This window comes from Cupressus sempervirens, chromosome 8, assembly GCF_028749045.1.
Source record: "Cupressus sempervirens isolate cs-2001-9-10 chromosome 8, ASM2874904v1, whole genome shotgun sequence".
Taxonomy (NCBI): Eukaryota; Viridiplantae; Streptophyta; class Pinopsida; order Cupressales; family Cupressaceae; genus Cupressus; species Cupressus sempervirens.
This window is the reverse complement of record NC_143125.1, coordinates 585168869-585240957: the sequence shown is the minus strand read 5'-3', so window position 1 is coordinate 585240957 and position 72089 is coordinate 585168869. Positions and strand designations below refer to the sequence as shown.

The 72089-nt window shown below is 35.7% G+C and overlaps 1 protein-coding gene across 1 annotated transcript; it reads left to right on the top strand.

Moving 5' to 3' along the window:
* Nucleotides 1-14535: 14535 nt before the first annotated feature.
* LOC149543789 (programmed cell death 2 C-terminal domain-containing protein) lies at nucleotides 14536-61305 on the top strand. The gene is made up of 8 exons (XM_089798474.1): nucleotides 14536-14776; nucleotides 19906-20004; nucleotides 20163-20246; nucleotides 20380-20477; nucleotides 20563-20939; nucleotides 59767-60004; nucleotides 60189-60396; nucleotides 60686-61305. Exons 1-8 carry the CDS (start codon nucleotides 14735-14737, stop codon nucleotides 60770-60772), a joined length of 1233 nt encoding a protein of 410 aa, XP_089654600.1. The 5' UTR covers nucleotides 14536-14734; the 3' UTR covers nucleotides 60773-61305.
* Nucleotides 61306-72089: the final 10784 nt, after the last annotated feature.

The window sequence follows — 72089 nt, the reverse complement described above, 5'->3', positions numbered from 1 at the left end:
CCACAAAGGATATATAAGAATGTGTGTGTGTCAAATACAAAAAACTACCCACAAGCTGTCTATATAAAGTGGAATCCACTGTAGGAGTAGTACAAGTGGTTGATAAAACAACACCCAACTAAAGAGCTATGGGAGTAGGCTTGCAATCAAGCATGCTAAATCTCTGAAGCATATCAAGAGCATACTTTGTCTAGACTATGGCTATCCGATTTGAAGACTGAATAACCTGTAGGCCCAAAAATAGTGCAAAAGTCCAAGGTTTTTCATCTTAAACTACTTTCTCAAAGCTCACTGAACACTCTGAATCATAGAGGATGAGCTACCTATAATAATAAGATCATTAACATAGAGCACAAATATCAATAAATTAGTCCCATGACATTGAATTTACACTGTAGGATTGGAATAAAACAATGAGTAAAGTGTGAAGCAAGTAAGAAGGAATCCATCTTCTCATACCAAGTCCGAGGGGCTTGTTTGAGACCATATAAAGACTTTGAAATCCTACATACCATAGAAGAGTCCTGTACAAAACCATGAGACTGCTCCATATAGATCTCCTCATGTAGGTTGCCATGCAAAAAGGCACTCTTCACATCCATCTGAAATATTGTCCATCCCTGAGAAGTTGCAAGAGAGAGTACAAGGTTAATAGAATTCATCTTGGTGACAAGAGAAAAGGTCTTGGAGTAATCAGTAACCTCGACCTGTGAAAAATCCTCTACAACAAGACATGCCTTGTACCTATTAATAGAACCATTTGCAACATACTTGGTATAGTACACACACCGACCCAGCTTTCTTCCTTTTCGAAGTGGACAAAGATCCTGAGTGTGGTTCTCCATTAAGGAAGAGTGCTCCTCGTCCATAGCCCTATCCCACTCAGAGTGTCCCATCGCCTATGAAAAACTCTGTGGATCATCTGAAATGGCATGGCTCAATAGTTTGATACTAGATTTTTGAGCACAAGTGTGATGAGAATTTGAAGGATTCCATAGGTCTAGTTGCATCAACAACATCACAAGCCCACTTGATCAATCTCTGAACATTTGGTGGAAGTGGAGAAGGTGGATCAACATCAAGATCATCCTCAGAGGATACATAATCCTATAGAGGAGAAGAGGAAGTACTAGGTAGTAATGGAGATGCTGGTGATGGAGGCTCCATTTGAGGATAACACTCATCAAATTAGACATCTTACTGAAACAAGACCTCTCTGGAAGGAGGATCAAAAAACTTGTATGCATTCACATCCTCACAATATCCAACAAAGATGAGTGGTCGATTCTTCCTCTCCATGTCTTTTCTCTAAGTATTTGGAATAAATGCCCAAGCCTCACTACCAAAAATATGAAATGTAGAAACATCAGGCTTGACATGAGTCCAAGCCTCCTTAGGAGTCAAATGTTGCAATACCTTGTGAGGCATTCAATTCTAAACATAGTTGGCACAATTGATAGTTTCAACCCAAAATGGAGAACTCATAGCTCAAGACCATATCATACAACTAGTCGTCTCCCATAATGTCCAATTATTTCTCTTTGAAACCCCATTCTACTGAGGGGTATGGGGAACTGTGAATTGATGTTGTAAACCATGCTCAGTTCAAACATATCTAAAAGATTGACTCACATATTCCCTACCATTTCCAATGCATATACACTTGACAGAAAGACCAAACTGCTTCTCCACAAATATCTTAAAGATTGAAATGAATCATAGACATCAAACTTGTACTTCAAAAAGTACACCCATGTGCATCTAGAGAAGTCATCTATACAGGTAAGCACATATCAAGCACCTAAAAAAGATGGAGTGGGGAATGATATAAGATCAATGTGTATCAACTCTAATAGTACCTTAGCACGTTTAATTAATTTATGTGATATTTTCCAAGTACACAACCTTGACAAGCATCGTTAGTACAAGAGATCTGAGGTAGCCCTATCACTAGCTTCTCTATACTCATCTATTGTACATATCTATGGTTGACATGGCCAAAATTCTTATGCCAAAGCTTGCTCACTATGTTTGCATGTGAAACAAGAGAAACACATGTAGAGTCAGAGTTCTCAAAGCCATAAAAATGATATAAGTGAGACTATAAATCAACACTCCCAATAGCAACAACCAAGTCAAGATCATGGAGATCTCAAAAAACCACATCATGTGGTGAGAACTCAACTGTCTTACCAAAGCTAGAATGACAAACCTAAAAGACAAATAAGAGGTTCATAGAAATGACCAAAACCAAGAGAACATCCTATAGGGAACCACCCTCTAAAGAGATAGCGCCTGAACTTGAAACTAAAAGATTTGCACAGTCACCAACTGTAATCTATGTAGTAACACTCTGAGCAAGTGAGGTAACCAAATTTGGCGAGTGTGTCATATGGTGGGAAGCACCTGAGTCAATAATCCAAGTAGCTGAAGAAGAAAATGCTCATCCAGAAAGAGCATGTACTTTCCCTAAAGGAGGAGGTAGTAGCTTTGGAGAAGCAATACTATGTTATTGCATGGCCTCCTCTAAATCCTCAAGATGTTTCCAACACTTGGAAATTGGATGTCCTTCCTTGCCACAAAAACTACAAGAATCACCTATAAAATTCTTAGTCTTGGAGGAAGACTCACCAAACTTAGAAGATTTACCCTTCAAAGTGGATTTTTGAGTATCTAATTTAGGAGAAGGCTTGGAGGAACTCTCACTACCTGTTGAATCTGATTTGGGCTTTAGTTTCTACTTTAGCTTCCCTATAGATGTCTAAGCAACCAATGCTTGGTTCTTTGATCTTGTGAGAGTATCCAATTGTGTAATCTTAGACTACTTGCTAGTTAGATGATCATAGAATACCTCAAAGGTGGGCATGGTAAATCTAGGACCCAAATAATCCATAGTGGAATGGAAGATAGAAGAGAAAATTTTAAAGTTTCCACGAAGCTTTGACAGAATCAAATAAATGCACTCTTTATCAGTCTTCACTTTCACGCAACCATGTAACAAAGATCTCTAGTGTTTAAACCTCATCAGAAAGTCCTTAATAGAGGGAAAAGAACCTGGTACAAGTGACGTAAGCTCTAACTCAATCTAAAGTGCCCTAAACTCATTGATGGTACCAAATAATTCCTCGAACTTGGCCCATATTTCTCGAGGGGAATATAACCCATCAAGATGAAACGGCAAGATGTCTGAAATACTCAAAGAAAACAAACCCATGGCCTCATCCATCTTATTCCTATAATGTATGACCTCAAAAGGCCTCTGTAAAATTAGTTGTACTTCATCTAAACAAGATGACAAACCCTTTAAACAAAGAAACTATGGCATAGAAGTTGTCCATGTGTGATAGTTATGTGGGTTTAGAGGAACTAGACAAGAAGATGTCTCGACCATTTTTTTAGGTGTCTGTTTATGAATAGTTATGGTTTACTAATGCAAATGACAAAAATAGTAGTATAAAACATCCCCCATAATGCAAAAAACCAAACCCTAGATGCCAAAAAGAATGTGTATACAAGAAAAGAGCATAAAAACTTTAGTTTAGAATCGCGTGTACCTTTTGAAAAATAATGATGAAAATAACCATAGATCTGGATAGAAATCACAAGTAAAAAACCTTGCAAGTCAAAGTATGACACTTGCATGGGGTTTGGAGTTTTGCCTTTTCAGATTTGTTAACACAGACATCAGCTCATGCACAGTGGTTAGAGGAATAAGGTGTAGGTATGGTAAATGACACTGGGAAGGACACTGCTATGAGTTGCAAGTATGATTGTCTTCAATGTGCCCTCCAAAACAATTACTTTCATTCCCCCCAAAAATGCCCTTTCACATGCATGCACTTGTAAAAAAGTGCTCAATTTTTATTTTCTTTTTTGCATGCAAAAAATAAACAAAAAATGATGTTCTATAAAGAATACCAGATCTAAAAACTAGAACAAAAAAATTTCAAATTAGCCCAAAAATACCCAATTTTTTCTGTAAAACCCTTGTTCCTCTTTTTCTCCAAATAAGAGCAAGCTACAACAGATCTGGCTCTAATACCATGAATGATTTGATGAGAAAAAATTCATAAATCTAGTAGAACACCTGCATGCAAGAACCTGTCATAGAGAAGAAAAGACAAGAGAAGGCAAGGGTTTGGCTCTAAAAATATGCAAGAATATATTATCAGATTGAAAGAATGAATGAAATTACAATAGATCAATCCTAATAAATGAGATTATAATACCCTAAGAGGTAAAAAAATAATTAATATTTAATTATTAAATAGAAATTCATCTGCATTTAAAGTGAAATATTAAGTAGGGAGTAAAGGTAATTTAATAAATAAAATTTAATTAATCCTTTACTCTAACGAAATATTTTGGGAAACAACTATAGGAAAGTTTTGAAAATTCTTTTGGAGGAACATTGCTGGAACAAAGGAGGGAGAATTACAGAAGGTATTGAAGATTTTAGGAGGAAAAACCAAGGAACTAGAGAAGCATCAAATTATCATTCAATCTACAAACTTGAATCCAAGTAAGCCATGATTCGTCCTTCCTCTCTTAATCTCTGAGATCTTGAATGAAATTTAATTGAATTCCTACCTAGAAGCATAAACTAGAACACTTGCAATTATTCTCTTTGCATTCTATGTTTATTTTCCTTGTCTATCTTGGAATGAAGTTCAAATATATTCAATCCTATAAATATAGTAATGAATCTCTGTTGTTCATTTCCATGATTGTGATATATTCAGTCTTTGTTTGTTTTGTCTGGTCATATTTTCCAAATAGTTTGCTATGAATTAAACTCCCATAGATGAATATTGGTGAAGATTTTGGTCTAGGATACCATCCAGAAAAGCTAAGAAATCCCTCCCTTATTCAAGATGCATCCTGCAAGTTTAATTCATAACATTCTATATATAATATTTGAGTTCTCTAGAACAAATGCGTAAGAATACTACACAAATGTGAAATTCTACACATATCTAGTTTATTTATCACCTTAAACAAAAGTGCAACCTTACAAAAATAAAGGCGTAATAATAAAATATGAAAGTGCAATAATATTGAACAAAAGAGCAACAATAATAAATAAATGTGCAGATATGCTTAATAAATGTGAAGATCTACTGAGATTAACAAATGTGAAGTTCTGCTTGACAAATGTGCATTTATATTAAATTAAAAGCACATGAATAAATAATAAAAGTGCAACTCTACTAAAAAAATGCACTGGAATAAGTAATGGATGTGCAACAATAGGAAAACCTAGACAGTTCGATAACTATAGTCAGTTTTCAGCACTAGGGTGTAACATAAAATGAACATTTAAGTATAAGTGGCATAATTTTCCTTTCTTATACTTTAAGTTACATCTTATGTTATACATCCTGCACCTTTCTAGATAGGTTTCAGCCTCATAGGAGTTAAAATAGAGATTATAGATTTTGAGGTTCTAAGAAATTTTAGCCTTAGCTAGATTTCAAGAATCAACAATTCAGCTTGTTTTTTTTTTATGTTTTGTGATCTTGTATCTATTTCTCAAGCATTTAATATCTAAATATGTGATAATCATTCTTGTAAAACTATTTAATAAGTGTTTTTCATATCTTATTTCTTATGTGATGAATTAGGGTTTAGTGGATTATCCTAGAAGTGTGTCCTAAACTAGTCTTCTCTCTCTTGTATGACTAAGTTGGATTCCAAATTGAATTTTTTTTGGCTCACTAGAGGCTTATGGATTTTGTGGTTCCTTGGAAAAGGGAGTTGCTTATATCTTTGTGATCTCCTATGATGTTGTTCATGTGAATATACTTTGATGTATGAATTAGCATTTTGAACTAGGGGAATGGGACCCTAGGTTATTGTTCCCTATAACTCTTTGTTCATTTGGATTATTTTGATGAGTGTGGTAGAAACCTTAGGTTAGTAGATCACCATAGGTGTTGGGGTTCATAAGTGGCTTCCAGTGATCCTATATTTGGAAGCTAAAGCCCTACATAGGCTAGTTCCATTTGTGAGTTAGTTAATAAGTGATACCATAATAATGGATAAACATATGGGTTGGGTTTTGGGATTCACACACTAAACAAGATAATTTTTGAAGTATTGTTGGAGTACTCAAGGAAGGGACATTCTACATAACTTATAGGTCCCTAATGCAGGAGATTGATTCCATCATTATTTGGTCATGCCTATCCTCATTGGAGTACTCAAGGAAAAGGCATTCTGTGTGATAGGACAACCTTAAGCCTAGGAGGTTGATCCCAACACCATAGGGAGGCACGATGACACTCACCTAAATGTGGATGAACCCCTCACTCTACCTTTTGCCTCTAGTTGTACATCTGCTTTGTTATTTCATTTTGAGCATTGTTCTCTTGTGGGGCTTTATGTTACCTTTCTACTTGATCTTGGGGTATAATCCTTAGATTACCTTAGAACCTATGTGGATCATGGTCTTATCTCCTAGCTCAAGGGAGTGGACCATTTATGGCTCCATGTGGTTGGGTGGCAAAATTTTTTTAGGTATTGATTGAGTTTTCCAAGATGGCTTTATATGGATCCTTGTTGAGTAGATGTTGAAGATTGATTATTGAAGTCCATTTTTGGCATATCATTGAAAGAAATCTATGAAATATTATAATGTGAAATCTTTAAGAAAGTACAATTCTTTTGTATATGTAACATGAAATGAAAAGCTATGTAAAAGGGTGTCTCTAGGAGAAATGAAAGGATATGTGAATATATTGTATTGATTCAAAGGATGAATGATGTTATACCATGGAATTGTATATTCCTTGTATTTAGATAAGTGTATGGTGCATAAAAGAACCATGCACTCTTTATAATTTTATGAAATGAACAATCTAAGAAAATAATTAATGGAAGAAGAATTGGTTTACATGTGTAGTTAATGATCTAAATCTATTTCACATATCCTTAATGCAAGTTAAGTATATGAATTGATTATAGGAGTAGAACATTAGTTCCTAATTGGAAATGTATCAAACCATAAGTAAACATAAAACTAATAGATGGATTAACTTAAGTAGTGAGGATGAATGTTACTAAGGAAAATAAGTAAAAAATACTCGTTGAGTTGATTGGATGGTAAAAGCTAAATCTTGAGAATTAAGTATTATACTTAAAGGTGATATTAGGGAACTTGTTAGGACTTTTACTTCTATAATTAAGTGAACTTAATAAGCAAAAGATGTTTTAAAAGAATTATTCACCAAACTTAGCAACATTTAAACTTATCCTTTCAAGTTCCCTGGCAGAGAATTACATGTGATGAGCAGTTGAAGTTGAGACATCTCTTAACCAAAATAGAGGATAAATTTGATGGAATTCAATTAGATGGTATGATGAAATGATTCTATGTTCCTAAACTATTGCTGCAATTTGATAGACACAACCAATTCGAGAGTACTAGTGGAGCCTTCTAGAAACAAGGAAGCTATGGTGTAATCTCCTCAATGGATTACAGAAAAATAAGAAACAAAAAAAATCTTGAACATTCTTAACATTCTTGGATATGAAAACCCCCTCATAAATCCTATTTCTATTCTCACGAACAACCTCTAGCTGTGAATTTAATGCACTTAATTTTTTGTGGAATATTGGATAGCTTGGAAATTGGATTTGGTAGTGTTATAGATGGTGACAAATAGCTCATCAAAATTTCACCACAATCCTTTAAGAAAAACAAGTTATGTATTGTCCATACACTGTAAAGCATGAGTATCATCCCAAATTATACTATGGAAAAATAATTGTCAAGAAATAATTTGATCAACAAATGTGGAAGTATCCAGTTTGTAAATTTAATATTTATACCACTGACATTTAGAAACGTTGAAACATGTTATTTAGGCAAACATCAAAACTAAAATATTAATTAGTCTCCAAAAATAATCACGCGAGCACAATAGTATACAAAAAAGTGAATTCTCAAGAATACAACCGACCACTCAATCAAGGCATGGAATAGAAGTGGACAACATATAGTTGCATCTTTAATCAATGAGAAGGGGAATGAAAGGTCTACAGTGATAATAATTAGTTGTGTAAATGTTAAAAATCAAAGTAACTCTATTTTATACATATATACATACATACATACATACATACATACATATATATATCTTTATCAAAATATAAATTCAAAATTTTAAAGCTTTTTAGCCGGTTATCAAAATAAATATTTAAAAATATAATACTTACAGGACATAAATTAAAATAAATTTAAAATTTATTGTGTTTCCTAGTACTTATAGATTAAAATGATATGCAAATATTATAATGTAATAAATATACATTTTAACAAATGTGATTGTTGTTAAGTGAGAATTCAATTAGATATTATGTAATGCTTCACCACAAAAGTTGAAGGATGAGGCTATTATACACTAAAGGTGCAAGTAGATATATTCTTCCTAAAGTAGTTGTGGAGAAATTTTGCTAAAATGTCCTTGAACTTGACATTGTACACTTGTAATTTTGCTACAAACATTTTAGATTATATATATATATATATATATTGGTCAATATTATAGATAATTTTTTATTTTACAAAGTGAAAAAAGATTAGTAAACTTTTCATTCATGTGTAAAATTTAGCTAGAAATTAATTTCTATTTTGTAAATAATAAATTCTTATTGTAGATGTTAAGACTTAAAAATTGTAATCATAATCATAAATATCTAAATTGTAAATAATAAATCATAATAATAAATGTTAAAGGCCAATCATAAATGTAACACTAAATCTAATTTAACTTAACTCTAATTCTATATTAATTCAAGCTAGACCCAAACTAAAATTAGCCCTAAACAAATTTCACATTTAGTACAATATGCAAATTCTATGGTGAACCAAGCTAAATTGTAAACTAAAGTAATTTCATAAATTCTAAATTTAAAGACTATTTATTATTTACAAAATATTACTTCTTTAGACAAATCTATAACCTATGGTGAAATGCTATCATCTAACTTTTTCTTATACAATAGAGAGGGACTCTTAAGGATTTTGGATTAACTCTATATAAGTTTTGAGATATGTTCTCTTTTGAGATGGGTTCTCTCTCTGTAGTGAGATAATTCATTAAGCATTGATAGATCTTGAGATCAATTCTCTCAGGGGTGCTTGTCTTTAGAAGAAGTGCTAAAACTAATTTGACCATTGATATGATGAGGAATAAAATAAAATAATTAAACAAGTGCATATCCCAATACTAGTTTGATCTAAATAATTTGACAAAAGAGAGTAAATTTATTTTGATGCTTGTGACAAACATGGGAGATGCATCGCTAAGATTTTTTTAAAAAGAGGGGGGTTGATTTAAAAAATAGGGCAGAGAAGACAACAGGTCTGGCCCATAAGAAGCAACAAATGACAAAGCAGGAGAGGCAAAACCCTATTATTATTTTATCAAACGTCGAGATTATAGGTTGGACTCTACAAACTATCCTTTGTTCTTTTTTTTTCTACTGTATTTGTTTATGAACAATTTAGAACCCAAAAACTACATTCAACTTTTCTCTCACAACAAAAAAAACACCACACCTAAACACACATTGAACACAAACGCAGAGAGATTCTACATCCGGGTTAACAATGCAAAATATTGTGAGGCTAAGAATAGGAGGCCCTACACCAAAAATTCAGGATCAGGACGTGTAGTAGTATGGGAACCTAAACGAGTATTTGAACACTCTTAGGATGGCACAGTGGTCGCTTTGGAGTCCTCAAATGCAATCACAACCAAGGGCTATCATAGATCATTATTACGTCTTGCCAGAAACACGATAGGAAAAACATCATGATGTAAACACCAAATTCATTTTTGTCAATGAAAAACAATACCTAGGAATACTTAAACAGAGACAGATCCAAAAGAAGAAAAGACAACTGCAGAAGAGGAAACTTATCATGATTTTACCAAGGACGACTAAAAACATCATAGTAATTGACACAAAGGAACAAGGAAAAGATGTTTCACCAATATAAGAGGAACCTTAGGAAACAATGACAGGGATTCCTACAATAAAAGATGGGGTAGAGAAAGGAACCTACGAGGGGGGCTTTCTACAAGAACCTTATAGCCCCTCCTCCTCTCCTTTTCTTTGGTATTCAAAAATGTGTGTGAATGACCTTATGGACATGAAAATAAGGGTAGAGGACTTGAAGGAGAAAGGACAACAAGATAGAGAAACGTTGCAGTAGGTCACAATAACTAGCTGGGAAATTAAAAGAGAAAATAAATGATTGAAAAAATAGGTCTTAAATCTTTAAGATGACATCGAGATAGGGAAACAAGAAATAATCACTATCAAACAAGCTTTGAATGAAGGGAAAATGAGAATAAAAAATAACTTGGAAAAAATAACTAAATTAGATATTACAACAAAAATGGAGCAAGTTCAAACAACATTAGCAGGTATGGTGCTAAGAGAAAACAAACTAAAAGAGCAAATAAAAGAAGCCAAATCATGGGCACAAATGGTCAATGAACCATCCATGGAATAGAAGGAAGTCATTCAAAAACAAGTCAGGAGACAAATCAAAGAGGAGAAGGAAATACAATACAAGGCTGTAAACATCATTATCAAAGGCTTAAAAGACTATGCAGAATGTGAAAAAATGGAGATTTTGACACATGACTTCCTTAGGGACAAACTAAAATGGACGACTAAAATTTGACAAGCAAACAAAATTGGGGGAAATATGGGAATGGGGAAAAACAGACATGTGAGAGTTACTTTTAGTAACATAGAAGATAAGAGTGCAGTTTTGAAGATTAGGGGGCTACTCAAAGACACCCAAATATACTTAGATGAGAATTTAAGCATTATCCAACAAGAGGAAAGGAGGAAAGAGTAAAATCAACAAGGAATGTCGGCAAATGGGCTTGGATGAAAAAATGGTAAAGCATAGATTGTCGACAAATCAATGAATCAGAAATAGGAACTTAAGGCCCCACGAGAGTATCTAAGCATGGTGAGTTGGAAGTGTGGAGGATATCCATGGAGAAGAGGACCAGGTTTGGAGCCCATAGCCGAGGGACAAGACATTATTTGTCTCATAGAAATACATGAACATGAGGGATGTAGGATTCCAAATTTCAAAGTGTACAATAAAATCTCTATGTGGAATGAAGAAACAAAGACAGGTAAAGGTCATGGAGGGATAACTATCTCGATAAAAGATACATGGAATAAAACCATAAAATTGGAGAAAGAGGACCCAAATAAACAATTTATATGGCTAAAGATTGAATATGATGAGGAGGTCACATGGCTAGTAGCATGCTATTTCTCACCAAAAAGCTCTAAATTCTACAAAAAGAGACATCTAGACAACGAAGATCCATTTGCAGCTTTAAAGAAAGAGGTGCTTTCCTTTAATCAAACTTGTAACACAATCCTTCTAGGAGATTTTAATGTTAGGACAATGAGTAACCAGGCTATTTAGTTGGGCAACGATCTAATAGAGGACAATAATCCCTTGTGGCTAAAAGAAGATGATGACAATATGAACAAATGGACTTCTCAGTATGAAAAAGGTGGTGTGTTCGCTTTGGGGCTGAGCTCTTAGGAATATGTAGCCTCCATGGATTAGTTGTGCATAATGGTATGAAGATGTGACCTAAATCAAACAAATTTACTTGCAAAACATATAACGGACAAAGTGCGGTAGACTATCTAATATGTTCACAATCAATCATCACCAAAGTGGTTGATTTCATAATTAAACAATGTCCCATAGAGCTAAATTCAGATCATATGCCTCTTTGTATTAATACAATATGAAGGTTAAAAGACATAAAAGTGATCAGGTCCTAGATGAAAGCACAAAAGGACATAAAGAGAGAAAGAATCTTACAAACCATGATAATAAAAAGATATTTTGCACCGCTCTTGAACAACAACTCCAAATTCATCATGACATCACAAATATCAAGGAAAATAGTCATAAGAAAAGTCACATCAGCAACAGTTTTCTAATCCCACTAATTAAGGAAGCACTAAAGGGTTGCAAGAGAAAAGGATAAAGAAGAGCATCTCAAACACCTTTTCGGCCAACCCATGAAATGATAAAGAATGCAAGGCTGCAAAAAGAAAATTTAAAGGGAGAAAGGAAATCAAAACAATCATAAGAGAATACAAACAATTGATCAAATCCAAAAAAGAAGAATATGTGATTAATTAGAGGAAGGAGCTAATCATGTTAGGAAAGCACAATCCTAAAGATTTTTGGAGGAAGTTACAACAAGCTAAGAAACAGATTGAAAATAAAATTATAGATTCTCAATGGTTAAAGTATGCAAAGATTCTTTATGAGAGATTGGAGGACGAAGTTTCACTCCCCACAACCAACAATTTGGATGAACTATTTTCTAATGAAGACATTACTCTAGGGATAAAGAGATTAGTGAGCGGAAAAGCTCAGGATGTTGATGGGTTGCAGGCTGAATTTCTAAAGTGGGGGACAAATTTGTTGACTCCACACATCAGGGACATTTTTAATATGGTCACACAAGGTTGCTTTCCCATGGAGTGGACCACTAGTGTAGTTATTCCTCTCCATAAGAGCGGGGATGTCAACAACCCTTCCAACTACCGCACCATCATGGTGAACCCCCTATAAAGAAAACTCTATGGGAGTATGGTAGAGCAGAGATTCAGCAGATGGGCAGAAAAAAGAAGGGAAAAGAGCTATGGGACAGGTGGGTTTTAGAACAAAACATTCCACCATTAATCACTGCATTACCCTAAGGTTCCTCATTAAAAAAATGTGGGATAAATAGGGGGCAGAGGCTTTATGTTGCTTTGTTGACTTTAAGAAAGCTTTCGACATCGTCCCTAGGGATAAGTTATGGAATATGATGGAAGAATTAGAGATCCCAACAAAGTATAGAGCTATTGTTTATAAACTTTATAAACAAGTTACAGCAAAAATTGGAACCAAAGTGGGCATGTTAGAATGCTTTGGTAGTGACATAGGGGTCAAACAGGGATGCCCATTATCGCCTACCTTATTTGGCCTTTATATTGATAAGTTAGAGGAATGGCTAAACAAAGCCAATAGAGAGTGAATTCAGCTGGCTGAAAATCTGATCAGATTGCTTTTGTATGCTGATGACCTCATTCTCATTGCTAAAACAACACAGGGGCTGAGAGAACATTTGAAGAACTTGGAAACCTTTTGCACGGAAGTAGGGATGAAGATCAACACTTCTAAGACCAAGATCATGGTCTTTTCCTTGAGGAAGAGAAAACAAAATGCACTTTCATATTTAATGAAAAAGCGCTAGAAATTGTGGAAGAATACAAGTATTTGGGGACAGATTTCCGTTACCGGCTTAGTTGGGAAACATGTAGATCAAAAAGGATATAGGGGGGATGGAAGACATCTTATCTTTTTCAAAACAGGTGCACGACAACAGAGTTATGGGATTGGAAGACTAAGAAAACCCTCTTTGGGTTGTTGGTGATACTGGTTATTTTATATGGCGACGAGGTATGGGGGAGCATCGTATCAAACCATAAATGACGACAAATTGAAAGAATCCAAAAACACTTCATCACAACTAATCTCAAAATCAAATCCATAGTCCCATATGAGATTATTTTACTGAAGGTGGGCATATTCCCGGTGGAGGCCTCAACAATTGTTAGATTGCTAAGCTATCTGAAAAAGGTGAGTAAATGGACACACATCGTTGGCCTAGTAGGGTGGTTGATGAAGAACTTACTCGTTGAAAGAAGACATGGAAGAAACAAAACAATAAATGGTTCAATAAGTGCAATATTGACTACCTAGAATGTTTGGGAAATAATTTTGAAATAAAAAAGCGGGTGGCAGGAAAAATCAGATTTGTCATGTGGGCAAACTAGTTAGGTAGAAAAAAAGCCTATTATGTCAAAGAATTTAATCCCACACACAAACATGATGACAAGGAATATTTAGGAGCTGCGATCAAAGGAAAGGCAAAGTCCTAATCGATCAATTGAGATTTGGTTCCCACCATTTGAGATGTGAAATTGGTAGATGGAAGGTCCCTAAGAAAGAGTGGGAGAACAAAATTTGTAGATTTTACAACAAGGGTGTGGTGGAAATAGAGTGGCACTATCTGAAGGATTGTACAACATACGAAGCCATTCGCAGCTAACACAAAGAAACGTTAAAAGTGAACAACATAAAAGACCTTTTCGAAGGACCAAGACTCTTCAAGGGGACCATTTTACTTATGCAGATTCACAACAAAAGAGATAGGCTGGAGAAATCACATCTGACTAGGAATTTTATGTGGGTCTCTTAGACTTATGGCCTCGTAGACATCATTAAAAATCTTTCATTCATTCATTCAAGCTCATTTCATCGTTCACAAAAAAAATCTCCATTAAACTAACCAAAAGGAAAAATAAGTTTAAGGAGAGAGAAAACGCGGATATAGTGGAGACATGGACAGCTACACTACGATCATTGCTTGGCAAAGTATATATATAGTTGGACCAGGAACCCAAGAGATCGAGAAGAGAAAACAACACATTTAAAAAGCGTTGGAAGGCCCTGAAAGTGACAGAAAGGGGAGGTTTGAGTTGTAAATCGGTGAATACGTACACGCTCATTCCTCCTACATTTCATTGTCTTCCTCCTCTCTTGGTGAGGCAAAATTCAGACACCCATTTCGTCAATTATCTGCTTGTGGACAGTTTTACTGTATTAGCAATGGGCCTTCCTCTTCCTCCAGGCCTGATGTCGACAAATAAGGTAGGCTGTCTATTCTTTTTTGCCTTTTTGCTTTGTTGTGGGTTTTCTTGTCTTCGAACAGGTGGGTTTTGTGTTTCCTTGTTTTGGTTCTATTTAGAATAACAAGTCATGTGAAAATCTAAGCAGATTGGAGTTTTTCTTGTTCTTGGAATTGAACTGTCATCGAATTCTTCTAAACGGAATAATTTGAGGCGCAATATTCTTTGTAAAGTGCTTTAAGATACGCTACTATTAATATTTTGAAGGCGCACTTTTCGTTTGGTCAGCTCTTCCCTTCTTTATTTTTGACTTACACAGCAGTTAAGGACTTGAATCCATATGGCAAATTATGGACTCGATTCCGCTTGACCTATCAGCTCCATCATGGTTCGGGGTGTCGTTTTATAAAGCTCCAAAACATTTTCTCTTTGATACTGTATAATCTTTTCTGGATTAATTAGGACTCCAACGTAATACCTTTCCATAATTGCACTCAGCATGCCGTCTTGCTCTACTCCAAGCTGCCTTTTATGTTTTTGGGGGTGTGGCTTAGCATGTTTTCTTCCAACATGGTTAGAAATTTTGAAGTAATAAAGACTAAAGGGATGTAGACTTATCAATATTGGTAACTCGGTTCAAAACAAGCATAATAGAAATCACAAGACTGTTCTTTAATTTAGTTTTTCATATTTTTCAAAGACTGAACGAGGTTCTATTTATTTATCAAATAAAGACGAAGACATAATTATCCTCCAGTGAACACAAGTTGGGAGATCCGTTTACCACTAAATGTTAAATATCCCTAAAATGTTCTTACCCAGGTAGACTCTTCATTGCCAAGATCATCCAAGCATTACATTTGCAACAAATCCCCGGCCCTTACAATCTGCCACGAATGTGAACTTGTCCTTTTACGAATTGACCCCTCCATAAAGCCGGCAAATCAGAGGTTCTGGGACGTGGCCTAATATTCCACCAATGGCTTAGTATCCCGCTGCATAAGCTAAAACTAAAGTCATCTTATGTTCCTTGTACATGGCTGGCAGGTGTCTTTTCACAATTTATGACTAGAAGGTGAAAACTTCACTTTCCTTGATGCTTGCCTCTTTGTAACCTTGGGCCTATGTATTGACAATCACTGCAGCCACATTCTTACCTCAGATCCCTTGACGAGGAAGACTATGCCCTGAAATGGTGTGTCGTTTCTTTCGTGCTGCAAGTTTTAAGACAGCAATTGATAAGACAGTCACCAAAAGAGTTTTTAGATGTCCGTTCCAAATTTTCTTTTGCATATTATGGTTAAGTCCACTTGGTTCACAGTGGTCATCCAATGACAATTCTTCTATTTATAAAGAACTCCTTAAAATTTCATTCATATAATTAATAATTACAATGGCAGAGGATTCGTCTATTCTCTTTTGACCGGGACACATCTGTTGTCTCATTTCTTAAACAAACGCATCATCAATAGGGTTCTTTGTATTTCTTCTGGCCTTCCTCTTCCTCCATGCCTCATGCGAACAAATAAGGTAAGGCTTTCTGCTCGTTTTCCCTTTTCAGTTTTTCTCTGAGTTTTCTTGTCTTCAAACAGATGGGTTTTGTGTTTCTTTGTTTTGCTAATGTTTAGAATAATAAATCATATAAAAATCTCATCATATCGGAGTTTTTCTTGTTCTTGGGATTGAATTTCCATTAAATTCTCCTCAATAGAAAAATCTCAGTTCCAATTTTCTTTTTGAAGCTCTTTCAGGTACACCAGTGTTGATGTCTTCTAGTATTGGCGTTTTGAAGGCACACTGTTTGATGGACCATTTTCCCTTCTTTATATTTTACTCATACAATAGTCCAGCACTCAATTCTATATGGCCGTATAAGGGTTCTATACCACTTGAGCTATCAGCTCCATCATGGTTCTTGGTGTGGCTTGTCTTTTAAGCTCCAAACTATTTGTGCCTTGATTCTGTAAAATATTTTCTGGATTAATTAGGACTTGAACCTAAGAAATTTCCATAATTACACTCGGCATGCTGTCTTGCTCTACTCCAAGCTTCTTTTATGTTTTGGGGGTGCGACTTAGCATGTTTACTTCCAGCATGGTTAGAAATTTAGAAGTAATAAAGACTAAAGGGATGTAGACATATGAATATTATTAACTTGGCTCAACACAAGTACAGTACAAATCACAAGACTGTTCTCTAATTATTTTTTCATATTATCCAAAGAACGAATGAGGCTCTATCATATCTATTAAATAAAGACCAGGACATAATTTTCCTCCACTGAACACATGTCGGATAACGAATTATCTGTAAACGGTAACTATCCCTAAAATAGTTCTTACTCAGGTAGACTCTTATTGCCAAGACTATGCAAAACATTAGATTTGCAACAAATCCCTGGGTCACTATTAACCAGGAATGTGAACTTGTCTTTTCACAACTTAATTCCTCCATAATGCGGGCAAAACAGAGATTCTGGGACATGGCTTAATATTCTACAACTGGCTTAGCATCCTGCTGCATGAGCTAAAATTCATGTCACCTTATGTTCCTTGTACATAGCTAGCGTCTTTTCTCAATTAAAGGAGACTTCACTTTCCTCGATGCTTGTCTCGTGGTCACCGTTGGGCCCATGCTTTGACAATCCCTGCAGCCTTATTCTTATCTCAGATCGTTTGATAAGGAAAACTAAATAGTATATTCTGAAATACTAATAGTGTGTTGTTTCTTTCCTGCTGTAGGTTTGATAAAGCAATTGCTAAGATAGTCACCAAAAGAGTTTTTGGAAATCCGTTCAGAGTTTTCAAACTCTGTTCCAAGTTTTCTTTTCCATGCTATGATTGAGTCCACAAGGTTCAAAGTGGTCATCCAGTGGCATTTCATCTATATATAAATAGTATTTATAAATTTCATTCATATAATTGCATTGGTGGAGGATTTGTCCGTTCTCTCATTGCCAGGACAAATCTGTTGCCTAATTGTTTAGACAAAGCTTCATTTATAGGGTTCCTTGTACCCCTCCTGGCACATCTTATCGTATTTCAATACCCTCATTTTTCCAGTATCTGAAGAAAGGCATTGGTTAGTGGCATACATTTTTCTGGTAAAATACTTTTGCAGAAATAGTTCTTTGGTAGTCATGTTGGTGTAAGGTAGCCATCTGATAGCTAGGTCTAATGACATCTTTTTCTCATATTCAGTTCATCTTCCTGTAGTCAGAGGAATATGGAAGTTTGCTTGCAGATGTGTCACCATATGAAAGGCCGTATTCTCAAATCTCTCTTCAGGACACAGCAGATCTTCTTATTTTCTCTTTCCAGGAATAGCTTCATGTAATCATAGAACATAGAGCACCAAGTATTCAGAAGGTTACTTGAGTTCATAAAGTGTGGTCAGTGAGGAGGACAATAACCTGATATCATCCCAGAATTTTTGAGTTACTCCATTTCAAACATCCTGACCTAGGTAGGTGGGCAATTAATGGCCTGGATGTTCTAATGGAGGCCCACACTACTAACTCTCATATAAATTTCTGTAGTAATCTGGTCCCCCATCCTTTCTTGGCTGGGGATGTCCAAATATTCAAAGCATCTTGCTTGAAGTTTCATTGCTGTATCTGTATGGTCATTGACTCTCTATGATATCGATGCTTGAGAGTGATACAGGAGCATTCTTCAAATGATGTCAATTACATCTCCCAAAAATGTTGTTGTTTGCTTTGGTAGTTTCTGCATGCAAGCCTGACTTGGGTTGTTCTGTTTCTTTTGGGTGATCTTGTTGTCCTGCACATGCTGTGTTTGTTTGGGCAGAATTGGTTGGCCTTGCACAGACCCTTTGCTTTGGTGGATGTATGCTTGAGTGCATCACATTATCATACAAGTTTCCCTTGCACAGACCAATTGCTTTGGTGGATGTCTGCTTGAGTGCATCACATCTGGCATGCAAGTTTCCCTTGCACAAAACGTGATACCAACCTTGTTCCAGCTCTTGAGCACATCATGCAGCTTGTCCAAACCTATTATGAAGATCCCAGTCCATGCATCTTATTCTTGTTACTGAATGCTTGTTTTGTTACTGAAGGTCCTCAAGCTGAAGGGAAGGATCAGTGCAATTTCTAGCATCAGGAACTACTGTCTTCTCAGGCTTCTCATGACACGGGATTATGGATGGATTATTGCCTGTATTGCTCAAAACCTTCTCTTCTGCAAATTATGTCTTGGAAACCCATATCTCGAAGCTTTTTAGCTATTTTTTTTTGAGTGATTGTCATCACGGTGTGCAAACCTACTTGTGTTCTGCAAATTATGTCTCGGAAACCCATATCTCGAAGCTTTTTAGCTATTTTTTTTGAGTGATTGTCATCACGGTGTGCAAACCTACTTGTGTTCTGTTTCAGTTCTGTTGCCGAGCATATAAACTTGTTTGAAGGGAAGACCCTCTATAGATACCCTTAGTTTGTGATAGTGATAGCAGCAAAGAGGTATCCTGTCAAAGTCACATTTATGATTTTTAGAGTACAATGAAGAGCACAAGACAAGTACTTTTAAATGTAGCTTGGAGAAGTCCAGCTTGATGCAAATTTTGATATAAATTTAGACTGCTTCCCTGAGCACAGCGCTTGAAAGATGCATGAGATCTTTGAGCTTGGCTCCAATCTTTTTCACCAGTCTTCTTCCAGAATTCTGAATCCAATCTATAGAGACTGTGATATGGTGATTGCCTGCGTGAGGCATGATGGAGTTGGTATCTTTTGAAGACATGAGGGCTAAAATTTGCAATTTTTCATGTTTTGAATTTTTGACTTCTCTAGATCTATATGTGTTGAATTAATTTTCAAGAAAAGTTTGAAGCAGTCAATCTGCCCTTAGTTATTGGATTGCTTTGCTAAGTGAGTAATTGCTTTTGCCATTGCCACTGCCATGTTGTGTCATGTACTCAAGTGTCTTGAATTACCAAGATTGTTGTTGTAGTTTTTATTCTGAAATGTAGAATTTTATAAGTTTGGAATGAAATCTTGTCCATACTAAATGGAAGTTTTGAATAGCAAATGTTATTAAGTGGAAGATGCACTACCAGAAAGTAGGTGTAAAGATTTTTGGAATTGTCTTAAGTACTAATTATAATTTATAACATTAATTTATCCGAATTCAGGAAAGGGAGGACATTACCATCTTGGGTATGCCTGGGCCATGGGCAGAGGAGAATTGTGAAGCTTCTGATCACTATACCACTAAAATTGGTGGCTTGCCAGTAAGCATGCCTACTGTTTAAGTATTTTTGCACAATATATAGTTTTTAGCTGATTTACTGAGCCAACAAAGTGTCATTTTTTCGGCCCCTTAAACATCATTTTCTTACATTGCTGTCAGTTATGATCATCTTATATTCTGTGATACTCATCTTCATAGGACTGGCTAGTTCCAGCAGAAGAAATTAATCTTGAATTGATGAAGTGTGGTGTATGTGGTGGAGACCTTGGGCTTGTTGCACAGGTTTATTATGTTTATTCTTTGTTCCTTTTCTTGTTCTAGTTGTTATGCTTATATTCATAAAATTCATTTTGATTTTTTCCTTTCTGTTCTTTCAAGAAAGGCTATAACTAGAGCATTTCTTTTGCTTTGGTAGATCTATGCCCCTCTTGAGACTGACAGACTACATATTGAAGAGCGTACACTCTATATTTTTGGATGTCCTCTCCCAAATTGTGGGATCAGCCCATTGAGGTCTCTATGATGCCTAAAAATGTATTCCAACTTTTATCATATACAAGGATTTCAAGGGCCCTGATATTTGATATTGTGTTTACAGTTGGCGTACAATAAGAGTTCAGAAAAGAATTCCTGTGGAATCATCTCAAACCGGTGGCATGTTTAGAGGGTTCTTGTTAGGATCGTCATCTTCAAGTGATGACAGCTTGACAGGGACAGAATCATCAAACAGGCTTAGTGAGCAAGAGCAGGAGCTTAACTCCAGTACAGATGAATGGTGGGAGGATGACACATGGAGACATTCAACAAATGGTGAAGATAGTGCTGGATCTCTTGATATGCGGGAGCTTGGTAGGGCTTTGTTGGAAGCTGGTTACATGGCTGCTCATCCATCTGAGGGTCAAGATGAGGGCAATCATCTTTTAGTTGGAGAAACAAGTCAAAATGAAGCTGATATTCTGGATACTGGCTTGCCTGGTAATATATTTTGCTTCTAGGTCCCCATTTGTCTTGTTGGCCATATTTAAATTAATATTTTGAACCTCTTCTCCACTGTTAGTCCAAGCTGCCCCTGTGAGTCTTTAAAAACTTATAACTACTGTAGCTCTTGGTCCTGCAGTTAACATATTTTTTTCAATTAAATAACATTTTGCAATGATGTGTACAATTTAACTTGATAAATGCCAAGTATGTTACTGTATTACTGTTTAACAAGACCGATGAAGAGTGGACAATTCAAGAACAATTATAATTTTAAGAGAGACCATTTTCCTCCAAATACAATTGAGATAGATGGAGGGATCTCCGAAATAGAAAGCATATTGATCTTGTTTAAGGATAAGTCAAATGCTTTTATGTCATAAACTCTTTCATGGATTTATTAATGTTACCAACTTCCATATTATTTGCTTTCGTCGTTCCTACTATAAATGAAGCTATGATCATATAATGAAAATATTGAAAGGGAATGTTCTATTTCTTTCTTCAACCACCTCTCTTTGTTCTCCTCACCCAGATTGTGCTACCATATTAAGTAAATTTGGTCTTTTTTAATAGCCTTTCTTTATTAACCTCACTTATGCTGTCTTACCTTATTGGAGTAAAATCTCCCTAATGTCTTTTAGGACAGTCCTGGACGTGGTACTTGTTCTGGGCAGTGATTTTTATTCTGAACTACTTTGTTTGATCCTAATTTGAAATGTTATGCACCAATATTTGAACTCCATTCATGATAATAATCTTTGTAGTAGTGCATAAACTGTAGTGTTAACCTTGGCTTGGTACAGATTGTTAGTGCACTTATTTAAGGTCACACCCTTAAGAAAATGATCAAGTAGTCCTTTTGCATTTAAGCTTGACTGTATTCTTCTTTTGTTATAATCCTCTCTTTATGCCTGCATCATGTTGAAAAAAATGGAAGTGTGCTATAAAAGGTGCCTCACATTCTTAAAATTTAGTGGGAACATGTTTCATCGAAGGTTTTTTTTGTGCAGTGAGCAAGGTGGACAAGGTAGGAATATTACCTCATGTGTCCTTATGGAAGATTTTAAAGCAATAAGAGTTTGATTTTGTATTTCCAACAATATCTGTGAAATAGAGAACTATTTTTGGAATAAATTGTATCTTAGGCTTACATACCCATACTAAACCTGAAATTATAAAAATAAAATGAGTGGAAAAAATGGAATGATAATTTTATTAACAATGAACTCTTAAATAGAGTTTACAACCACTAATAGTAGTGTTAACAATGAAGCAAAGTTGTCTAAATAAAAGACATCTAAATAAAGAACTGAATATGCAAACTAATAAGAAAGCTTAAATAACCATTAACTACAGTTCTAGAAGAACAAGCTAAATATAGCAAGATATGAAAAATGTTCGAATACCCTTCCTTTATGGTCATTCTTTCAACTACCATACAAAAGACAACACATTTCTTGTAGTCATAATTACTTTAGAACATTCTATTGCTGCGAAGACTCTCCTTGGATCTGCAAAATGTCAATGACCAAGAGTAGCCTAGAAAAAAACAGAGAAGGTGGTCCCCTCCTTCAGAATGGTTTGCAACAAGAGAGTAGATCTTGTCACTGACACTTCCACTGACCCTCCCAGAATCTGTAAAACGGTGGACCAAAAAGCATCACCAAAACATCCAACCAGATGTTGGATAACTGAACTGTTCTTCCCTGGAAACATAGATACACTTTGAGAACAACTGTTATGATTTTGAGGAAAAATAGGCAAACCTTCCAAACTTTGCAAATGAGCAAGATGCCTCAAAACAAACTGCAAGATACTATGATTAGGCGTTTACAAAGCATCATTTTTTTGGCTCAAAAAGGAAAAACAGTAAAACAAGAGCACCTGTCATAAAATCCCACGCAAACTTCACGTATTACAAAAACTCAAAATGATTTTAGAAGAGAAAAATCAACCAAAACCCAACATAATTTTTGAGGGGAAAATAGTTGATAAAAAAGAAACACAAATTTTAAGGTGAAAAATCTATCAAAATCAAACACAAAATCGGAGACACGGATAAGAGGATACCCAAATAGATAATTTTTGAGGAAAAAATCATGAAAACCCTCCTATTTTATGAGCTGACCATATGCATAGGAGACAAACTTCTCATCTGAATGTGGAATAATTGGAGCCTTCTGTCGAGACCTTTCATGTGAAGATTGTGTGATTGCCAATTGTTTCCTGCAATCTTTCTTCATGTGACCAAACTTGTGACAATAATTGCATTCTCTTTGAAAATGTTGGAGGGTCAACTGATCCATACTAGTGGAAGAATTGAGGTGTACTTGTATTGTTCTCTGAGGCTTGAGCTGGAAAAGCCACCTTATTGTTGCTTCAATATTTAGAAGAGGAGGAATGTGCATGACTTCCAAATTGTTGCTTCCATCTATCTTGCTACAAAAGCTTGGTGCAAAGATCAGAGAATGTCAGAGTAAGAATAGTAGAAGTAATACTGAGCATCTCTATGAAATTCCCATAGGATCTATTATGATAATAGATAGTTTCTATTATCTCCGTTTAGTATCTAATGATTATCTATTGTAATCTTCTGTAAATATCAGAATGTTTCTAGTATTTAGTTTTCTGTTTCTAGAATAGAATGTTTCTATTCTTTACGATCATTTCCTAAGGAACATCGTTCCATTCTTTTGTATAAATAGACCTCTCGGTCTATGTTAATAACAAGCAAGTATTTTACCAATTACTTCGTAATATGGTATCAAAGCCAATACTTCAATTTTTTTCAACAAATTTATTTTCTTTCAAAATTATTTGTTCAAAATTTTCGAAATTATTTCATTCTCTCTCTACAACCCACCTAGGGTTTTTGCCTTGAGAAATTCAAATGCTAAAACGCATTCAGTTTTTGTCTCCAACTCGTGTTTGAAACGCGTCTATTTTTTGGCTCCAAATCGCACCTGGAAACACGTCTATGTTTTGGCTCCAAATAGCATCTGAAAGGCGTCTTGTTTTTGCTCCAAATCGCGTCTGAAACATGTCTAGTTATTTGCCCCAAATCGCGTCTCATCCTAGGGTTTTTTCCTCTGCTACACTTGCCATTTTTTGAGGTCCTTTCTAATAGACGCGCGACCACCAGACTTGTGTTTTTAGGGTGAAATCATTGTTTTTTTGTGACAACCTTTGATTGCCTTTATCGTCTTAGCAAAAATGCACCCATTCTACAACTAAAATTGGCCAATTTTGTTCAAATCTGCCTTTCTTTCTGCATATTCGACCTCCATGGCCGCTGACCTGCTTTTTTGCTTGAAACCCTAGTTTTTTGACCACGACTTTTTTTTTTTCAGATTCTATATTCTTGGTGGGTTTTTCAAGAGCTCAATTGGGTTGTCGTCCGATTTTTTGGGTGCCTCAATTTTTGTGCCTCAATTTTCAAGCCAGCAGATTTAGAAATCGACAACATTTTTTTGGGTTTTTTGAGCTCTCTTCTGGGTCATCCTTTAGATTTTCTAGGTCTTCTGATTTCTTGCTTTGAAGAATGTGCCTTCATAGATTATCATGCGTTTTCATTGAAAAATGTGCAATGGCATCATTGACCAATATTCTACTCAAGAGCAATTCAAAATTCAATGGTTGAGTTATGGCACTTGGAAGCAGTGGATCGTAACAAATGTTGAATATCAAAATACTGATTAGATTGTTCTGGGCGTTACATAGCGTTCGACTGTCTATGGCACTAATCAGGATTCATGGGATTTGAATAATTGAAAGGTGGTGATGCTTCTCAAATTATCCATGGCTGATGATCAACGCTCTCAGATTCCATTCGACAAGATAATTGCTGAGATATAGGCACATCTCAAAGGTCTTCATGAGACTTCTGACAAAAGAAGAGCCTTCTTCGAAAAGAACACTCTATTTTCTATTATCATGGATGAGCAAAACCTGCTCTAGGCTCACTTGAATAGGATTCAGGAAATCTGTGATTGATTGCTTGCCATTGGTCACAAGATGGAGGAAGAGAACATTGCGGTTATCACTCTTCGGAGTTTACCCAAATCCTACGAGCATTTTATCGAGACACTCAACATCACGTGTTCTGGTGTTGATACAAAGTTTACTAATCTTTGTATACTTTTGCTTTAGCAAGATTGGTGGAAACAACAGTTCGGTAGCAGTTCCAGCTCCAACTCCACAGAGAAAGCATTTGCTGCTAAATCCTTTTAGAAAGATACAAGCAAGTCTCAGCAGTCTTCTTAGCAAAAATCCTCTGCTCCAGACTCAGAAGGCTCTCGGAAGAAGAACATTCAATGCAACTATTGCTACAAGTTTGGTCACATGAAGATTGAATGTCGGAAGCGTTTAGTTGCCCTATCTAAGCAATCTGGTTTGCAGCCCATAGTGAATAGTGCAAAGCACTTTGAGCAGACAAAATCTGCCTTTTATGTTTTTTTATAGCTTCGTGGTCTGGATAGATTAACCATTAAGGTAGGGTATTACGATAATAGATAGTTTCTATTATCTTTGTTTAGTATCTAATGGTTATCTATTGTAATCTCTGTAAATATTAGAATGTTTCTAATATTTAGTTTTCTGTTTCTAGAGTATAATGTTTCTATTCTTTATGATCGTTTCCTAAGGGAACATCGTTCCATTCTTTTGTATATATAGACCTCTCGGTCTTTGTTAATATCTGTTACAAGATTCAAGAAGAGTTGGTAGATTAACGGATTTTTGGATGATTCATTAATTAAACAGAGGAACAAATGTGTTCCTTATAAAGAATTACAAGGACGTTGTTTCTAAAAGAAACAACGTAGACTGAAGACGGAATTAGAAACAAAACTAGAGACAGGATAGGAAACATTCCTATCTGGACTGAAGAAAAAAGAGACGGGATAAGAAACATTCCTATCTAGACTGAAAGACGGACTACAGACAAGTAGTTGACTATTATAGAAACTATAAGATATTATCTTAATACCCTCCCTTAATGGTCAACGTACGGATGTTGGAACATTCTGTGATAATTGAGACCCTCCCTGGATCTACAGAATGCTGAAACCAAGGAGCTTTGCCAGAAGAGTGCTATGACTCAAAATAAGTTGCAATTACAGAACTTCGTTTTTGTGGAAAAAACGGTAAAACCCAAAATCTCACGCAACCTTGCGTATTACAGACAACTTGAAATGATTTTTGATGAGAAAATCAACAAACCCAGAATCTCACACAACCTTGTGTATTATAGACAACTTGAAATGATTTTTGAGGAGAAAATCAACAAACCCAGAATCTCACACAACCTTGCGTATTACAGACAACTTGAAATGATTTTTGAGGAGAAAATCAACAAACCCAGAATCTCAAACAACCTTGTGTATTACAGACAACTTGAAATGATTTTTGAGGAGAAAATCAACAAACCCAAAAAAAACAGAAACAAATTCAGAAGGCTCTGCTCTTGTCGGAAGTCTCATGAAGACCTTTTAGATGTGTCCAGATTTCGGCAGTTGTCTTGCCGGATGGAATCTGAGAAAGTTGGTCATCAGCTACAGATAGTTTGAGAAGCATAACTGCCTCTCGATTGTTCAGATCCCATGTATCTTGATCAGGACCCGGAGAAGTCGGACGCTGCGTAACACCCAGAACAAGTTGATCGGTGTTTCGATATTCGAAGATTGCGATGATGCGCTGCTTCTAGGTTCCATAATTGCGACCATTGAATTTGGAATTATGCTCGAGCAAAATATTTGTCAGAGTTGCCATGGCACGTTTTTCAATGAAAAACTGTGAAAATCTGTAAAGGCACGTTCTTCAAGGCAAGAATACGAAAGACCCAGAAGAATTAGAGAATGACCCAAAAGAGAGCTCGGAAAACCCAGAAGGAATCTGTTGTCGTTTTCTGGATCTACTGGCTCGAAAATCGAGGCACAAAAATCGAGGCGCCCAGAAAAAACGGACAACCCAGTTGAACTCTCGAAAAACCCACCAAGAATCTGCAAACAAAATATTTTTTCGACCCCAAAAATTAGGGTTTTGAAAAAAAAAGCCCTAGCTGAAAAAAGCTTGAAAAAACTTAAGATTTCTTGATAAAAAATGGCAGATTTTTCTTCAAGGATCGATGTGCATGGACGAATGGGGCTAGAGTGTGCTGAACAAACATAGGCAGACCCGAGTTCGGGAATTTCTCTAGGCCGAAAACCCTAAGCGGGTTTTAGAGAAATTCAACAGAAATAATTTTGAAAAAATTTAAACAAATAATTTCACGAAGAAATTATAAATTTTTTCGAAAAAATTTAAGTAATAGCTCTGATACCATGTTACAAGATTCAAGAAGAGTTGGCAGATTAATGGATTTCCGGATGATTCATTAATTAAATAGAGGAACAAATGTGTTTGTTATAAAGAATTACAAGGACGTTGTTTCTAAAAGAAACAACGTAGACTGAAGACGGAATTAGAAACAAAACTAGAGACAGGATAGGAAATATTCCTATCTGGACTGAAGAAAAAAGAGACGGGATAGGAAACATTCCTATCTAGACTGAAAGACGGACTACAGACAAGTAGTTGACTATTATAGAAAGTATAAGATATTATCTTAATAATAACAAGCAAGTATTTTACCACCTCTTGGTCTTTGTTAATAACAAGCAAGTATTTTACCAATTACTTTGTAATAGGTTCGGGGCAGGCTTTTCAATGTGATTACTACCATAACTTCTTCCTCTATCTTACGGCTAATAGCTTGTAACTGGTCACCTAGGTACTTGATTTTCACAAGATGTGCCTAGAGAGATGTCTTCTCATCCATCATGATAGAAAGCAACATATTCTTCAGAAAGAAAGTGCGATTGTTAGATGTCTCAGTAAGATCCCTCAAGATATCCCAAATTTTTTTAGCTGTTTTGCTAGAAGGCACCTGAGGGAGTTGATCATTTGTAATTGAGAGTTTGATCAACTTTATAGTTTCCCAAATATGTTCATCCTATTGAAATTCGAACCAGAAAACATAGATAATAACATGAAATAAATAATGCAAGAAGCACATGATATATCCGGGGAAAAAACCCTCTTCAAAGAGGGAAACAACCCAGCCTGCCAAACTTAGATCTTTATTGATTTTCTCAAATCAAAATTAGAAGTCTTTTGCTTTCATCACATTCTATTCGCCATAATGTACACACGTATATCGAAGATGAATAAAATAATAATAGGTAGCTGCAAGCAACTCTCAATATAATGAAGGTCTGTAAGTTGTTTACAACATAACAAAAAGCTGACTACACACTCTCAGAAATCTATACAAGATTACACTATTGCTCAAACAATTGAGCATCACAAATAAAGTCACAAAGTGGCCATGTGCTATTATAGAATAGTTGTATGCTTAAGAACAGCACACACTAGCAATATGAACTCATATTTTTGAAGGCAAATTGAACCTGATGATCTCTGTGCTTTTGATTGCACATAATGAAGTCTTTGTTACAGTGGTCTAATGATACCACATATTTTAACCATAAAATGATTACACAAAACTGATTAAGACTCAAATGCCCAAAGGTGCATGACACAGGGAGCTCAAAAGCCATCAGTTACAAATATGCAGCCATCATGAATGCTTGAATGCACATCACTGAAAGTTCTGCCAGCAAGGATAGAGGAGCACACAATGATCCTAGTCAGATGCCATGATGTAGACAATAAACCAAAATATAGATGATGCTAAATAATAAGATAACAGTGTCGACAGAGTAAGAGCTGTGAATGACCATGAATTGAGGTGCTTAAGGTGACATAAATGTTGTTGGTGAGGGACAAACTTCCACCAACAAATGAAATTGATACCAAGACTACATTCTCTCATGCAGTAGAAAAGCCATAGGATCATAGAAGACATGAAATTTGGAATCATAATAGAGATACCTTGAACCAGATGGTACCAACACGAAACAAAATGAAGAGAAAGAAGTAAATATGATGAGCTGAAGCAAAAACAAAAGTAGAATCTTGGGGTAGAAGATCTATCTTGCAGTACATGATTCAACACTTCTTCTTAACAAGAGAGAGATCTTTAGAATGTCTTCTCAAGACAAGTGCAGATACCTGCAGTCAAAGATATTGTCAATACAAAATTTTCTCATAGATTTAAAATTGTTATCTCATTATAACAATAATCACCATAACAATTGCTATGGAGTGAAGTTTAAAAATAATGTCATAAAGTCACACTCGTGACATTCACCATGCGTGGTTGTAGTGGATAAATCAAGGAATTTCACCTCGAATTTCTCTCATAGAGAACAACTCATTAATAAGGGATCGCACCTCAAACTTCTCTCTCGGATAAAAACGTGTTAACAAGGATTGCACCTTGAACTTCTCTCTTAGAGAAGCACTCATTAATGAGGGATTGCACCTTGAACTTCTCTCACAGAGAACTTACTAACACAAGGGATTGCAACTTGAATTTCTCTCTCGTATAAGAACTTGTTAAAAAAAAACGCATAAGATTACTAAGGCTGAGTTTCTTTTTGAGCATGGGAATCATTTTCCACTATAGCAAGCTTAACTCTGAAGTAGTAGAACATCACTTTTGGAAGTGGTTTGGTAGGGATGTTTGCAGTTTGCTCCTCTGTAGAAATTTACTTAACCTCAATAGCTTGCCTTTGAAACATTTTCCTTAAATAATGGTATTTAATTTCCTCATGTTTTGTCCTGTCATGAAATACTAGATTAACTGAGAGCTTCACACAACTTTGATTATCACACATGATTCCAATAGGTTCTAGGGGTTCTGTCCAAATAGATTTGCAATTAATTTACAAAGCAACACGACTTCTTTTGCAGCCATACATGTTGCAACATATTCTTTTTCAGCTGTACTCCGAACCACACAAGATTGCTTCCTTCTGTACCAAGAAACCATGGCTGATTCTATGCTGAAACAACATCCTGAAGTACTCTTTCTGTCAAGTACACACTTTGCCCAATCTGAATCAGAGAATCTTTATAAGTTCAACTCAACATTTGAAGATTATTTAAATCCATATCTGACTGTACCATGAACATATCTCAATGTATGTTTGGCTGCCACAAGATGAATTTGCCTTGGTCCACACATAAGCTGACCAAATCTATTCACCACATAACATAGTACATGTCTTCTATTAACCAAATACATTAATGAACCAATACGCTGTCTATACATGGTAGGATCAACTAAATCTGATACAGCTGCATCTTTGTGTAATTTTTTTAGGTTGGTTTCCATAGGAGTAACCATAGATTTACGCTCGAACATTCCAAATTTCTTGAAGATTTCTATTGCATATTTTCCTTGGCTTAAGATAATGTCATTTGGCCTTTGCGAAAATTCAAGTCGAAGGAAATAATGTAATAACCGAAGATCTCATTTCAAATTCTAAATTGAGATCTCTCTGCCTCTTGACAATGAGACCATCATAACCAGTAAGGAACAAATCATCAACATAAAGTACAAGAATCAACACCTTGTCGTCATTTAGCTTGAAGTATAGATTTGGATCAGCATCGTTCTTATTGAAACCCAAGGTGAGAAGATAGTGCTCAATTCTTTCATACCAAGCACAGGGAGCTTGCTTAAGAACATATAAAGCCTTCTTCAACTTGCAAATGTGAGACTCCTTGCTGTGAGTCACAAAACCTTCTGGCTGCTCAATGTAAACTTCCTCTTCAATCAATCCATCTAGAAAAGGTGTTTTTACATTGATTTGGTGAATTTTCTATCCCTTTACTGATGCAATATCAATAATTGTTCTAATAGAAGAGTAGTGAGCAATGGGGGCAAAAGTTTCTTTATAGTCTGTCCCTTCCTTTTGAGAAAAACCTCCAGCAACGAACCTGGCTTTATATTTCTCCATACTACCGTCAACAACATGTTTAATCTTAAACAACCATTTGGATTAAACTACAAATTTATCTTTTGGTCTTAGAATTATATCCCATACATAATTTTTAATGATTCACTGATACTCTTATGTCGTAACATTTTTCCAAACTTGCTGATTAGAAGCTTCTTCCACAATGGAAGGTTCAAAAGCAATAATGTGGCTCATTAATGCTACATAACCAGCATACTTATTTGGCCTTTAACTAAAGGTGCCACGAGGGGCTGCAAATGGTTCAGCTTCTTCCACAATGTTCTTGGCCGACAATGGTCTTTTCTTGTTGACTGAAGAAATACTAGGATCTGCTGAAGTATAAATAGGATCTATTTTGAATCTCAGAGGGTGGATCTGGATTAGCCATCATTGTATCTTGAGGATGCTCAAAATCTTCCCCAGCATTTTCAATGTTAGACTCTACATCTTCAAAAGTAACATCCCTGCTTAATTCAATTTGTCTTTGACTTGGAATATAAATCCTGAAAGCTTTTGAAGAATCACTATATCCAACAAAGCTACCTTTCTTTCCTGAAGGTTCTAATTTTGATATTTTCTCTTTTGCAATGTGAATATAGACTGGACATCCAAAAATTCTGAAGTAACTAACATCTGATTTGGAACCTTTAAAAGCTTCTTCAGGGGTCATGTAGTCAAGTAATTGAGGAGGGCTGCGATTCTGAATATGAACTGCAGCTCTGCATGCCTCAACCCATAGGAAGGGTTGAAGGCTTTGATCACAAATCATTGCCTTTGCTGCCTCAATAATTGTCCTGTTCTTTCTATCAACTGCACCATTTTGTTAAGGATTGTAGGGAACACAAAATTCCCTCTTACTCCCCACGTCAACACAATAGTCATGAAATATATTGGAGACATATTTGCCTCTATTATTAAAACCTTAAGATCTTAATTCTTTTGTTAGATAAACTTTCAACAAGAGCTTTGAATTCCTTGAACCAGGACAACACCTCATCAGACTCCTTAGACTTAAGAAAATAAATCCAGCACCTACGAGAATAATCATCTATTAATGTAACATAATACCAAAAACCACTAAGAGAAGCAACTGACATTGGACCACATAAATCTGAATGTATTAAATCTAGAATATTTTTAGCTCTACTTTGACTACTATGAAAAGTGCTCTTGGTATTCTTTCTAGAGTGCATCCCTTGCAAATCCCTTAATGATTTTGGTTCAGCTTTGGGAGACCATTTACAACCTTTTCCATAGAGGATAAAGTTCTGAAATTTAGATGTCCAACCTCTTATGCCAGAGTTCATTTGAGTCTGCAGTATTATGTGCAAAAGCATGCAGGGGACAAGCTGAAATCTTGTAGAGAGTATCATGTTGAACTCCAATTTCACGAGCTGATTGAATACTGTAGTTCTTTTTCCGTGGTAGGACTTTGCCACCAACAAAAGCAACATTATATCCTTTTTCTTCTAGAGCTGATATGGAAATCAGATTCCTCTTAATTTCAGGAACAAATAATACATCACTTAGATGAAGAGGAATTCCAGAATCTAAATTAAATGAAGTGGAACCAACACTGTCCACTAAATAACTTGCATCATTACCAATCATGACTTGAAGATGAGAATTTTTTCCTTCAAATTAACTTAGTAATAAGATGATCATTGTAACCAGTGATATGACAAGATGCACCACTGTCAATCAGCCATGTATGTTTGTAGGAACATTGCTAGAAAGTGCAGAAATAAATAAAAATCGCTTAGAATTTTTGCCTGACTCATTTTGAGTAGCAGGGTTCTCAACAATTATTGCAGCAACTTGAATCTTTGGCCTAGTATAACAATCTCTCGCAATGTGCCCATACTTGTCACACCTAAAGCACTGAATTTTGGAATATTCTCCTTTTCCTCTATTGGAGTTAGGGGTAGATTCAAAGTTTTTATCTCTGAACCTCTTGAAGCTTCCTTTCTTCCCTTTCCCCCTTGAAGCGTGAGCTGCAAGAGCATGATCATCTTCATGATGATTTCTACAACCATTTCCTCTTGCTTCTGAACTGCACTCCTCTTGAATACAATCTGCCCTTAACCTATCAAATTTTGGAATCTCAGCACCTCCACTAATTTCTTGGATAAAGGATTCCCAAGAATGGGGAAGTCCATTTATGGTAAGCATGACAAGATCTTTATCTGAAAATGTCTCACCAATTGTGCTGAGCTGATCCTTCAATTCTGTAATTTTTATTAAGCATGTAACTACACAACCACCCTTTTCTATTTTTACATGCAACAATTAACCTCTCAAGGCAAGAACTCTATTGGTATTACTAAACTTGTACAGATCCATAAGAGTCTTGAACATTTCTTTGGCTGATTCCAATTTTGAAATGACTGGATCTTTGACAGAGTTGATCATGATCTTTTTAGCCATAATCGTGTTCTTCCACTGAGTTCTTTCAACTTCATCTGATGTCTCTGCAACATCAGAGTTAACATAATCCAAAAGATCATTCTCTTCAAGAGCAATGAGAACCTTGGGCTTCCAAGAAGCAAAAATCAAGGAACCATCTAATGGTTAACCTATCTACAACTTTCAGCCCATTCACCATTCTTCACACACAGAAATAGCTAGACAAAATAGAAACAAGGAACACAGTTTAAGAATGTTTCTGGTTTAGGATCGAATTTCTTCAGACCTGTTCAGATACCATGTTGAAATTTGAACCAGAAAATATAGATAATAATCTGAAATAAATAATGCAAGAACCACAAGAGATATCCTGAGAAAAACCCCTCTAAAAGAGGGAAATAACCCAGCCTGCCAAACTTAGATCTTTATTGATTTTCTCAAATCAAAATTACAAGTCTTTTGCTTTTATCACAATATCGGAGATGAATAAAACAATAACAGGTTAGCTGCAAGCAACTCTCAATATAATGAAGGTCTGCAAGTAGCTTACAATATAACAATAAGCTGACTACATACTCTCAGAAATCTATACAAGATTACGCTATTGTTCAAACAGTCGAGCATCAAATGGCCATGCACTACTGTAGAATAGCTTTATGCTTAAGAACAGAACACGCTAACAATATGAACTCATTTTTTTGAAGGCAAACTGAACCCGATGATCTCTGTATGTTTGATCACACATGATGAAGTCTTTGTTACAAATGTCTAACCATACCACAGATTTCAATCATAAAATGATTACACAAAACTGATTAAGACTCGAATGCCCAAAGATGCCTTATACAGGGAGCTCAAAGCTGTTGGCTACAAATATGTAGCTGTTATGAATGCTTGGATGCACATCACTGGAAGTTCTGCCAGCAAGGATAGAGGAGCACAAGATGGTCCTAGTTGGATGCCACGATGGAGACAATAAACCGAAATATAGATGATGCCAAATAATAAGATAACAGTGAAGGTTGAAAAGTTGACATAAATGCTGTTGGTGAAGGATGGACTTGCACCAACAAAGGAAATTGATACCAAGACAACATATTCTCATGCAGTAGGAAAGCCATAGGATCATAGAAGACTTGAAAGCTGGAATCAGAATAGAGATGCCTTGAATCAGATAATACCAACACCAAATAGGATGAAGAGGAATAAGCAAATATGATGAGCTGAAACAAAAGCAGAAGTTGAATCTCAGGGTAGAAGATCTATCTCACGGCTACATGATTCAACGCATCCCATTTACCTTAATCTGTCTGAACTATCGTATAATGTGGTTTTGTACCCAAAACGATCTTAGCAAGACATTCAAATATCGCCATCATGTACTGCTTACGGATGTTGTCATTGCAACCATTAAACTGCCGATGTCCCTCCAAAATGCCATCACAAAAAAATAGATTGCTCGTCAACCTAGTGAAGACACAAAAACCGAGGCAGACAAAACACACTAGAAAATCAGAAATCTGATAAAGAAACTGACTGGATAAACCTGCAAAAGAAGTGTCTGGAAAAAATTCTTTATTTTGTTTGGTAAAAACAATCAGAAAACCCTAATTGGATTTAAGGATGACAAATCTAGATCCCAAAAGAAATGCACTGAAAGCCCTGATGTCGGAAATCTAAAAATTCAAAAATTTAGGGTTTCCATACAAAATTGTCTGAAAAAAAATTCTCAGAAAATGTGGTGGCAATAAATGATCTGAAAAATATCCCCACCCAAAAAAAAAATGCAGGCCCATGGGAGTAAAACACACAGACCAGGAAAAAAAAGCTAAGACAGATCGCCAAGCTGTAAGGCATGGTGGCCCTTTAAGGACAGAAACTGCCAAAAATTATGGGCACGAGTTGCAGGTAAAATAAAATAAAATCCGAGCGTGGGCTTCAGTCTTTGCAGCTGATGTTTCCGGGACACTGCGATTTTAGCAGCTGTGTAGAATAATAAAGACATTGGTCCTTGTCTTTTGTGGTAGTGGTTACTGAGTTGGCACAAACTGGTTGCTGGGTTGTTTGGTAGAAAACACCACTGATGTGGCTGATTTTTGTTTGTTTCTACCAAAAGTCCTGTACAAAATGCTGAAACAAAATCCCCACTTTGTTAAAAAAATGCTGAAAATAAGGAAAAGCGCTGTGACAAGATGCCACTAATAATATGCTGGGTTGTTTGGTAGAAAACACCACTGATGTGGCTGAGTTTTGTTTCTTTCTACAAAAAGTCCTGTAAAAAATGCCCAAACAAAACCCTCACTTTGTTAAAAAAATGCTGAAAATAAGGAAAAGCGACGTGACAAGACGCCACTAATAATAGCATTAAGAATAAAAGAAAGTTGTCTAAATAAAGACATCATCTAAATAAAGAACTCAATATGCAAACTAATAAGAAAGCCTAAATGACCATTAACTATGGTTCTAGAAGAACGAGTTAAATATAGTGAGATACTAAAAATATTTGAATAAAAACCACATCTACCCAAATGTGCCTTCACTTTGGAATGACTGCCCCACCAGATAAGATCAGAAAGATTGCCTCCTGTATTTGTATAACCCTTCTAACTATACTATAGGAAGAGTGTATTGCTACTACAGTGGTGATTTATGGCTTCTATATGTACAGTACTAAAGATTACTATAATGATTGCCTTCACCTTAGAAGACCAGAAAAGTTGAGTTGTCTTCAATACCCCTCTTTAATGATCTTCTTTAACAATAAGAGCAGTGCAGCAGTACTCACATAAATGAAATGGGTTTTAAAACCTTTTCTGTGAGCCATATTGCTTTTATAAATGCAATCTCAGTACCAAATTATTCTTTTTTCTGAAAAAATTGATTTTCCCCAAACAGCCTAATGTTTGGAAAAGAAAAGTTCTGGATGAAAGTTACAAACTTCAGCAGATGTATCGATATTTATAGGCCCTCTTCTTTTTTGTAGCTGCCTAGAGTCCAAGAATCTGTCTGTGATCCAAGATTTCTCTCAGATGCCGAGTTACCGACTGTTTGCAGTGGTTGGTTACTTATTTGACTGTTTTTTTTGAAATTAGATAGCTGTAGTTAATATGATAACTATAATTGGATGTTTTCTGGATTCAATTGTGTGTATTTCTCTGGATAACTATAATGCTAAAAATACACACAATTAAATCCAGAAAACGTTTATGGTAATTACAATGGATTGTGGAAATCTGATATCTGTGATATAATTGTTTGGCCACATTGTTTCCTTCCCGTCCAGGAAAAGTGCTGCCAGTTTCTGCATGAGCTTTTGGGAAACTATCTGAAAAAACTGAATTGGGAAACCACTTGATCTGCATTGATAGAGTTCCTTTGCAGCCAACAAGATAAGTAGTGCTTTGCACCTTGTAATTGGTGGTATTCTGAACAACAATCACAGTACTTTTGGTCAATGGTTGTTGAAGACCTGGAATGTAGTGTGAGGATGAGTGCGATAGGCTATACAGCTGAGCTCGTTCAAATTGACAACATTGTAGATGCCAAGGAAAGGTCAAAGTCATCAGGTAGAATGCATGGGTTTACTGTAAGGGCTTATTTGTATGAAGTCCCACATGAACACCAACTCAAGAAGAATGGGTTACTAGATGTTGATTGTGAAGTGTTTTGAGTTTCACTTGAATCCATTGTAGAATTTTCTGAATTTTTATGTGAAGCTTGGCCACATTTTGTGCAAATGAAGAAAAAATATCATTCTCTTTATGCTTGTAGGATGTACCCACAGCTGAAAGAGTGATTGATCATTATCTGATAAAGCGCCAAAGTTGGGAAGCCATGATAGACTTCTTAAAGAGAATTTTAGCTGGAAACATGTGTGGTATAGTGTTTGCCTTGCTGAATAACACGCAAATGTTGTTTTCTGCTGCCTATTTTCAAAGTTTTTGAGAGCATGGGTTAAGGTGTGATTAACAACTTCAGCCTGGCCATCAGTTTATGGACTAAATTAAGTGGAGAAATTTATCTTACAAGAAAGAAGCTTTCTGTTAAAGTTTTAGCTTCAGTCGGATAAATTCGAGATACATTGTTATTATTGGTAAATCATCATTTTCTATATATATGCGTATTCAAGTAATAACAATATATATTATTATATATAGTATATCATATACATATTATAGTATATATATATATATATATATATATATATATTATTATGAAATACATGTATTAATTAAATGATGATTAAACCTTGGAGACATGTCTCTCTCCTCCTCTCATATTTTATGAGATCCAAATCTGCATTTGGAACATATCAATTACAATGGCCATATTATTACATTTACAGAAAAGATCCATGTTATTTAACAAGGTATCAGAGCAGGACTGCATATGTAATAGAAGTAATATTGAAGAGACAACATGCTGATAAATGCAAATTGCATCACCACTGAATTAGATATGGGTTCCATTCATAGACAAAACAAATAAAATCTGATTGCATTGATTTGCATAATGCAATCTGAAAGGGCGAACTCGATCTAACTCACATTTACATACATTGAGACTACAGAAAAAAAATAAAAATGTATGTAAATATCAAATCAGATCCATCAAAGGTTATAGATGATATTGGCTGAATATGGGAACATGTGCTATGGATAATCATAATCCATTACATTGAAAATTGTTATAAATACCCTGCGTAAATACCCCACGATCTATGGGCAAGTGGTTCCCACTGCACACAAAGAAATGATGAAAGCGATAATGATTCTGCAGGCTATAGATTTGACTTTGGGAAAATATGACAGTTCTATATACAATTTAATATTATCAAGCGAGTAATGCATAAAAACAATATGTGGTGGTTCTACTAATTGACGTCACTCTTTACTTGATTACACCGTCAAGAGCACAAGGTGTTCTATAAATCCTCCCTAGCTAAGAGCGAGTATTAAAGTTGTAACTTCAGTTGGATAAATTCGATCTGAGGTACATTGTCATTATTGGTAAATCACCATTTTCTATATATATGCGTATTCAAGTAATAATAATACATATTATTATATATAGTATATCATATATATATATTATATTATATATAATACACACACACACACATATACACTAATCATTATTATGAAATATATGTATTTAATTAAATGATGATATAAACCTTGGAGACATGTCTCTTCTCTTCAAGAGACATGTCTTCTGTCTTCAAGAGACATGTCTCCTCTTCTCATATTTATATGAGATCCAAATCTGCATGTGGAACATATCAATTACAATGGCCAAATTATTACTTTTGCAGAAAAGATCCATGTTATTTAACACTTTCTCAATGTTAGCTAAAAGCCTAAAAGTAACTAAAGAATCATGATTTGTGATCTGAATTTCTGAAATAATAGGAAGTGACAGTTTGACATCTGATTCCTGTCCCCCCTGCCCCCCCACCTTTTGATCGGTAAAACATAATATGATACATTTATTGATATTAAAAGGCCAGATTACATATAAGAGCATTACGGCATCCTGCTTTTATATCTGAAATTCCTGATAATAAACTCACAGACCTAAATCCACCTACCCCTAGGCTTCCAAAAACCATCTTTCCAAAACCACCCTTGGAGTTTGCATAACATTTTTGAAAACATCCCCCGAAAAAACAAAAAACTATTGACTAATTATTTGTGTTCCACGGGGATGCGCCCTTATGGTTTTGGGGTCGTACCTATACCGGGGACGAAACAGGGACGTAGGGACGGATTTTGGACATCCCCTAAGTCGTCCCCTTGGCAAATTTGGAAACGTCCCCGAAACAGCCATTTTTTAACAGGAAACTTGGGGACGACCAGCAGTACCGGGGACGGTTTTGCCATCCCCTATCCGTCTATGAAACTGCTGGCTGTTCCCTTTTTTCCAGCCAATCCAGTAAAGGCAAAACGCCACCAAAAAAACATTTTTTTCTAATTTTTGCTGTTCGTGCGGCCCCTAGTCGTCTTAAAGACATAATAAAAATATGCAACCTATATATGGTCTATTAAAACATTATCTCTTCTAATCATTTTTAGATTTGACATACTTGCTAAGTGAAAGAAAAATAAATATAAGAGCAGTGGCAGGAGTAAGGAAAGATTGTTTTTAGTGAGGAAAGATTGTGTTGAGTATTTGCTAACTATTTTAGTTGGACGTCTCTTTATTTCATCTTGATTTGAGAATGGTACTTGGAGCCTTTAGGCATTTTGATCTTTGCTATATATGTATGTGATATTGATATATTGTTATAATGGAAGTATTTAGTATTTGCCATTTGATTAAATTCCATGTATTGATCTTCTAAAATGTCTATGGTGAATGTTTTATCAATGTTATGATACGCATATTCAAATTCTGTCTCTATATATATAAAAAAATCCCCTATATTTTTAATCGTCATCCCCAGAGATCCCGTCCCCTAAAGTTTGGCTTCGACCTGTACCCATACCGGAAACACATTCCCGTCCCCTAAAACGTCCCGCCCCTGGAAACTCCGTGGAGCATAGCTAATTACATATAACTTCAAAATGTCTCTCTTATAGAGTTGGTATATACTTCCTATGCAATGTGTCAGCTTGCCTGGATATCTGCTGCACTACCGACACTAATATGAAATGGGGAATGGTCCTAAGCTATCAAGTGATCGGACCAGCAGCCATAGGGCAGCTCGGGTTCTGACTTCTAGAGCTGGATTTGGCTTAGTCCAGCTGGACTTACCGAACCCAACTGGGGCCCTCTGCATGCAGAAGCTGGGGAAGACCAGAGTCCCTGTGATAAGCTGGACCTTGTATCGTGTGCAAATGCACCTCTTACAGAGACCCGACTGTGCCCTATTTCCACCATATTCCACCTAGATTATATCTCTGAATCAAAATAGGGATTTACATTTTCAAACACCACCAAAGCTTTGCAGAGCATTTTAAAACATCCTGGAACATATTTGCATCAAAATTTTGGCAATTCACCATTGCCCATAGACCCAGACCACACTGATGCTTATACATTTTAAAACCAAGAGCAAAACCAACCCTGTCACAGTTAAAAAGAAGCCATCCCTAATCTTACTCCTGAGTAGCAACATCTGGGTTAACATGCCTCCCAACCCTTCTGGTTTGGTTGTGGCGCGGGACCATCACTGGAAAATTCTCCACAATGCCATCTTCATGTTTCTGCAACTCGACTTTGAGGTTCAACCAAGCTTCCCAAGGTTCATTCAAATAGGTCTCTTTGTCATTCTTGCCCCACCACCTGATGAAAGGAATGAAACCAAATTCCTTCGCATCAACATCATATGCATAACATTCAGACATGTCTGTTCCCCATCCAGGGACTGCCCATTCAAGTATTGACTCCATGCCCAACAGAATATCATCATCAAAAAGAGATGTCATCATCCATCTCACAGTGTCGTCCTCGTCTTCCATCAGTAAGCCCCACGCCAACACCATGGAGACTGTCTACTTTAAGCTTCCACCTCCAGTGTTCTTGTAATTTGCTTCCCATAAAGAAGTGTCAACCCATCCTGACTTAAATAAGAAGAAAGCCTCCGACGATCATTTATGATCATGTCCTTTTCTAGCAGTAATAAAACAATGATTTGTTGTCACTCTCATAAGCTTCGTGCAGTCAAAAGACATTTACACCTTTCATCTGCCTTGAAGAGGTCATTACTGCCGCCATTTCTATTTGTAATAAGGGAATATAATCATTAAAGATTACCCCAAGATTGAAAGGCCATCTACCGCAATTAAGATGCTGACATACTTTCAAAAACTTTGCCTGACTGCAAACACCTACACCCCCTCATCATCAAGGGCCACATCACCATCTATAGTTGTTACTGCACACGTGGAATAATAGAGCCATTTGTACGAAAATTGTCAAATTTGAAATTGCCTTCCTGTGCGAAGGAAAGTGCACATTTAGAAAGTCTATCTGCCTCCATGTTTCCTTCTTTGCAAATATGAGAAACATTAAAATTGTCAAACTGTGTGAGAAATTCCTTAACTGCAGTCACAGTAGGTTGTAAGTGCCAGGCTGAGATAGCATCCTTTTCAATGGCATTGATGATGGTCATCGAATCCCCCTCTAAATGAATATTCTGAAAACCTAACGCTCTACCAAGACAAAGAGCCTCCAGAGCCGCCATTCCTTAAGCAAAACTGTTTGAGATGTTGTGATTGGATAAATGGATAGCTCCAATAGGTAGATTGTTGCTATTACAGTCTCTAAAAATAAACCCTGCTCCCGCCTTACCATCAGACTTTGCAGATGCCCCATTGAAATTGGCTTTTACCCACCCTGGGAGGGGATTAGGCCATCTGACTTTTAACCTATCCAACTTTCTTCTACCTGTGGCCTCCTGTCTGCTAATCCTATACTACTCTGCCAAGCTGTTTGCCAGGCTTTATCCATATTGGAGAAAGGCACATGTGTAGGAGTGCATGGAGTCGCAGCATTGACTGTTTCTTCAATTGCATGGTCAATTATGTTTTGAATCCTGTCTAGAGGTTCATCCTTACCTTGAAAGATGCGTCTGTTATGTTATTTCTATAGCTCCCATATAATGATGGAGGGGCATACTTGCCAGATCCATGCCAACAGAAAAAAAGATCCATGCCAACCCAATTTCCCCTGAACCATGGCCCAATCAGCAGAAGCCACCCTACAATTGAGTAACAAATGATCTGCATCCTCACACTACATTAGATCCCTCCCCTTAAATCTGCAACTAGCTGAGTACATGTATTCTGGATTGTAGAATTGAGCTTGCACATGGTGTCCATAGTTTTCTTCTGAGCAAATATGTCCTTGCAGTTGAGCTTGGAGGTGACTTTGAAGGATTTAGAGTGACTTTTGATGGAAATTGCACCATGACTGACATTGGCTCTTGCTAAATACCTTACCACTTGTTGCAATGATGATAAAGAGGCTTGCCTTTCTTTGCATTGGGATAATCTAGGCACAGAAATTCATCATGGGGTTTCAAGGAATTTTCCTCAATCGTGATGTTCTCTTTCTTCTTTTCACTTGTTGAGTCTTTTCCTTGTCTGGAATTGTTGCTCAGATGTTTGAGTTAACTACACCTGTATACCTGTATTCCGCCCTTTTGTACGTATGGGTACCTACAATGTGAGTTTGAAGATTTCATTACTTTCCTCAAGAGCCTTAGGCAATTCAACATGTTCTTGATATCTTTCTTCTGGTGCTCCTTACTGATTTCTGCACTGTTTCTTAGAAGTTGAACTCTGCAATCGTAAGGCTTTTTTGGATGCACAGAAAGCTAGTTGGAGCACTGGCACAGTGCATTTTTCATATGGGCTTTTTTAGATGAAGAGGGTGGTGGAGTATAGTGGGGTGGGTCAATTGTTATTTGGAGATGGCGAATTCTGTTCCCTTACCAACTTGCATTGGAAAGGATATGTCTGTTTATAGTCTTACACATTCCTTTTTCTCCCTTGTCTTCTATCTTCTTGAGTAGGCTTAAGGATGCTACTCTAATATTCTTTGGGGACTTTTTTCTTAATTGATGGAGTTGAATCTCACATTCTCTATGATCTTGAGCTCATTTGATAATAGTTCACCATTTGTTTTTGATGGAACTGCATTTAACTATCATATTTTTCATCATCATATATGAATTACTCCCCTTCCTGGAGATTTATATATATTAGGGTATGAGTCTCCTAGTAACTAGGATATATATTAAATTCTATTTAACCTATCCACTTAATGATTTTTAGTTAATATATATACTATATAGGTACCTTAAATCTTTCTACATAACTAAAATATGTAAATATTGATGATTTTTATATGTTTTCAGTATGGACAAAACTCAAAACTAACCCAATCCCTATTTCATCCCTCCTTTTGGATCCTAAACACCAGCATTCCTGAACCCCTTAACCTGATTTGCTAATATAGTATTTTCCTGAATGTTTTGAATTCTTTTCTTATTTAATATGCATGCAACCCTTTGGATGTGGATGTGATTGAATTTTTTTATGCTTTCTGGACTTGCAGCCATTTGTATTCCTTTGTCAGATGGAACTGTATTTCTCTCATCTCAATGTCATGGTGTCACATTCCTGATCCACCAAAATAGACAATCCCCTCTTGGTAGGGCGTTTTAGGAAATTTTCAATTACTAAGAATTGGGATTTACAGAAGAATACTGCCTTTGGACCACATATAAAGACGTCAGAAGCACAATGAAAAGATCTACTTCCAGATATTATGAATTTAGAAACATATTATTGTTCACTGATAGTTGAATTAATCTTAGAAATCCACAGTTCTTGTTCTTTCAGTGTGACTTGTGCAAGGACAATGATTTTCTCAGTTCAACACAAATGATTCTATTTATCTGGATTTTAAACAATAGTGGCCCAACCTTACAAGTCAGTATGCTATATTTTAATTTACCAGTTTCGGTATGGGTACTGGAAACTGGTATGGCAGTACACCAATTTGTTTTTCCTTGGGCATGGGTACAGATATATAATAAAAAATCATAAATCATAAGAATAATGTTAGTTATAATTACCAATACATAGAATATATCACAGTATGTTATTTATAAATATTTATAAGTAGTCTAATAGAATATAAAATCTATAGTATATTTACACCAAAGGTGTTCCTTACTTGAAAGGAACAATCTGCTGCTTGACATCAATGGTTGGAAGTTGTTTATAAGTGATGCACTACAATTGGGTTAATTTCAACCTTCCATTTCCTGACATTGATTTCATTGTTTTACCAGTCCTGTTTACTTGACACTGTATGTTCACAGCGAGAACTTTGGCAGGGCATCAAGGAGTGCTTGAAATTTCTTATTCACTAATGTCAGAATCAACAATGGTAGATAGGTTACGTTTCTGATGCACCATCAATTGTTTTATTGCAATTTACAGTGTCACTTCACATGTGTTACTCATATGAGAGGAAAAACAACACCCAATATTCCTATATTGGATTGAATGAATGAAACAAAAGTTTTTAATAACGCCCATGAAGCCAAGCAGCCTATGGGACCCATGGGTAGCTAGCAAACAAAATGAGTGAGTGAAAACCAAATGCAGCAGCCCCCACCAACTAGATCTCCAGCTTGGATCCTCTCTCCCCTTGTGTATCTAGACATGTCTCCCTCGCTCTATCCGTTCATTTATCCCTTTGACCCTCTCCCTCTTCCTACACATCTAGATCTAGATCTATCTCTTTGTGTCTCTATCTTGATATATCAATATTCCCTCTTCCATCTCTATCTCATCATCTTTTCATCTCTCTCTACCCCTATATACCATGATATCTCTAACTCTCTATATGTCAGTTCCTATCTCTCCCTTTTCATATATCTCCATGCCCCCCCCCCCTCTTTTATTTCTCCCCCTCCATTCCATCTCCGTTTTGATATCAATCCCCCCATCCCCTCTTTATTACAAACATAAAATAAGGCTATAGGTAATGGAACTTGATTGCCTTCTCCGACTCAAATGTTCCGTTTTAGTCACGTTTGAATCCACATAACTGGATGCATGGTTGCATTGAAGCTATCGCCTTTCCTTTAAGACATTTGTTGCACAAGCAACATCATTTGCTAAATGAACTACCAATTGACATCAAGTACTCTACATAAATGTAGAAAAAAAAAACCAAAACTTTCCCAATTGAACTTGTACACCTTTTTATTGTACCCATTGTACACAAAGGTGCAATTGCTAGTTATTATTATAATAAATAGTATACATGTTACAAACCACTGCCGATGACTCGTTAAATCAGCAGGTACAATCCAGCGCATGTTGTGACATTGGTGTCATTTGATCTCCCAGAAAATGCAGGCTTTGGGATGTGGAGACAGGGGAAGGACCTTAGGGAAATTAAAGACGAGACTTTAATTTAATAATTTTTGTTGCAGAGATGGGAAGTCAGAGCATTTGTTGAGATTCAGAGCTGGACCTTGAGTGAACTGAGAGCTTTCCTGAACTCAAATTCGAACATGTACCATAATTCTGCCATATGCAGGACTAAATAGCAGAACCTGGTAACTAAAGCTGTTATATTAGGAAACACCCATGAAAACTTCTCATTGATGTTACCGTGATTGTGGTTTGCAACGAATATTTCTTGAAATTCCATTTTCTGTTGCTTCTTTCTCTGCAAGTATTGTGTGTAGACCTATGGCTGCTGCTCAAGTTTTTGTTGGCTAGGAGCCACCTTATCATTTACATTAAACATGATTTGCTCAGAGTGACAATGAAATTGTACTCTTGCATCATCAAAACACCAAGGAACAACAAAACTTGCTGAGAGTGACAATGAAATTGTACTCTTACATCATCAAAACACCAAGGACCCACAAATTTTGTAGCCAGAGAAGAATGTGGACTTCCACAGGTTTATGTGAAGATACACAAGTTATCTCAATATGCAAAACATAAATATGCAGTGCAAAACAAAACAGTAGGCATTTTATTATTTAAGGTTTTTTATGTATGACATAGCAGAATGAAAGGAAATGCTAACACTATAACAGTCCCTAAACCATAAACATGAATCAAAAGAATTGAATTAGGCTTATTCAACGATTGTAGTGATGAAAGTATTCAGTTGACCTATTCAAAATAGCACAACTTCACAACTGTTGCAAATGGCCTGATTCATATTTTTACCAAATGCTTTATAACTTTCTCTATTCTAAAACATATTTTTTCTACTTCTTTCCCTCTTACATTGGTATTATACATTTGACTCTATACAAATGAATTATTTACTTCAAAATTTTGTAAGACTGGTCTAAAACGTTTATAGTCTATCCCATAGTAGCCTTCTTGACTTATGTGATTGTCTTGTTCAGAGACTAGACTTTGCACCAAAGTATTGAAATTTGTACATTCAAATATATTTGCAGCTAATTCATATTTGTGTACAGAATTTTTATTTTTGTTTAACTAATTCTAATATTTATGGTTAACTGTTTAATACCAACTTCCATTTAAGCAGCCGATCACTGAACCTGTGCAGTCCCCACTCACGGTGGTGTTTACAGGTTTTACTCCATGTGCCACTTATCGTCCTGGTAGGTTTCTTTCTAATTGGCACACAAGCCTATAGCATTTATGACTTAGTGTAACTAGGAGGATCACTATTGTGAAAAACTCCGAACAAGTAAGGCCCTAGTTGGTTTCTTTCTAAGTAGCAGACAAGCGTATGGTATTTAGGAGCTATCAGCAAGTTTGTATGACTAGGAGGATAGCTGATGTTTGAAACCATGAACAAGGAAGACCTTGGTATACGAGACTTGGCATAATATTTGTGTACATTACTTTTAAGTTATTAGTTTTAGTGTATGTTACCAAGTTCAGCAGTGGGAGCCTGGATGCAGGTCTGGGTTTAAGCTGGGTCTGTGTAAGGGTTTGCCTTTCCCGGCAGCACAGAAATCTCTGGGTACAAAATGCTGCAGAATTAGATTCAGCGTGGGATTAGTGTGCAAACAGTCAAGGTTCATTTAGTTTTGTCAACCTCTGAAATACCCTTAACAAGGAATTCTTTGCTGCTGAAACTGCAAAAAATAAAAAACCCTAAACGAATTGCTTCGCATTATCAGTAAGTACCACAGTTCGTTTCTGATGGAAGCTGCAATGAGAATCAGATTAGTGATGTCAAATCAGAATAACTCACACTGACAAGAACTAATTTAAAAAGTGTGGTGAATGTGTGAGATGGTTGAACTGGTGGGAAAATGACATGTGCCATAGGTATTAGAGCTAGATGTGCTTAAACACACATAAGGAGGCTTATGAAGATACATGCGAAAGAGGTAGGGCAGCTACCTTATGACCTTTGCATGCAAACATGTGTGAACAAGAGGTAGGGTAGGTAGGACTTGTCGAGTGATGACAAGTTTAGATCTTTTTCCATGTAAATGGATTCAACTGTTTGGCCATAAAGACACAATTCCTCTCCAAAGGGTCGGCCCAATGATGAATTTAATTGCCAAGATAATAAAGTCTACCAAGATTGATATTGAATGCTCTTCTGTGGTGTTGCTTGTACAGTGTGCTTGTTGGCCTTTGGCCTCAATGATTTACCTCATACATACTTTGTAATAGGGGGCATGCCAGCCCACACTTCCAAGATTGTTTATCCTTGAGCAAATTAAATTAAGATGATCAAGGAGGGAGTACTTGAGATGATCCTCAATCAGAAATGGTTTGTTATTACAACTTAGTGTTTGTGAAAATCTATTACACAATTTACTTCTGCTGCAATTATTTGATATGACGTAAAGTTGCCAAATTGAAACAGAATTGTTTTTGTCAAAACTAACAGCTTAACCAAGGTGTTTGAGATTTGCAAGGTTTGTAATTTGAAGGCAAGTTTTCTCTTATCTCTTGGTGAGAGGTAACAAGGCCATCTTGTAATAGCATCAGTTGCATTTGCAAGAAACTGATTAGGTCGGCTCTACGTGTGTGCACAATGTCTGTAGTGTCACGGATTTGGGGTATACCTGATTTTTGTCCTGAAGTAACAATTAAACAGCATTTTTTTGCAAATAGTTTTCTATATTTAAACAAGTAAATAAGCAAGAAAATTAAATAACATCTAATATATGGATCTAGTTTATAATTTTCTTTCCAATAATCAACCGCAGTAGGAGTTTAAGAGGAGAGCATGGTAGGGTGTTGGAACATTTGCCACAACTAAGTCCAGTGGCTCACAAGTGGTAGGAGCCTCATCCATCCAACCCAAGGTGGCCTACTTAGAAGGGGAACCCATTGATGCCCTCCCTACTCGTGTCTCCTTACTATCCTATATACAATTGCTTCCATTCTTTAGTTTACTTCTAACAATCAGCTATCATATAGATTGGAGTAGAAAGCATAATAGGATGTTTGGAACATTTTCCTCAATTAAGCACAAGTGTGTGATACAATACCTCTTGGCCCACAAGCGATGGGAACCTCATCCACCCAACATGTGATGGCCTACTTAGAAGGGGAGCCCATCTGTGCTGTCTGTACTTTTCTTTCTAACCTCTATGCAATTGTTTGTAGGAGAATAAATAACTTTATAAATACATTAAGAATCTAGATTGATTAGTAATTCACATTATTAACTATACTAAAATACACAAGAGGTTATTGTTAAGCAATGTCACATTGCATAACAATCACTTTCTTTATATTTTAATTGATTGTATTTGTAAAGTTTCTGCAAATTCTGCAATAAATCAGACTGAGATAATACCTTCTTTGTTGCTTGCTGAAGATGATCTTCTTTAGTTTAGACTTGAATTGTTTATCAATAGTATAAATACTATTCTGGGAATGCTCTTACTCTGCAATAATCCGAATAAGGCAGTAATGTAGAGGAGCAGACTTTATTTTGTATTGTGTGCTCTCTATCCTCATACTTACCCTATACTTATATTGAACCCAAGAGGAAGGATATGGCTCTTCTAAATCGGCCCTTATAATAAACACATAATTATCCTCCAAGATCGTTGTCTATTAGAAGATCAAATTAGATAGCAAACAAAGTTTAACAACTATGCAAACTAAACATTATTTAATGCTCCTAAATGAGACACCGATAAGGTAATTCATAAAGGGATATAAATAGGCAAATCCTACATGAGGATGTCCATGCTTTATCTGATCATGTACGATCTGCTGTTCAGATCAGTATGTTATCGAAGTTTCAAATTTCAAGTTTTGATACTTATACTGAGAGATAACATATCTAGCAATATCAATCAAAATGAATAAGCATAGATTGATACCCCATATCTATCTGAATCTTCTAAGCATGTGGTATCATAGAACACATGATACTATGTCATATTACCATCTTGTGATATGACTTATCACTCATGCTAGTGATAATGGTATTGCATGGAATGCAACATACAGGATAAAATCCGAAGAATGATTAAATTCTTCATTTATCCAAGTTTTGACTCATAGGTACTGGCAATCCTATATCACAACATGATCTTGAGTTAAGATCTACCAGAACACAGGATAGAATTCAGAGAATGATTAAATTCTTCCTTTATCCAAGTTGTGACTAATAGGCATAGAAATATCTACATCACAAAATGATTTTGAACTCATCTAGATTTGACAATAGTTCTCTATTGGAACTATTGTTAAACACATTATCTAAGAGATTATCTCATAATGTCTTTTATACAATTGTTCATTATCTCAGAGATCGTCACCTCTTAAATAATGAATACAAATGGTGAAGCCCATAATAGTCAATAGCCTGACAATAATAATTTTAATTAAAAATTATTAATAATTAAAGAATACAAATGTATTACAATTCAACCATACCAAGTCTTTTCCTAACGTGATCTATCTTCACTCAAGAGAGAGGTCTAGTAAGAATATCTGCTGTCTGATCTACAGTGCAAATGTATTCTAATTTTATAGTATTCCTATTTACCATATCTCTTACATAATGGTAAGGAATTTCAATATGCTTGGATCTGTCATGAAAAACTGGATTCACAGAAAGCTTGATGAAACTTTGATTATCACAATGAATAATAGTAGGATTCATGGGTTGACCAAATAATCCCACAAGTAACTTTCTGAGCCAAACTGCTTCTCGGGAGGCCTTTGCTGCGGCAATGTATTCAGCTTCTGTGGAACTTTGTGCTACTAATGCCTACTTTCTGCATGTCCAAGATATCATCGTTGACCCTAAACAGAAACATCTTGAAGTGCTTTTCCTATCAGTAACAATTCTAGCCCAATCTGAGTCTGTGTACCCATGTAAATCCAAGCCAACTTTCTCATACTTGAGCCCAAGATTAAGAGTGCCTTGTAAGTATCTCAAGATGTGTTTGACTGCAACTAGGAGAATCTCCTTTGGCTCACACATAAACTGACTTAAGGCATTAACACCATAAAAAATATTAGGTCTTGTATTTACCAAGTACATAAGAGACCCAATCATCTGTTTGTAAAGAGTAGAATCTATGGAAGATGATTCTGATGCTGCTTCCTTATGTTTATGTAGATTAGTCTCCACTGAAAAAGACATAGGCCTGCAGTTCCACATTCCAAATCTCTTCAAGATGTCTAATGTATACTTTCCTCGATTAAGTATGATGTTCTCAGAATTTTGCCATACTTCCAATCCTAGGAAGTAATGGAGGAGTCCTAAATCTTTCCTCTCAAATTCTCTGATTAGATCTTTCTTGCATTGATATATAAGATGATCATCACTTGTTATTAGTAAATCATCAACATACAGTATCAAAATTATCATATCATCTTTAGCCCTTTTATAACATAGATTTTGATCAGTGTCATTCTTGGAGAATCTTAAGCTGGTGAGATACTTATCAATCCTTTCATACCATGCCCTTGGAGCTTGTTTAAGCCCATAGAGAGCTTTCTTGAGCCTGCAAACAAAAACTTTAAGATTATGAGTTTCAAATCTTTCAGGTTGCTCCAAATATACCTCTTCTATAATCTTTCCATTCAAAAATGTTGTTTTTACATCCATCTGATGTACTTTCCATCCCTTCAGTGTTGCAATAGCTAGGACTACTCTTACAGAGGTGTATTTGGCAACATGAGCAAAGGTTTCTTCATTATCAATTCCCTCTTTCTGAGAGAATCCCCTGGCTACAAATCTGGTTTTATATTTTTCAATGCTACCATCAGCAACATGCTTGATTTTAAATATCCACTTAGAAGAAACAACGGATTTTCCTTCAGGTCTTGGAACAATTTCCCAAACATCATTCTTAATAATGGATTGGTATTCTTCTATCATAGCAAATTTCCAAGCTGTATGTTTAATAGCATTTGAAACATTGGTTGGTTTTGATTTAGATAAACCACTCATGTTTGTTGCATAATTAGAAAATCTTTTGGGTCTTTTGCTTTCTCTAAGGTTCCAGATGGTGCAACGAAGTCTTGTGCTTCCTCTACTGTCTTAATGGCCCAAAATGGTATTTTCTTTGGATTTTGAGTTTCCTCAAGATTAAGATTTTGAATTTCATCTTCAATTTCTTCAATGTTCTCCCTCTGAAACTTAGATTCAGTATTTTCTTCAGAACTAGGTAAGGGAGAGGGTTCTCCAAAACTTAGGGCTCTTTTGAACGCTAAATCTTCTTCAAATATTACATCCCTACTAAGTTAAATGTTTTTCTGACTAGGTATGAAAATCCTATATATGCTTTAGATGTTTCACTATACCCAACAAAAATACCTTTCCTCCCTGAGGGTTCTAACTTAGTTCTCTTTTCTTTTGGAACATGTATATATACTGGGCACCCAAAAATCCTAAGATGACCTATATTAGGTTTAACCTTAGTAAATACTTCTTCGAGAGTTTTATTTTTAAGGTAGAAATGAGGACTCTTGTTTTGAATATAGACAAAAGTACAAGAGGCTTTTGCCCAAAGATAATATTCTAAATTTTGATCAAATATCATAGCTCTTGTTGCTTCTATAATTGTTCTATTCTTCCTTTCTGCTACCTCGTTTTGTTGTGGGTTATAAGGAATGGTATACTCCCTCTTAATTCCTGTTTCTTTACAAAACTCTTTAAACAAATCTGAAGTATATTTTCCTCCATTATTAGTCCCAAGAGTTTTAATTTTGTGTCCTGATAAGTTTTCAGTGAAGGTTTTGAATTCTTTCAATCTCTTAAGGATTTCTTCTGATTCTTTACACTTTAAGAAGTAAATCCAAGTTTTCCTAGAGAAGTCATCTATAAAAAGTATATAATGCTAGAATCCTCCAAGAGACGGAACGGACATAGGTCCGGTCCACATAAATTTGAGTGGATTAATTCCAAAACATTGTTAGTTTTTTTAGTGCTATCATGAAATGGACTTTTGGTGTTCTTACCCAGAGTGCATCCTTTGCATATGCTTGAGTGATCTTTATTCAACTTAGGTAAACTAGTTACCATCTTTTCCATAGTTGGTAAGGTTTTGAAATTTAGATGTCCTAACTTTCTATGCCATATTTCGTTTATATTAGCAGCTTCATGAATTAAGACTTGAATAGGTTTACAAGGTTCTGTATTTAATTCATACAAGTATCCCTTTCTTTGACCAATCAACTTTGATTTCTTAAATGAAGAGTTCTTAGACTAGATCATTACTTTACCATCCGTGAATGCAACATTATGTCCATCATCTTCAAGTGTTGTAACTGAGATTAGATTCCTTTTTATCCTTGGTACATAGAGTACTCCTTTGAGATCTAGAGAACTACACGATTTTAGTATCAAGGTGCAATTCCCAATTCCATTGACTAAATGAGCGGAATTATCATCAATGGTAACTTTGCCATCAACTTCTTAAGATATAGAGTCCAGTGCCTCTTTCTATCCTGTAATGTGTCGAGATGATCCACTATCAGTTGCCCATGCTTTGCTTGATACTTAATTTGATAGTGCAGAATACAATACACAATTCTCAGGATCATAGTTAGCTTCTTTCCTAGTAATGTTTGTACAGTTTACTTGCTGCTTTGTTTTGTCAGGGCAATTAGATCTATATTGTCCAAATTTTTCACACTTGAAACATTTTATTTTGGATAGATCTTTCTTAGGTTTGTCATTTCTTTGATTACCCTTCTTCTTGAAGTGCTTCTTCTTACCTCTATAGGAATTTGTATTGAGAACATCAAGTTCTTCATCTTCAATTTTCAATCTTCCTCCTTTCTTAAGTTTCCTAGATTCTTCTTGTAGGCAATCTCCTTTAAGTCTATTAAAGTTCGGAAGATTGTCTCCAGCACTTACTCCTTGTGAGAACGTTTCCCATGAATCTAGTAATCCATCTATAGCCATAAGTCTTAGTTCCTTGTCTTCAATTATGGTCCCTATACTTGCAAGTTCGTCTCTTAGACTAGCCACCCTTAGGAAGTAAGAGTTCATAGATTCTCCCTTCTTTATCTGAATATGATTTAGTTGCCTTTTTAGTGCAAGGGTTCTAGTCGCATTGTTAACTTCATATGTATTTAATAGTGCATTCATCATATGAAATGTTGTTTGATGTTTCATTAGCATAAGTACTATTTCATTTTTCACTCCATCTAATATGATCTGCATGGCTTTCCTGTTTCTTTTACTCCAGATAGTTTTATTAGGTTCAACAATAGGTTACTTGGATGCTGAATCAACAAATTGTTTCACATCACTGTCTTCAAGAATCATCATAATTCTGAATTTCCAAGCAACAAAGTGTTCTTTCCCATCAAACCTGTCCTCGGGTCTGATTGTGCTTGCCATTGAAGATAGAAGGATGTTGCTAGATATATGAAGTCTGATTGTTGAATTTGTAGGGCCTAGGTTTGACTATCAGAGCTCTAATACCATGTAAAGTTTCTACAAATTCTGCTATAAATCAGACTGAGATAATACCTTCTTTGTTGCTTGCTGAAGATGATCTTCATTAGTTCAGACTTGAAGTGTTTATCAATAGTATAAATACTATTCTGGAAATTTTCTTATCCTGCAATAATTCGAATAAGGCAGTAATGTAGGGGAACAGATTTTATTTTGTATTGTGTGTTCTCTATCCTTATACTTACCCTATACTTATATTGAACCCAAGAGGCATGTCCTTACAAAGGATATGACTCTTCTAGGTCGGTCCTTATAGTAAACACATAATTATCCTCCAAGATTGGCGTCTATTAGAAGATCAAATTAGATAGCAATCAAAGTTTAACAACTATGCCAACTAAACATTATTTAATGCTCCTAAATGAGATGCCGATAAGGTAATTCATAAAGGGATATAAATAGGCAAATCCGACATGAGGATGTCCATGCTTTATCTGATCATATATGATCTGCTGTTCAGATCAGTATGTTATCGAAGTTACATAGAATTAATAGTATGATCTGAGGTATTGGTGAGTTATGATTGAGTGATTGTTGATTAGATGATTGATGATGTAATGAATTCTGGTTTGATAAATTGGTGAATGATGATTGAATAAATGCTAATTTGATAGAGAGATGCTTGATTGCTAAATTGTTTGTTTTCTTGATCCCAAAATGAAGTGATGATTGATTTGTATTTTATTATTGTTTGCTTGATCTTGCTAATTGATTGTTTGCTTCATTTTTTGTGGGACTAATAATTGATGGATGAATGAAGGATTTGTTTTAATGGATTCATGACTGATGATTGATAAGTTATTCCTTCGTGCTTGGAATGAATTATCCTTTATGTTTTGTTGGTGGAAGACTCACCACCTTTCATAAGAATTGAGTCACCACTTTGCATTGTTGCCTTCAAGAATAATAAATTATTCTCCAAATTGATCTCCCTTTGGATCTCCTCATGGAAACCTTCTCCCCTTTATATCTTCCAATATTAGGGAGAGTCATGCCTCTGTAACATGTCTGCCATTTGCAATGGTCACAATCTTTATCATTTCTGCCCTTCAGGACAGTCACAACCTTTCATAATTACCACCCTCCGAAAGGGTCACAAGCCTTCATCATTTTTGCCCTTTATAAAGTCACCATATTTCATAATTACCATCCTTTCAAAGAATCACAAGCCTTTATCATTGCTGCTCTTCAAAAGAGTCACTAACTTGATTCCAATGCCCCATTCTTTCTTCGTTTCTCTATATTCTCCCCCCAAATGAATTTCTCTCCTCTCCCTTTTATATCTCATTTTTTTAGGGAGACAACTTATCATTTCATGCCTTTTGAGCATTCATTAAACTTAACTAAATTTAAATTTTTAAATTTCTTTTTTTTTTTATACTTAAATTTCTTTTTTTTAAAATTAGTAAATCCTATCTCGAAAAGGGGCATTATAATCTCATAAATATCTCTTTGAAGCAAGGGTGATCTTTCCACATATTAACATGACGATCAGAAGCATGACCATAGTTCCTGGACTCTCCAAAACTTTCCTAGTCTTGGCGAGTTTTGAGTTGAGTCACCCTGTCCAAGTTGCAATGACACATGACTCTCCAGACACTAGGCCTAGGCAAAACTCCCCAGAAACCTAGTTTTGCTGACTCCTGCAGATATTTTGCCGAGTCCTGAGTCGAGTCAGCTTTGTTTTATTGGTGCCAAGTCTGAGTCTAGGAACTGTGAGTATGACACACATCTATGGCCTTAAATGCAATGTGTTTCTCTTAAATGAATTTATATCTTTTTGGTTTATTTTATTATTTCACATTCCATAATTAGTTCAATCATAAAATTTCAAAAATTCTTCTCTTTCAATGTATGTTATTAGATTTTGGCTTTGAAAAAAGAAGAAATATTATCTTCCTGTCTTTGAGATCATGATGTGGGAATTTAGTTTGCATGTGCTTTTATTGCAAGTGAAGATTTTAACAGTAATATTTTTTTTTGAGAACTTAGTCCTGATCTCACCCAAACCCAACTGTATTTGCTGGAGTGAACCTTTTTTATGTCTTCCTAACATAAGGAGGCTAATGAGTATTATCAGTTAGGGACACAATAATCTCATGTTTATTAAAATTTTTGAGCCTTGATCTTGAAACCTTGATATGTTATAGAATTTAGAGTCATTTGAGTGACTAAGTTCCAATGTGCCTTAGGTCTGCATATACAGAGAACATCGATTCTGGTAATCCATGTGTACCTTGCTGTATTGGTTGCATAACATGTTACCTCTGATGTTGCATTTCTCCAATGATACCATGCATTCAGAGGTTGATTAGAACGGAATGCTGCATATAATATTGGATTTTCTGATTGATGCAACCCCTCAAACATTTTTTTGCTTGTCTAAGCTAGTAACAATAAATAATGGCTGAACCTTAGGTTCCCATATGACACAAGGTTGAAGATGTTTGACATGTATATGCTATTTCCCTGTGAAGCTAGATTTGTCAAGACTTGGATAAGATAATTATCTAATCTTTCCTTTTGGCATGAGAGTTTAGAGCTCTTGGATTTTATGATTGATAAGATGTCAATTGCTTTAGCATCAATCTCTGGTATCTGGTATGACCATTTTGGTTATTTAGTTGTGAATGTATATATTGAAATTACTCTTATGGTTGGATATTGACGTGTTGGTAAAGCTAGGTGGTAGTTGAGACTAAATGCTATCATGACCAAATCTGTGCAGTGCATACCATGCTCATGGATGGGCTAGAATCAAATCTTAGAAGACATGTGGTGGTTACTATAAATGCAAGACTTGTCCCTAAGTTCTGTTGTATGCTGTTGGTTGAACTTATGGTTTGTGTCATTCTTTCAACTCAGAACAGTTTATCAGTATTTGATAATGATGCATGTTGGTTTCCCTTTGGCATTTGTCCTTGTTTGAGATTCATTATACTCGGGCCTTGGCAGATACCTTTCGAGTCTTTTCAATTTTGATTTTGTCCAGCTTGGAAAACATAGTTATTATTGTGATCACATGGATTCTTGATTAGGATCCATGTTCTCTTGTCACAGGTGTGGCCTAGCTACTGCTCCTTTAATGTTCCACGGTTATGCCTTGATATTGTTTGTCATGGCTATTATTCTTAATATATTTCCTTTTTCATGTTATGACAATTTGTAGGCACCTTACTATACTAATGAAAAGATCATATATTGTCAATGCATGGCGTTTGAGCCCTTGCATTCTCACACATTCTTCCTTCCTATCATCTGTCATGCACCTCAGAGATTTCCATCTGATTGTCATGTTCTTATCCCTTTTTGTCTACAACAGTTTGTAATATGATGTATGATGCCTGTCATGGGTGTAATAAAAAAGGTCTTTCTAGATTACAGTGAGACCCACATCACTTTATTTTGGATGCAAGATTATGGTTGCCAGGAAGTGCTATTTTCATCGCTTTTGAACATAAGTAATCATAAGACACATGGTGTAAACATGCCAAAAACAAGCAAAAACATAAATACGCTTAAGACACAATTTATCCATGATAAAGGCAGACCTCAAGTAAACGCACTAGAAACACATCATACACAAAGCAAACACACATAAGAAGCATACACAAAGCACAATACATGCATTAGAAAGGCACAAACACGCATGGAGTAAACTATTACGATAATAGATAGCTTCTATTATTAGTTAATGGTTATCTATTTGTAATCTATTGTAAATATTAGAATGTTTCTAATATCAAGCAAATATTTACCAATTACTTTGTAATATGATATCAGAGCCATTTCTTTATATACTTTCAAAAATCATAATTTCTATTATGAAATTTTCAGACACTATTTTCGCAATTATTTTTCTGAAATATTTGCTTATTTGCTTCCAAAACCTCTGGTTTAACTAGGGTTTTCTGCCAAAAAATTGCACCATTTTGTCTGTGATTCCTGCGATTTTTTCTGGTCTGCAAACTCGCGCCCTCCTATCAGCAACTAGTGCGACTGAATCCTCTGAAAATTGAGGGTTATTCTCTGCTGTTCACGTGGAGGTCTGTTGGGTGCCATTTATCTGCAACTCACGCCTAGATTTTTCTGCCATTTGCATCCAAATTTCTCTGAAAATCGCGTGTCTGTTTTGTGGCCCGTTTTTTCCATTTTTTTTAACATGCTGAAAACAAGCAAAAACATAAATATGCCTGAGGCACAATGTATCCGTGATAGAGGCACACCTGGAGTAAACAAGCTAGAAACACATACACAAAACAAACACACATAAGAAGCATACACAAAGCACAAGACATGCATTAGAAAGGCACAAATACGCATGGAGTAAACAAGCAGAAAACATGCCAGGCATGAAGCAAACACATAATTACACAAAAGAGAAAGCATACATTTAACACACAAAGCATAGATGAGACAACATATCAGAGGTGAAGCAAACATAAATATATGTAAGACATGACGTATACAGATAAATATAAGACATGACGTATACAGATAAATATATGTAAGAAATGAAGCATAACACTCGAGGCACTTATATACATGTAAGGCATCAAGCATGTAATGTTGGCCTACTTTACTTTACTTTTTGTTTTTGTTTTATTTTTGTTAAAGTAGATTTTTCCCACAGGCTGGCAGGATTAATGCTTTGATAGCAATTGTAATTCCCCTTTTGGGATAACCTGGTTTTTGCCCAAAACTAACAATTCCAATAATATAGATTATTTAGTAGAATATTCTTTCATTAAATTACATGACAGCAGTTGAACTTAGGAAAATATTAGGGGTTTTATGAAAAAGCACAATAGGGCGCTGGGAGATTGTTCTCCATAACCGAGTACAAGGGCGTGAAACATCCATGACAATAAAACCCCTTAGTCCACAAGCAAGCCAACTTGAGATGGTTTTAGTTGAGGGCACCAGTCTACTGCATCTCCCTACCATGTTTCGTTATCCTTTTGTCAATCTAATAAATATTGGATTCAATCATGTGATGTACCAATTACCTTGGAAATATATTTAATGTACTGTGTCTTTTTGCCTTGTAATTCAGATTCTAATAACCCAATTATCCCAAGCAGATCTATTCTCGTTATTTATTCCCACTTGATATATTCTGTCTCATTTTCTTTGTTGTTTAGATTTTTTATTCTTTCTATTTTCCCCTTGTCATTCCATTCCTTGATGCCCACTTCAAATGAATACAATCCAATATGAGGGAGGGAGAAGTCATGCCTCTTCAATGTTTCTACCGCTTTGAAAGTCAACTCTTCCTCTTAATTCGTGGCTTAAATATATTTTAATTATATCTTATTCTAGGAAATCACTGTCAGTTGAGATTAAACATAATCATTGCTCTTGGCGTCTTTAATAATGGAACACAGTGTTTCAAACTTAATCAGCTTCTTGCTTTAATCTTAATTTCTGCTCATTAGTTATTATGTGTTTGGTGCTGCTCTGTATGAATCACTATTAATTAGTAGTCGTTTTTCCTCAATGTCATGTTAAGTTGGGTGATTAAAGCAGATTTAAATACCTTGACTTGGGTGTTAATAACGAAGTCATTTAAGAATTATTTAATTACTTCAATTCCTCATGGTAGTGATTCTGTAATAGTCGGCCACAGAGAGAGAGAGAATTCCTCTCCAAGGAGTTGGTCCAATGAATAATAATAATTTTGTTATTATTTCTTAAATTTCAATGCCATGAGAATAAAGTCAGCCAAGATTAATGTCGAATGCTTTTCACCAGTGATGTTTACAGTGTGGTTTAATGGCCTTTGGCCTCAATGATTTACCTCATACTTCTTTTGTAACACGAAGCATGAACTTTATTACTTAATTTTCAGTTTCTTTCATTTTAATATGTCTATGGTTTCTAATGGTCCCGATTGTCTACTTTATCCACATGTAGATTATTCTTTTGTTGGACAACTCAAATTTTTGCAAACTTAACACTCTCTCTCTCTCTCTCTCTCTCTCTCTCTCTCTCTCTCTCTCTCTATATATATATATATATATATATATATATATAAATATATAATGACTACCATATTTTTGTCATTGATGCAGTGCTTCCATGTTTTTATATCTACTCGCAAATAGAGTCACAACCATCTCGAGGCAGCGGGGCTTTGTCCGCTTTGTATACATCTGTGGATTATCAAGCAGCACATAATTATGTCACCGAAGATGCAAATGGTGAAACCTGGGAAGGGGAAGAATATGAGCATGCCAGGGCTTTGAATGTCGATAGAACCTATCTTAAATTCAAGAAGAGGCTTGACTGGTACCCAGAGCAATGCATCAGGTATTAAGTTACAATACATATTGGTTGTTGATGTGAATTTTGTTTAACATTACGGAAAAAGGGCAGATAAGAAGAGTTTTCTACTTCTTGATGTTTCCAAAGCAGTTGCCTTCCTAAACATATGCAGAAATGTGTATAGAGCTTCTGGATGATGTTAGATTCTTAAAGTGGGTATTCTTTTCAGATATTGCTTTGGAGGTCAACCGCTGTTGGCAAATAAAGATCAAGGAGATCCCGGTGTTTGTTCGCTATGTGGAGGACCTCGAGTTTATGAAATGCAATTGATGCCACCTCTGCTATATTATTTGCAGCAGGCTTGCAAGGATTCAGAGTGTCTGTATTTAGCAAATAATTGGGAATGGCTGACACTTCTTGTGTATACTTGTGCCCAGGTATGCAGTGGAGGATAATGAACACTAATTGATTTATTTGTTTATGGACAGTTGTAGATTTCAGTGATGAGAACACACACACACACATATGCAGCAACATATTTATGAGAATGTAGAAAAAATGATAGAAGAAAAATAGTTTGAGTATGGTTTAATTTCTATTGTGCATTATGTAGTTTCTCCAATTCTGTTATATTTTAGTTTTAATTTTTTATGCTGTTAACCGTTTTCACATATCCTTTATTATTGAATACCTTTAGCGGCCATTTAATGCAATTTTCATTTGCAGAGCTGTGCAGGAACCAGAGGAGATGGCGATGGGGAAACAGAGTGGCTTGTCGTAGAGGAAGCCACTATTATTCAATATGAAACATGATTCTTTATTTCCAATTTCACATTTGTTAAGTTAATTGACAAATTATATGGCAGAAGCAATTTTTCCGAGGATGGGGTTTTTTAATTTCCCCAAAAATAATCAATCTTTCAACTGGGCAAAAATATTCAGCATTTTCTTGGAGAGCCACTGGTTTGAATGTGCAGCGTTTTCAACAACGGAACATTGCTCGACATCTTCATCAAATCTCAAGTCGGCAGGATAATTTTCACTATAAACTTAATTATTTCTAATCTGTAGCTAGCAGTGGATTTGAGCAGGACTAAGAATGTTTTATTGTTTAGGTGTACACTTTAGTTGATAGACTCGTGTTTAATATAAAGGCATTCAATCTGAAGCTTGTCCTGAAAAAACAATTGGCTACGGATTTGGATTGTAAGATTAATGCCTCATCATTAATAAAAAGGCACACGTAATAAGATGTGTGAGCACTTGCGTATACTCTTAAAACAGCCGAAAGTGGTATTATGTTTATTGAGACTTCAAAATGTAATATGGACTAACTTTTTGTGTTTGACTGGATCTGGTTTATACGACGAATAAACTGCAAATGGCGACTGAGCATATCGTATGTGGCGTAAGGAATTTGTGCTTAAGCACTCATTTAGTTCTGAGCTTTTGAGATTATCTAAAATATGTTGTTCAGAGGATCCAGTAGTTAAAAGTGAGTTATAATTAGGGGAGAGGTTCCAGTAGTTGAGTACTGCATCTGTTAATTTATTATTTTACTTATTTTAATGTTGTAATTTCAAAATTGTTAGTGTTGATCACTAGTATTGTTAATAGTTAGATGTAAAAGAAGTGCTAATCTCATGAACTAAGTAGGTAATTAAATGTATTCTTTGGATCATTTAATTGCTACTTAGCTATTGTTAGTGTTGATCATGAGTCCTGATAAGTAAATGAAATGTATTCTTTAGAGTTAAATCATCTGAGCAATGTTTAGCTCTATTAGCTGGTTCATTTAGTTCACTTAATTATCCTATTTATGAACTATTCAGTGTTCAAATATTTAGTGCTCTATGTTTTTTTAAAAATTTTTATGAAACGGCCATAGTCTAGATTAATTATTATTATTTATTAGAATCAATTATTATTATATGTTAAGCGAAGGCAGATTCGAACCCAGGACCACCCATATGAGAGGCTCACAAGTTACCATTGCGTTGTAGGCTTTTGCCTATATTTAGTTCTTTATGTTATTCTTAGCGTCTACATATATATATTTTTCAAATCATATTGTTATTTAGTTTTCTCATGTATTGCAGTAAACTTTAATTTTCCCATGTAAACATTTTAAAGATATAATTTACTATAGCTTAAATGATAATGGCAAAAAATTAGATGAAGGTTTTACATGATAAAGTAGAAATGTCAAAGATACATAGACAAATATAAATTGGGAGTAATAACAAAATATGAGACTATGCAAACAAACAATTGTCATTTCAATTGTCATTTGATGCATGAAAATGAAAAATAATTGGATGCATATTAGTATGTTTCAATTAAGCAATTCAACAATTATTAGACCTATCAAAGCTTTTTTTTTGACTTATCTCAATTGTATTTGATATTGATTAAATAAGATTGAGAGAGTTTAGATTCTCTTACAGAAAGACCATCAAAAGACAAATATGATCAACAAGATGAGTAGTTTATGCAATTGCAAATGAGGCTTTTGGTCCTTTTTAGAGAAATATTGAACCCCTATTTCAATTTTTGTAACACCATCTACCTTGGCATGGGATTGGGAGAAAATATAGGAAGACCTCTTTCCCTTCATAACAAGAGCATCATCATTAAGACATTTCATTTTATTTAAAGAAAGATTGTTTGATATATTGCATTTGCTAATATTGATAGTGTTAGATAATAAAAATTGGTGATTAAATGAAATGTATTCTTTATAGCTAATTTTTTTTTCATGTCACATCAACATAAAAATATTTGACTCAATTTACAATTGTCAGTTTTTTTCCTAGAAATTTCAACAAATATCATGGATAAAAAATGTTGACTTTGGGCTTGCTGAAAAAGCTATTGTAGAAAAGAGAGAGAGGGTGATTCCTATTTTTGTATAGGATAATGAGAAGTGCTCAACTATTTAGTTCTTTATGTTTTTGAAAATAGCAACAACTAAATAGTGGGGTTGGCCTTTTTTTACAAATACATGGCCCAAAAAACAACATTTGATTAACAAGACAAAGACCACACAAAGTTAGCATGAGGGGTGTCGACAAAAAATAAAGCTAAAAGAACAAGGCAATGAGGCCTTTGCCCAAGTAGAGTGGGCTAAAATTCACACTACAAGGGAAGGTGGGCAAGAAACATCTTAAGCCTTAAGACAATTGACAAAAACAAAGGGGAAGTCCACATAAGAGGGCCAAACTCACACCACAAAAGGAGGGCTTGAGTTCCTTCTTTGCCTTTGGACAAGTGTCCAAGTGATGCAATCCTTAGGTTCCCCAAAAGAGACACTGCTAGGGCAATTGACAACACAAAGACTATAGTATTAAAGAAGTTGAGTAATGTCAACAGAGCCATGGTACAAGGCTGCAAAAGAAGAGGGAGCATAAGTGCACTCTTGGATTGAGGGTTGAGCATTAGTAGAGTAGGAAACAATAGTAGGAAGACTTGGAACAATAATTGAAGCTTGTCCTCAAATGACTAGTGTGGCTAGGTCATGAACGACTGCAAGTACCTCAACAAGTACTTACGAAGGGGTAACATCTTTGTTAGCAGTCTGGGAGTCACCAGAGGACTCCAAAAGGGAGTCATCAACTCGAACAATCAAATGGTCATAACAAGGAGCCTTCCACCAAGAAGCAACACCTTTGTAATGCAAAAGAGCACAATTTGAAGCCAAGTGAGTGGTAGCGAAGCATCGTTGACAGTGGAAGGGGAGGCCCTCATAGTCCAGTGCTTGCGTTTGCGTTCGATCCTCAACCATGAGCACCACGTCACAAGGGAGTGGCGGAGACATATCTAAGTCAACCAAAATATGGGTGACAATAGTATGGCCCAAGGGTGACATAGCTCTTCATCAGCCTTCAAGAACCACCATAGGGAGTTCCCAACAACCTCATAGCAAGACATCACCTAGAAATGCAGTGGGAGCTACGAAGGCGGAGCCATATTGAACGCTCATGAAGTGTTTCAATAAGAGGGTTGAAAGAAATTGTCCAAAGTTTGATAAAAAGGGAATGATTACCCCAAACCCACATTTTGCTCATGATAAGATATCGATCTTCAAGAACTGAGAAGGTAGCAATAAAGAAACCATTAGCTCAAGGGTAAACCTCAAAATCATCAAAGACCAAGGGTTTCCAATTGGTAGTTACCCAATAGTGTAAACTCGGGAGAGAAGGCTAAAGACTTGCAAATCTACCCACCAACTCACATTACTAGTAGCAATCAATATTCCCTGTCACTTTAAGGCCATGAACCACCATATGTGAGGCCTTGACATAGGAAATGGGATGAGCTTTCACTCTTGAAGGGTTGATAGAAGCATACTTAAAAGTATGAGCATAACTCTTGTTACTAGTGGCAACAAATTTTGGGAGGGGAGGCACTCCATTCACAATTTTAAGCCCAAGGCCACTAACACAAACTACCGAAATACTAGTTAAAGGAACAACATGGTTCACTATAGCAGCGGCCAAAGGGGTTGTCGAACAACTGGAAGGACTAGAGCAAGGTGAGGATAGAGAGGAGCCCATCTTGCCACCAAAGACTAGTGTTGTGGACGCCACACCCATCATCGTCCAACGCGTGGTAGCAGAAGCCCTAAATGTAGCCGCAATAGGAACACTCACAACATTAGAAAATCCCTAAACATAGTGACAATAGGAGCACTCTTGTGCAATGTTGTTGGAGTATTTAGTTCTTTATGTTATTCTTGGTATCTAATTTTTTTTTTCAAAAAATATCATATTGCTATTTCGTTTTGCCATGTATTACAATTTACTTTAAACTTCCCATGTTTTTACATTTTAAAAATATAATTTACTTTAGCTTAAAGGATAATGACAAAAAATGTAGATTCAGGTTCTACATGATAAATTGTAAGTGTATAAGAATACAAGAACAAATACAAATTAAAAGTAATAACAAAATATGAGAATATGCAAACAAACAATTAGCATTTGATTCATGACATTCAAAATTAACTGGATGCATATTTGTATGTAGAAATGGATTAGTTAATAGGCATATTTTCAACTAAGGAATTCTACAAATATTAGCCTTATTGAAGCATTCATTACTAATTTCAATTTGTATTTGATATTGATTAATATGATTGAGAGTATTGATTAATAAGATCGATATAGTTCAGATTCTCTTACAACAAAACAATCAAAAGGCAAAATATTGTTGGTCCATACATAGGTGAATATACTGGGAGTTGTGGGGTGGTGGAAGGAGGGGGGAATTAGTATATTGTAGGTAACTTCAAATTCTTTCACCTTTCTATTTCATAGAAGTCTATTGCTAGTGATGACTATAACTCAACCAGTAAGGATTAAGCAAAAAATAATTAACACAAAGATAACATCACATAACAAAATTATATCTCGTGGAAACTTGACTAAGTTGAAAGCCATGGCATGCGAGATGATCCTTACAAAGTTTGCACTCTCTTAAAGTGTGTCCAGTCAAGAAACATTACAAGGACACTGCCAAGTACCATATGGTTAAACGATTTAGTAAAGAATTGTGAGTCTTGCTTGGTTAACAACCTAATTAAAGGACTTTGAAACACAAATCAATGTGTCACCATGTTAGTGGATTTGAATACAAAAAACCCGTTAAAGTTCACCCTCAACAAGACTTGTTGTTCTAGTGATTATAAACAACAAAAAATTTGATCTAAACAAAATAGTTGCTATATTTAGTTGGTTATAGATCATCAAGATACACTCGAACCTGTTTGTACCTTGCTTTGCTCTCCCTCGGCTCTGCATCTCAGACATGATCACTATGTGCTTGGATCTACTAGCTACGACACACTTTTTATTGTGTTGAACAACACAATGGCTCTCCTTAACACACTATTTTTTCACATGATGTTCTTGACTCTTCTTTGTCAACCTTCACCTCTCGAGATTACAATTAGCTCATCTCTGTGACTCTTGCTCTTACACATTGCAATCTAAGTTGTCCTTTCAAAATAAAAGTCTTTATATATGATCCTTAAGAGCTCCGTTGAAAACCCTAATCCAAGAATTCAAATTTGAATTCTCTAGCCTATGTCTAGCTTGTACTCTGGTCTTTGTCTTGCACCATTCTTATCAAATGTACCTTGTACGAAAAAAGTCATGGATATTCTATGACTTCAATAGCTTTCTTTATTGGAAATAATTCAAATTTGAATTCTTTTGTCTATTCTTGATGTGACAGTACCATTTCTATTAAATGCAATGTCAGATGCAATCTACTTGCTTTGGGACATGAAAGTCATAGGTATCTTGCAATTTCACTTTATCCTTCTATCACGACTCATCCTTTCCTCATATTAGCTGGTTATACCAACTTGTCTGATTTCTTGACAACACTCTTCATATCCATATGAACTTAGCATGATTTTAAGTATGATTTCTCTCTTCATTGCCTTAGCTCAACTTTTCCATCTCACTTCTTTGGTCACGCCTATAAACTGGAGTCACATTTATGTGCTCAAAAAGCTTCATTAGTCATGATATCAAACCAATATATGTTATGTCTTCACCTTGACATCAATGAAAACTAAATCATAGTTGGTCACACCGGTACCTTCACCGGTGTAGTCCCTTAGACTTTTGATAGTTATGCAAACAATCTCCCCCTTTGGCATTGATGGAAATACTTTACCATATTTTTTGGCCACTTCAATACATTTGGATAACTCTTACAGTCTACTTCATACTCAGAAAATTATATCATGACTTTACCTTGTTCTCTTATTCAACATCTTCCCCTAAGATGATGCCTCATGCTACAAGTTTGTTGCTTGCTTGTTTTCCTTTGACTTTTCCCCTTTGACAACTCTTCTCGCTTCTACTTTTCCTTGTTTTCCCTTCTTTTCCACACTTGTCTTTATCTGTGCTTCTTCTTCTCCATGCTTCTTTTGCTTCTCCCTTATGCTTCCCCATGTCTTCTTCTCCCATGTTGACAATAATGCCAAAGGCACACATCATGTCTCTGTGATTTCTCTCCTTGTGGAGAATGCCCACTTGTTCATCAATCCACATTATGATTAGTCATTTATAGATCATGGATTGATGTCTATCCCTATTTTTCTATTTCAGGCTTCATAGGAGTAGTACCCCTAATTTCCCTTTAGAATACTCAAAGGCATCCTTCTAAAGAGGTTTTGTTAATACATTAGCTAGTTGTTCTTTGGTTGGTACTTGGTCTTTCAGTGTATAACATGATTCTTGGATATGTTTATTGCACTTATTGTAGTTGATAGCTACCGGTTCCTCTACATTCTCTTGAGTTTATTCAAGCTTTTATTTAATCCAAATAATATGTGTGCAGTTCACTGTTTCTACTACATACTCTGCATCTGTTGTTGACTGATATATGTAATTCTGCTTCTTGGTCCATGCCATCAATATTTCTCTAAGAAAGAATGCACCACTAGTCATGCTCTTTCTGTCATCTATGTTCCCCACCCAATCAACATCAGTGTAAACACTGAGCTCAAAATTTTGTTTAAGAGGATACCATAAACTATATTCTTCAGTACCATTTAGATACCTGAAGATCCTCTTCACAATGACCATGTGTGATTTGTTTGGATTAGATGAGAATATAGCCACGATACTAACAACTTATGCAATGTTTGATCTACTATGCACTAGATACTCTAGGTTACCAATTATGGATTGGTAAAGAGTTTCATTTACTTATGGACTCTCATCTTCCTTGGAAAATTTACAATCTGGAAATATTTTTAGAATCTCCTTCACATATTTTGTTTTCCCAATGAAGATTCTTTCCTTTCGCTATGTCACTTGTAATCCAATGAAGAACTTGATTTCTCCAATCATGGACATCTCAAACTCTTTCTTCACTGCCTTTGAAATTTCTGTGCCCATCTTGTCATCTCCTCCAAAGATGATGTCGTCTATGAATATCTCTACAATCAACAACCAAACTTTTGTCTCCTTCAGGTAGATTTTTTCATTGTTGTTGGTTCTTACACATCCAATCTTTATTAAGTATGAGTGTAGTCTCTCATACCAAGCTTTTGGTGCTTGCTTCAGTCCATACAAGACTTTCTATAGTCTATATACTTGATTGTTTCCTTCTTTATTCTCAAACCCTTCTAGTTTTTCTATGAACACCTCTTCCTCTAGCATTCCATTTAGGAATGTGGATTTCACATCCATATACTTTGAAGTTCTTGTATGATGTGAATGCTAAGAGTATCCTGACTCCCTCTAGTATTTTCACTAGTGCAAAGGTTTCTCCATAGTTTATTCCTTCCTCCCATGCATAGCCTTCACAGACAAGTATGATCTTGCTCTTGATCACTTCTCCTTCTTCACTCATTTTGTTTCTAAATACCCATTTTGTGCCTATAACATTCTTGTCCTTAGGCTAGGTCACCAAGGTCTATGCATCATTTTTCATTATCTAGTTGATTTTTTCTTCCATGGCCTTTCTCCAATCTTCATCCTTTAGAGTTTATCTTGTAACTTTGGGCTCCATGTGTGAGAGAAAATAGACCATCTCTCACACCTTCCTTCTAGTCATCACTCCAACATATTTGTCTCAGATGATCTAATTTGTCGAGTGGTTTCTCTTGACATACTTAGCTAGCACTAATTCTCCTTTAGGTGCTTCTTCTCTACGTTCTTCAAGTCGTACTAGTTCTTCTTATATAGGCACTTCCTCTTGTGTCGCCTCTACGAGTGCCTCTTTCACTAACTCTGTCTATGGCATATATAAAATTTGTTTGTAATCTTTTGACTCTTTCTTACTTTCTTCATCATTCTTCTTAGAGAACTCATCTACCTTCACACAAGAAATTTCCACAATTTTATTTTTGTGGATGTTTAATCACTGATACACCCTTCTCTTTGTAGAGTATTCCAAAAAGATAACTTATTGCCTCAAAATTCACCCTTTTTTATGTAGCACTTTCTTCCAAACAATTTGAAGTAACTCACCAATGGTGAGTACCCAAACCATATCTCATAGGGTGTCTTGTTTGTACCTTTCTTCACCTGTACCCAATTCAAGTGTATACAATTGTGCTCATAACTTCTCTCTAGTAGACTTGTGTAATATTATGTTGAACCATCAATGTTTGGTAGAATCTATGACTGTTTTGTTTCTTCTCTCTACAACACCATTTTGTTGTGGTGCTCTAGGAGTTGACATATACCTCTTAATACCTTGTTCCTCATAGTAATTCAAACTCTTCTGAGGTGAACTGACATCCCTAGTTTGATCTTAGACACTTCAACACCTTACCAGTCTCCCTCTCTACCTTGGATATGTAGTCTTTGAACATGTGAGAAGCTTCTAATTTATCCTTCAAATAAAAAGTCCACATCATTATAGAAAAACTATCAATGAAAAACATAAAATACCTGTCACTAGATACACTCTTAGTCCTCATAGGACTACACAAGTTAGAGTGCATAAACTCATAAATATATTTAGAAGTAAATGACTTACTAGAAAAACTAGAACTTGCCATTTTACCTAGTTGACAATCTTTACACACGACATTGTCAGGTTTATTGATTGGAGGCAAACCTTTCCACATTTCTTTCTTCCCACCTTGACAATACTCTCAAGATTTACATGGCATAACCTCCTATGCCACAACCATCTACTATCATACTTATCTATATAACAACTATTTATATAAGTGTTGAGGTAAAATAGATTACCTCTACTTTGTTCGCTTGTACCCATTAGCTTACCTATCGTATCAGAATTTTGCAAGATCCTTTGTCAAAATCAAACTTGTAACCCTTATTGATTAGTTGAGCTACACTTAATAGGTTATATTTGAGTCCTACTAGATAAACATATTCATAGTCGGTGAAATCATTTAGGGACACAATTTCCTTACCTACTATCATACATGGGGAGTCGTTATCGAATCTTAACATCCCTTTGTTGCATTGTTCCACTTTGTGGAACTTTCTCGTAACACCAGTCATGTGGTGAGAGTAGCCACTGTCTATGATCTAGTCTTTATTATAGTTGGTGCTTGATATTAGGGATTTTTCCACCCTTTCCTCTGTTATAGAAATGAATTCTATTTCATCATCATTGTTTGAACTGGTTGACTCCTTGTTAGTCACACCTTCCTTAATGTGAAGCAATGCTTCTATTCTTTTCCTTTGAAGTTTCTCCATATTTTGTTCTTCTCTTTATTGATAGGCTCAAAACTTCTAGTAGCAAACTGTCCTACCTTCTTGCAGTTGAAACATTTGAAAGGGAGAATACCCTTATATTTCCCTTTTTGTCTTGGTAATATTTTTGCAAAGAAAGCCCTTCTTGCTATGCTTATTCAACATAGTCACTCTCAAGGTCTCTCCAATATCTGGAAGTACATTCCACCCCCTTTCCTTTCTAGGATGCAACAGGTGCAACTAAAGCTTTGGTGAAACTTCAACCTTTGGTTGAATATTATTGTATTTGTTCAACTTAAACATAGTCAACTTTTCTATCAAGGCATCAAGAGACACCTTGACCTTTTCTAGCAATCTCAATCCCTAAATGGATGAGACTCTTATGGAATACTTGGGTAGAAAGGTTTTCAGTATCTTTCTTACCGCATCATCTTTTTGTAGTGTGCCTCCAAAAACTTTGAAGACTAACATCACATCCTTTCCCCTTTTTTCTTATTGTTCGATGTCTTCTCCTTCTTGCATTCTCATCTTATCATACTTCCTTCTTAGTCTATAAACTTTAGCCTTCTAGACATGCTTGTCTTCGCCATATATGATCTTGAGTTTTTTCCACATCTCCTAAGTGGTCTTAAGATTCTCTACATCTACATACTCAACATATGACAAGCTGCCAACTAGCGTATCATTGGGAGCCAGTTGAACATCTATGTCCTTTATTTGATCAACATTGAGAGGAGAAACAAGTTTAACATAATTGGTCTTGATGCATTTCCAATACCATTCTCCAAGAGTTCTTAGATGTAGTATCATCTTTTTGCACCATAGGTTGTAGTTTTCTTTTGAAAAATTTGGAGCTTCTCTCTTCATTATCTTTCTCTTTTATCTCAAGTTCCTAGACTCCTTCCTTTAGAGTCCCTAAGATTAGATACCAATTGTTGGTGCACACACAAGTGAATATATTGAGAGGGGTGGGGGGTGAATCAATATATTGTAGATAACTTAGAATTCTTTACCTTTTGTCCTTCACATTGGTATGTTATTAGCGATGACTATAACTCAACTAGTTAGGATTAAGTAAAAATAATTGACACAAAGATAACATCACATAGCACAAGTATTTCCCTCGTGGAAACTTGACTAGGGTGAAAATCATAGTGTGTGAGACGATCCTCACAAAGTTTGCACTCTCCTGAAGTGCATATAGTCAAGAACTTATGTTTGCTAAAAGATTATAAGGATTGTCAAGTTCCACCCAGTTAAAGAATTTAGTAAAGAACTATGAGAGTTTTTCTTGGTTAAGAGCAGTCTAGTTAAAGGACTTTAGACCACAAACTAATGTGTCACCTTGTTATGAGATTTTCATACAAAGAACCTATTAAAGTTTTCCCTCAATGGGACTTGTTGTAGGGATTATAAAACAACAAAGATTTCAATCTAAACAAAGTAGCTACTATATTTAGCTAGATATAGATCACGTGGATACACTTGAACCTGTGTGTACCTTTCTCCACTCACCCTTGGCCCTATAACCTAGACACAATCACTATGTGCTTGGTTCTATTGGCTACAACACACTTCTTTACTATGTTAAAAAACACACAGACTCTCCTCAACACACTATCTGCTCACACTCTATTCTGAACTCTTCTTCATCAACCTTCTCCTCTCAAGATTACAATTTTCTCATCTCTATGACTTCTTTCTCTTACACTCTACAATCTAAGTTGTTCTTTCAAAATGAAAGTCTTATTATACAATCCTTATGCACTCTTTTGTAAACCCTATTCAGAGAATTCAAATTGGAATTCTCCAGCCTATGTCTAGCTTGTACTCTTGTCCCTATCTTGCACAATTTTTTTTATATGTACCTTGTATGAACATAAGTAACATAAATCATATGAATTTGTTAGCATTCTCTATTTGAAATAATC

What these genes read in the sequence shown, in the direction of transcription:
- LOC149543789 (XM_089798474.1), top strand. Translation starts at nt 14,735, where the DNA reads ATGGGCCTTCCTCTTCCTCCAGGCCTGATGTCGACAAATAAG. An exon ending in GCCTGATGTCGACAAATAAG is followed by an intron (nt 14,777 to 19,905) that starts GTAGGCTGTCTA and finishes ATCCGAATTCAG; the next exon opens with GAAAGGGAGGACATTACCAT. An exon ending in TACCCAGAGCAATGCATCAG is followed by an intron (nt 60,005 to 60,188) that starts GTATTAAGTTAC and finishes TATTCTTTTCAG; the next exon opens with ATATTGCTTTGGAGGTCAAC.